Source organism: Anas platyrhynchos, chromosome 22 (assembly GCF_047663525.1).
Source record: "Anas platyrhynchos isolate ZD024472 breed Pekin duck chromosome 22, IASCAAS_PekinDuck_T2T, whole genome shotgun sequence".
Classification (NCBI taxonomy): Eukaryota; Metazoa; Chordata; class Aves; order Anseriformes; family Anatidae; genus Anas; species Anas platyrhynchos.
The window spans coordinates 10,472,878-10,544,651 of NC_092608.1; the positions used below are offsets into that span (position 1 = coordinate 10,472,878).

The 71,774-nt window shown below is 44.1% G+C and overlaps 1 protein-coding gene and 1 long non-coding RNA gene across 2 annotated transcripts; both read left to right on the top strand.

The window, feature by feature from the left end:
• Window positions 1–10,699: 10,699 nt before the first annotated feature.
• On the top strand, window positions 10,700–16,666 carry LOC139999261 (uncharacterized). Its single transcript, XR_011804611.1, has 2 exons — window positions 10,700–11,411; window positions 16,093–16,666. It is a non-coding gene; the product is annotated as an uncharacterized lncRNA (long non-coding RNA).
• A 317-nt stretch (window positions 16,667–16,983) lies between these two features.
• Window positions 16,984–31,203, top strand: LOC113841828 (uncharacterized). Its single transcript, XM_072027074.1, has 10 exons — window positions 16,984–17,070; window positions 17,690–17,757; window positions 18,269–18,380; window positions 19,384–19,509; window positions 20,393–20,531; window positions 21,606–21,679; window positions 25,831–26,037; window positions 26,838–26,954; window positions 27,889–28,081; window positions 30,083–31,203. Exons 1-10 carry the CDS (start codon window positions 16,984–16,986, stop codon window positions 30,271–30,273), a joined length of 1,314 nt encoding a protein of 437 aa, XP_071883175.1. The 3' UTR covers window positions 30,274–31,203.
• The last annotated feature ends 40,571 nt before the right edge of the window (window positions 31,204–71,774 follow it).

The following is a 71,774-nucleotide window of genomic DNA, read 5'->3' on the forward strand; positions in this document are numbered from 1 at the left end:
GAAGTGAAAGCCATTCAGCTGGCTTTAGACATTGCTGAACGAGAAAAATGGCCAGTTCTCTATCTCTACACCGATTCATGGATGGTAGCAAATGCCCTGTGGGGATGGTTACAGCAATGGAAGCAAAACAACTGGCAGCGTAGGGGCAAACCCATCTGGGCTGCTGCATTGTGGCAAGATATTGCTGCTCGGGTAGAGAACCTGGCTGTGAAAGTACGCCACGTAGATGCTCATGTGCCCAAGAATCGGGCTACTGAAGAACATCAAAACAACCAGCAGGTGGATCAGGCTGCTAAGATTGAAGTAGCTCAGGTGGACCTGGATTGGCAGCATAAAGGTGAATTATTTATAGCCCGATGGGCCCATGACACCTCAGGCCATCAAGGTAGAGATGCAACATACAGATGGGCTCGTGATCGAGGGGTGGACCTGACCATGGACGCTATAGCACAGGTTATTCATGACTGTGAAACATGTGCTGCAATCAAGCAAGCCAAACGGTCAAAGCCTCTTTGGTATGGAGGACGGTGGCTGAAATATAAATATGGAGAGGCCTGGCAGATTGATTACATCACACTCCCTCAAACTCGCAATGGCAAGCGCCACGTACTTACAATGGTGGAAGCAACCACCGGATGGCTGGAAACATATCCTGTGCCTCATGCCACCGCCCGGAACACCATCCTGGGCCTTGAAAAGCAAGTCCTATGGTGACATGGCACCCCAGAAAGAATAGAGTCAGACAATGGGACTCACTTCCGAAACAACCTTATAGACACTTGGGCCAAAGAACATGGTATTGAATGGGTGTATCACATCCCCTATCATGCACCAGCCTCCGGGAAAGTTGAACGATACAATGGCCTGTTAAAGACTACCTTGAAAGCAATGGGCGCTGGGACGTTCAAAAACTGGGATACGCATTTGGCAAAGGCCACCTGGTTAGTCAATACTAGGGGATCTACCAACCGAGCTGGACCTGCCCAATCAAACCTGTTACGTACTGTAGATGGGGATAAAGTTCCTGTAGTGCATGTAAAAAATATGCTGGGTAAAACAGTCTGGGCTACTCCTGCCTCAGGAAAAGGCAAACCTATTCGTGGAATTGTTTTCGCTCAGGGACCGGGATACACTTGGTGGGTGATGCAAAAGAACGGAGAGGTCCGGTGTGTACCTCAAGGAGATTTAATACTGGGTGAGAATAGCCCATGAACTGAATTGTACCATGTTAATTAGTATATTATACTGTATGTTATCACTACCATGATTACTATAGGTGACTAATTAGAATGTATGGAAAAGAGTGTAACCTGAGCATGACATAAATGGTATGGAATAAGGGGTGGATAGATGTCCTGGTTTCAGTTAGAACAGAATTAATTTTCTTCCTAGTAGCTGGTGGAATGCTGTGTTTTGGCTTAGGATGAGAAGAGTGTTGATAACACCCCGATGTTTTAATTGTTGCAGAGCAGTGCTTATACTAAGCCAAGGACATCTCAGCCTTTTGCTCTGTCCTGCCAACGGGCAGGCTGGGGGTGCAGTAAGAGCTGGGAGGGGACAGACCCCGGACAGGTGACCCAAACTAGCCAAAGGGGTATTCCATACCATCTGACGTCATGCTAAACAATATATAGGGGCGGCTAGCCGGGGGAGGGGGCCTGACTGCTCGGGGTGAGGCTGGGCATCGGTCAGTGAGTGGTGAGCAATTGCATTGTGCATCACTTGTTTGTACATATTATTATTATTTCCCTATTATCACCATTGTATTATTATTGTTATTATTATTTTGTTATTATTATTTTCCTGTCTTATTAAACTGTCTTTATCTCAACTCACGGGCTTCACTTTCCATTTCTCTCCCCCGTCCCAGAGAGGGAGGGGGGAGGGTGAGCGAACGGCTGCGTGGTGTTTAACTGCCGGCCGGGTTAAACCACGACATTACTGCATGGGATCAATCATGCACGAGGAAGAGAGATTCCTTTTGAAGCTCCTGCTTAGAATAACAGTAGGCAGCGCTTCAGAAAGCCCAATGGATGTAGCTGTAGGGGGAAGGAGCTGAGCCTAAAGCCTTCCTGCCTCCAGCAGCGGCAAATCCTGAGCTCAGTTCCCACCAAGGTATCAAAACATGTAGTGAGCTAAGCTGAGTGTGGTCTGGTTGGAAGGTTAGCAATGAATATGGTCAACTGCTGTCCTGCCGGGCGGGCTACCCTCCTGGTGCTGCAACCACTGGGGACAACACGGTGCCAGTTCCACAGAGATGCTGACCAGCGTCAAGGCGCTTGACCTGGTCTGCATGAAGGCAATTTCACATCACGAAAAGCAAAGATTTCCTCCAGTGACTCCCGAGCCAGCTCTCAGGTTCTCCTCTGCACCAGCGCTAAGACTTTTAATCCTCAGCCTGGCAGGTGTTGACAAACTTTGTAATCCTCGTCATTTAAAAAGAAGAGGGGAAAAAAATGCTGTTTCTTCTTATGGAATTAAAGCCAATGTGTAAAGAAATCCCCATTAATAGGGCAAATAATAAAACAGAGGGTTAACTCCGGCAGGGTGTCAGGTGGCTGCTGCTTACAGAAACAAGGTGGATACTGATTAAGGAGGTATTGGGGAGGCATTGGGGAGGCAAGGACAATCCCCAGACATGGACTGTATATCTCGAAACAAGACACTGGAACTCATGATAAGGAAGCGGCAGACGGACAGAGAAACAAATGGAAGGACTATAAATCTCAAAACTGGACATTGGAATTCATTATAAAGATACAACAAATGGAAGAATTGGCAACAACCAGCTCTCGCAATTAAGAAATGTGCCAATTCAGCAGATTCCTGACCAAAGGTGAAAAGTACACTGTGAGGAAGACTCGGGGTCTTCCTCCCAAAGACCCCTGCCCACGTCCCAAAGACCCCTGCCCACAATTCTTGGGAGGCTCTACGCAGGCGCAAGGTGCCAAAAGGCTAATTAGCATGAGAAGCGAGGGAAGGCGGGGATAGGTAATGCATATGTATAGGCGCTTGTAGAATATTGAGAGATTGATTGTATAAATTCAAGACTGCTTTCCGCTTTGGGTATGCACGATAGGTGGAGAGATCCCCCGTGCATCCAGCGCTGCAATAAAGAATATACCACTTAAAGGAATTTCAGCTTCGATCTTTGAATCAATCTGGCATCCCAGATGGGACTACCTCTCTGCCGGACCGCAGGACCCGCTGGGGACAGGACTCCCTAGGGTACCCCCGGGATTTCCCGGAGGGACTCCTCGACTCACCGGATCACTGCGGAGGCAGACAAGGACCCCATCATTGTAAGTGAGTATATTCTTTATTCTGGTTTGGTTTTCTGGTAGACCGGTCATCTGGGACTGTCCAGTAAGTCGGAAGGTGACTTCTGCAGGACAGTATTTGGTATATACTTTGTGGTTAGTACCACAAGTATATCTGGGGACCTTGAGGTCCATCTGTATCTGGAACTGTCTGTAAGTCGGAAGGTGATCTTCTGCGAGGCAGTGTTTGGTATATACTTTGTGGTAAGCACCATAAGTATATTTGGGGACCTTAAGGAAAGAGCTCGCTTTAAGGTCCATCTGGAATTGTGTTGTTTATTTCGGTTTTCTGACTCATGGAGTATGGTATTTAACTCTGGTTATTGTTACTGTGATTTTGGCTATTTTTCTGGTGGTAATAGTAGGTTCGTGGCATTGTTATAAGAAAGATATCATTATGGTGTTACACAGTTCGGTTTTCTGACTTATCGCATGTGGAATTTGACTCTGACTATTGTTATTGTGATTTTAGCAATATTGCTGGTAATAGTAGCTTTGTGACATCGCTACTGAAAGATATTGCGTGCCTGTAATTTTGTGAGTGATACGTTTTTGTGATACGCTTTTGTAAGTAACACGTGTATTCTGAAAGTGTAAACTGGAAAATGGGGGGGCGAGTAAGCAGTGAAATTCCTAAGAAAAGTGCGTTAGGATGTGTTTTGAGTCACTGGAAGGATATTGGAGGATCTGCCGGTGGAAGTGTGAACAGGAAAACATTGATAAAATATTGTAATCAATGGTGGCCGCTTTGTAAGCTGGAATGTGGAGAAAAGTGGCCCCTAAATGGAACTTTAAACTCTAATGTTTTGCTACAGTTAATGTTGGTTTTGAGAAGGAGAATAGGATGAAATGTTGTATACTGATGTTGTTTCAGCATCTTGGTGGGAAAAGGTACGGAATTAAGTTGGCCCCTGACTGAGCCTTTGATGTTGGCATTAGAGAAGTAGAGGCTGGAGAAAGATAAAGGAAGTGTTAAAAGGGTTGTTGAAAGTGTTAAAGGTGTTTGAAGTTGAATGAGCAGGGAAAGAGGATGTAGGAATGTTAATAGTTCTGCCTCTGCTCTAGGCAGAGATCTTAAAATCATGGGTGTTAGCCCTTCGGGGCAAATGGATCATGATGGGTCCGAGAGAGAGTTGTTATGGAAACAGAAAAACAGTTAACTCTTAAAACAACCTGAGTTCATGTGCGAGCTCAGATTACCGATGGGACCGCTCAGGGAACTGTGGACAACTGCATTCCCCTGACCGACCCCACTGAGACCCTAATCATCCCTAAAATTATGAACGGCTAAGTAAATACTAAAATCTGGATGAATTGGGAATTGAGAATATGCTTCCAACAAGGTCTAAAAGAAACCCCTATGGAATTTTTGGACCAACTCTGAAATGTAATGAAAATAAATAAATAAATAAATAAAACAAAACGGTTTGGACCTGGCTTCGGAGGACAAATTGACTAGCCTTTTTCTAGGGTAATCATTGGTCCCTGATTTCAACAGGAATAACGGGGACCTGGGGAATCTACCCTAGCGGATCCTCCACTGATTATAATGAAGCTAGGGGAGGAATGGAAGTGAAATTTCTTATTGATATGGGGCAACGTATTCAGTTCTAAATCAAGCATTAATGCCTTCACAGAATTATTATATTAGGGTAAATGGTGTGTTGTGGTTTAACCCGGCTGGCAGCTAAACACCACGCAGCCGTTCGCTCACCCTCCCCCTCCCTCTCTGAGACGGGGGAGAGAAATGGAAAGTGAAGCCCGTGAGTTGAGATAAAGACAGTTTAATAAGACAAAATAATAATAATAATAATAATAATAATAATAATAGTAATAATACAATGATGATAATAGTACCACTACTAATAATATGTACAAACAAGTGATGCACAATGCAATTGCTTACCACCCGCTGACCGATGCCCAGCCTAACCCCGAGCAGTCAGGCCCCCTCCCCCGGCTAGCCGCCCCTATATATTGTTTAGCATGACGTCAGATGGTATGGAATACCCCTTTGGCTAGTTTGGGTCACCTGTCCGGGGTCTGTCCCTTCCCAGCTCTTACTGCACCCCCAGCCTGCCCGTTGGCAGGACAGAGCAAGAAGCTGAGATGTCCTTGGCTTGGTATAAGCACTGCTCTGCAACAATTAAAACATCGGGGTGTTATCAGCACTCTTCTCATCCTAAGAAAAAAATTAACTCTATTCTAACTGAAACCAGGACAAGGTGTAACCGAAAAGGCTTATTTTTGTGAACCTTTGAAGTACAAGTTAGGGAAACAATGGGGCATACACAGATTTTTATATACGCCTAACTCTTCATGGGCACTCTTAGGTAGAGATTTATTAGAGCAATTAGGAGCAGAAATTGTCGTTGAAAAAGGGAAAATGAAGTTAAGAATAGGAGAAGAACATCTAACAAATGTGTTAAGCTTGGCACTCATACAAACTGACCCTAAAAGTGAAATACCTTTAGAGATCACAGATCAATATGTCCAGGAGTTTGGGCTACCGAAGTCCCTGGAAGAGCAAAAAAATGTGACCTTAATAATTATTAAATTAAAGCCAGGAGAGAAACCCGTTAAGGTTAAGTAATATCCTTTGAGGATAGAAGATAGGAAAGGAATTAAAGAGATAATTGATAAATTTTTACAGTATGGATTATTGATTGAATGTGAATCAGAATACAATACACCCATATTGCCAATTAAAAAGGCAGATGAAAAAAGCTATAGGTTAGTTCAGGATTTGAGGGCCATAAGTAAAATCACTGAGGATATACATCCAGTAGTGGCAAACCCTTATACTTTGCCGACTAAATTAAAGAATAGTCAAGTCTGGTTTACCGTACTGGATTTAAAAGACGCCTTCTTCTGCCTAGGCTTAGCCACAGAAAGCCAAAACCTATTTGCCTTTGAATGGGAAAATCCCAATTCAGGCAGAAAGACGCAGCTTACGTGGACATCAAGGATTCAAGAATAGCCCCACTATTTTTGGAAACCAATTAGCAAGGGAACTCGAAACATGGATGCCTCTGGACACTGAAGATGCTTTGTTACAATATGTAGATGATCTCTTAATAGCTACCGAGACTAAAGGGAGCTGTATTCAATGGACTATAAGTTTTCTTAATTTTCTGGGTTTAAAATGGATATCAAGTCTCTTGACAGAAAGTCCAGCTGGCTCAACAAAGTGTGACCTATCTGGGATTTGAAATTTCGGGAGGACAACGAGAACTAGGAACTGAACATAAGGAAGTCATTTGCCGGACTCCAGAACCTCAAACGGTAAAGGAGCTACAAACCTTTTTAGGAATGACAGGTTGGTGTCGCCTTTGGATTTATAATTATGGACTAATGGTAAAGCCTCTATACGAATTGATAAAGAGTAATCAGTCAAAGTTAGTCTGGACTGGAGAAGCACGAAACGCCTTTAAAAAAACTTAAACAAGAATTGATGCAAGCTCCAGCTTTGGGATTACCGGATCTCTCGAAACCCTTTTGGTTGTTTTCTCATGAGAGACAAGGGATAGCTTTGGGAGTACTAGCACAAAGATTGGGTCCCTATAAACGAGCAGTAGCTTACTTCTCTAAACAATTAGATGAAGTAAGTAAAGGATGGCCCGGATGCCTTCGAGCTGTTGCAGCTGTTGTTATCAATATACAAGAAGCTCGGAAGTTTACAATGGGACAGAAAATGACAGTGTTAGTCTCCCATACGGTCTCAACAGTTTTGGAACAAAAAGGAAATCATTGGCTTTCACCACAAAGATTTTTAAAATATCAAGCAATATTAGCAGAACAAGATGATGTGGAAATTGTGGTCACTAACGTCGTAAATCCAGCTTCTTTCCTTAGCGGAACTCTGGATGAACCTATAACTCATGATTGTATAGAAACAATGGAGACTGTGTATTCTAGTCGACCCGATCTTAAGGAAGAACCTTTAGAAGATGCTGACGAATCTTGGTATACTGATGGGAGCAGCTTTGTGAAACAAGGACAACGTAAGGCAGGGTACGCCATTACAACCACTCAACAGGTAATCAAGTCCAAACCATTACCCCCTGGGACGTCCACCCAGAAAGCAGAGATAAATTGCTCTTACACAAGCACTGGAACTAGCAGCAGGAAGGAAAATAAGTATTTGGACAGACTCTAAATATGCATTCGGCGTGGTACATGCTCATGGAGCGATATGGAAAGAACGTGGATTGCTGACTGCTCAGGGAAAACAAAAAGAAAACATGCTGAAGAAATTTTAAAATTGTTACAGGCTGTAAAACAATCAGAAAAGGTAGCTATGATGCATTATCAAGGACACCAAAAGGGAAACGCTGATTTTGAAATTGGAAATCGATTGGTAGATCAGGAGGCTAAACAGGCAGCTGAAATAACTGAGGTGAAGGCATTGTCTTTAATACCAGACGGTAAAATCCAAACTATATATATGAACCAAAAAGCCAAATTATACAAAAGAAGACTTAAAATTAATTGAAGATTTGAAAGGTAAAATGAAACCAGATAGATGAGTATATTTAAAAGATAACTGTGTAATAATACCCTCTAATTTGATATGGCCCATACTTCTTACAGAACACAATAAAACACATCGGGGAGCTGACACATTGCATAAGAGCCTGAGTCAGACATTAGTGGAACAAAATTTATATACAACAATAAAACAAGTAACTCAACAATGTAGCATTTGCTTACACAATAACCCCAATACCAAGAATAGAATAAAATTTGGAATAATCAGTAAAGGAAATTATTCGGGGCAACTGTGGCAAATTGATTTTTCAGAACTCCCTAGAAAAGGGGGGTATTGTTATTTACTGGTTCTGACTGACATGATTTCAGGAAGGCCTGAAGCCTTTCCCTGTCGAACAAACAAAGCAAGAAGAAGTGGTTAAAGTCTTGTTAAATGAAATAATACCATGCTTTGGGATTCTAGTAGCAATGTCTTCTGAGAGAGGTTCACATTTTTGTGTGCAAGTGGTACAACAGATAAGTAAGATTCTAAAGATATTCTAAAGACAACTGCATACTCTTTATAGACCGCAGGCAAGTGGACAGGTAGAAAAAATGAAACATTTAATTAAACACTAAAATCGGACAAGAATCTAATTTGTCATGACCTCAATCCCTCCCTTTAGCATTACTTAGAATTTGAGTTAAACCTAGAATATAAGGGAATTTGAGTCCCTTTGAAATCTTGTATGGAAGGCCGTATCCATTTCTATTTAGTGGAGAGGATCGAACGCAGTTAGGATTAGAATATTTATATGCATATATAACTGAACTTCAGAAATAATTAAATAAAGTACATAAATTTGTTCTCAGGACCTGGGCTAGACGGTTGGATCAACCAATCCACCCTTTTAAGCTCAGGGATTATATATATAAAGACTTTTTCAGGACAACCCCTAGAGGAAAAACGGAAGGAAAGTGGACGGGACCATACCAGGTATTACTGACAACACACACCGCCATTAAGATTAAGGAGCAAGCAGCTTGGATCCACGATTCAAGGGTGAAGAAGGCCCTGGCGAGGATATGGACCATGACCCCAATTGGACCAACAAAATTATGGTTTTCCAGATCCTAATGATTGCAGGGGTGTGGTTCTCAGATTCGGGGTGGGCAGTTTGGGACGAGAACTTACACCTGACCTTAATACAAACTGTATCTCAAGTGATTAATAAGACGAACTGTTGGGTATGCACCCATCTGCCACAGCATGGGAATAAGGGTGTATCGTTAATCAGGATTCCCTTGCCTGCAAACTTACCTTGGACTAATTTGTGGGAAAACACATCTTGGGGTCAAAAATATGAAGAAGTTTTGGAACTAGAAGTTAGTAGCTTCGTGCCATTGGAATCTTACTATGTATGTGTACAAAGGTGTAACCCGCCTAAGGGTATGGGAAAACAGGATTGTATAAATACGGGTACTACTTATGTGGGAAATCAGACATCTTGTGATCAAACAATTGATATTAGTACAACTAGCAGTTGGGCAAATTCAACCAGCTGGACGGTTCCAGAAGGAAAAGGGTGGTATTGGTTATGCAATGATACAGCCTGTAAGGTCTTGCCCGAGAATTGGAAGGGAACTTGCACTCTTGGAGCAGTAGTCCCCAATTTGACCATACATGATGTAGCGCCTCGAGGTTCTTTGAGAAATCATATCCGGAGAATTAGACAAAAAATTAACAATCCATTGATAGAGAGACACACTGCTTTTCATAGTTTTGTTCGATGGTTTATCCCATGGTTAGGAGTGAGTGAATTGGAAAAGGCGATAGTTAATATTTCTGCAATTATAGAGAAGTTAGAAAACAAAACTCTGGATGCTATAAAGGCTCAACAAGAAGAGATATCTAGTTTATCACAGGTAGTATTACAAAATCGGATGGCCCTAGACTTGTTACTGGCCGCTCAAGGGGGAGTCTGTACAGTAATAAATACAAGTTGTTGTATGTATGTAGATCAGAGTGGAAGGATCTCTACCGACCTGGAAGAAATATGGAAGCAGACAAGGGTCCTACATGAGATCAGTAAAGATGATCTTTCATGGAGTTTTAGTGAAATATGGAATAAGTTAACCTCCTGGTTGCCCAATTTCCAATGTTTGAAACAAGTGTTCATTGCTCTATAACATTAGTAGTGTTAGGAATATTTGTGTGCATGTTGTTTAGATGCCTGCTTTGTTTTGTTACTGTAAATAATGAAAGTATCTGATGCAAAAGAATTTGCATGGGAAAAGAAAAGGGGGGATTGATTAAGGAGGTATTGGGGAGGCATTGGGGAGGCAAGGACAATCCCCAGACAAGGACTGTATATCTCGAAAGAAGACACTGGAACTCATGATAAGGAAGCGGCAGACGGACAGAGAAACAAACGTAAGGACTATAAATCTCAAAATTGGGCATTGGAATTCATTATAAAGATACAACAAACGGAAGAATTGGCAACAACCAGCTCTCGCAATTAAGAAACGTGCCAATTCAGCAGATTCCTGACCAAAGGTGAAAAGTACACTGTGAGGAAGACTCGGGGTCTTCCTCCCAAAGACCCCTGCCCACGTCCCAAAGACCCCTGCCCACAATTCTTGGGAGGCTCTACGCAGGCGCAAGGTGCCAAAAGGCTAATTAGCATGAGAAGCGAGGGAAGGCGGGGATAGGTAATGCATATGTATAGGCGCTTGTAGAATATTGAGAGATTGATTGTATAAATTCAAGACTGCTTTCCGCTTTGGGTATGCACGATAGGTGGAGAGATCCCCCGTGCATCCAGCGCTGCAATAAAGAATATACCACTTAAAGGAATTTCAGCTTCGATCTTTGAATCAATACTTTATTTTTATTTTTTTTTTTTATAAAGGCGGGAGGAGTTGTGGAGATGTGGGTAGTGCTTAGGTCCAGCAGGAAACTTGTGCATGTCAGTGGGACGCTAGAGACTGAGGAGGGGATGAATTTTTAACGCAGCCTGTCCACAGAGATATCACACCATTTGGGGACAGCCCAGTGGCCTCCATTTGAGCAAAGTGCCTGGAACTTGCAGAAAAGCGAGAGGGGCACACCTCCAGCAAGCCGCGGGGCAACCGCCTTACGGCTTACAAAATTAAATCAATCAATCCAAAAGAATAAGTTACAGCTCGTGTCTCAAACTCTGCAGCCTGCGCGTCTTCAGGGCTGCTCCCAGCTACTTTCTGAGGGACCCTTTGCAACCTCAGTTCCTAAAGCCCTGTCAGGGAGCCCCAGCGGCCGCCCCGCGCATGCGTCACAGCCTCGCCCCTCCCCTCCCCGCACTGTGGCAACGGCTCCTGCGCATTCAGCGGGGGCGTGCGCAGTGTGCGCAGTGTGCGTAGCGCGCTGCGTGCGCGGCGTTCCTAGGGCGCGGCCGGTGCCCCGCCTGGAGCTGTTTGTTTGTGCCGCTGCGGCGGCGCGGCGCGGCACGGGAGCGGAGCGGAGCGGAGCGGAGCCCGGCCGGGCTCGGCGCTGCTGCGGTCGCCATGTTGAGGCGCAGCAAGGCCGAGGTGGAGCGCTGTGTCGCCTCCGTGCAGGCCTCTGCGGCTTCTCGGAGAGAGGTGAGCGAGGCCTCGCCGCTTCCCTTGGCCGGCGGGGGGGGAGGCGGAGGGGGTCCCGGTGGGGTCCCGGTGGGGTCCCGGGTGGGGTGGGGGGCTAGGGGGGTGGCCGGCGTCGTGAGGGGAGGGTTGGGGCTGCCCCTGCCCCTGCCCCTGCCCCTGCCCCGCGGCGCCTCACGGACAGGAGGGGTTTTATAGCAGGGCTTTCCTCGGGGCCGGAGCGAGGGAGAGGTACTTTCCTTCACAAACGAAGCACCGCGCCGCCTTCAAGTTTCAGTGTCCTTTCCGTGCGGCGCCGTGGAGGTTTCTGGCCGGCCGCTCGCTGAAGCGACAGCGCCGAGCGAGGGGGGCTGGGGGCGCACAGCTCCGCTCCCTGTCAGCCAGCGGGCCCGGGGGTGACAAACGCCACCCGTGCCCATTTTAGCTGGGAAACGCTCAGCCGCCTGATGCGATTCAGCGGGCCCTAATCCTGAAAGATCCCGGCCTGCCGCTCGGAGTTGCTTTGAAGCGGCGTGAATGTGCCCGAGCTAAGCGTGATCCGGTAGGGACTGCGTGCAGCGGCTGTGCCTTTGGTTGGTGCCTTTCCCAGCAGCAGCAGCAGCAGCAAAGCTGTCCTGTGACTTTGTGGGTTCGACTTGGGCACTGTTTGGGCTAGACAGCGTCAAGTGCATCGCCGCCAGGTGCACAGATACGTTCCCACAGTGTTGATACTCCCCGGTGGCCTCGACACAAAATATTTCCTCTCCTCTTCTTGTGCTCAAGGCCACCGGACGCGTTTAGTTTTGACTTTCGAGCGATGCTTACAGCTGACTGTGTAGCACAGTCCACCGAGGGAATAGTTACTGGTTTCCTTGTTGTGTTGATTTCGGAGGGAAGGGTCTGCCAAGGCTGCAAGCGTTTCTTTTGAGGTTGCTTTTCATCCCTGTCCGCAAGGTGTCAAGTGTGAGTCCGCTCTGGCGTGTCAGTGATACCTGAAAAGATGGACCGAAAACGCGGAGGCCTGTTTTCATTTAAATTCACTTAAAGTTTTACATAGATCACTTGGGGGTGGGGGAGGGGTGGGGAGTAGCAATTTGAGTGTATTTCGAATGCAGACCGTTGATTCATGTTTTGCGTCGTTGGGCCTAACTACCTCCAGTAGTTTGGAGTTCACAGACAAAACCTGCTTTTTGATCCGATGTTGGGAGCTCGGATTTTAAATACATATTTAAAAGTAGCTTCTAGTTTGATATGAGAATTTGATATGAAGCCTGTCTGCAAAACCTGCTATGAGAAGCTTCCTCTAGAGCTGAAGAAAAGACTGAAGAAACTAGCTGAAACTTTGGGAAGGAAGTGAAGACTTTTCTGCTCTCCCTGTTCTTTATGGAAATGTTATACATCTTACTCGTGGGGAGGGACTTTGAGGCTGCAATGAGATAATAGATTATGATGCATGCCTTTCAATCAGACTGAGATATTTTGAAATTTTCCATTCTCTGTACGTGTACATGTATACTTATTTGTTGATAAATAGACCACACTTATAGACTAAATTAAATATCAGCTCACCAGAAAGGTTTCAGACCCTGATAATGCAGTAGAATTGGTACAAGTGTGCCACTGTGCACAGTAATCTCTGTGGAATTTTAGATGGAGAATATGCTTGTGAATACCGGCAAAGACACACTTTGCAAATGTGTCCAATGTTACGGACACAGAGTGTCATTTATATTAATGAAAGTATTGATGTGCAGATTAAGCATGAATATAAAACTTCAAGTGTCTAGGGCAAGAAACCAAACATACCTCACCTCATGGAAAAACAAAACAAAACAAACATGCCCAGATTTCAGGTCAAATAGTCTCATTAAGGAGCCTGGTTTCAGATGGTTTGAAAAGTGTCTTATTTCTAGATACAGTCACTGTACAAATGACCTGCTTCTGATCGTTTGTGCTTACATGATGAATCTGTACATCGGACTTAGCATGAAATATCTGTATGAAGTCTATATTCCTACTGCAGGAAATGAGCATGCTCAGAACTACTTGAATTTTGCTATATTCCATTCAGAGTAACTCATTAACTTTTATATATGCTTTTGCATTGTATTCACTTTTTGTGCCTTGTTCTGCTGGACCATACATAACAGTGTTCCATTAAATATATATATATAGTTTTATTTTTATTTCATATTTTTATGCAGAAACTATATACAAGGTATTTTCAAAAGATAACATACTTTGCCTTAATTATTCAGGATGCAAGAGGAATTTTGTTACAAATGTGAACACCTGAGGTTTAAATTTAGCTTCTTTAACGTCTAGAACAGTAATGGAAATGCATATTTCAATTAACTGGCAATATTACTTTTACACTGTGAGTGTAAATATATGTGGTTTGATCCTGCTAGGATCTATTTCTTTAGTCATCCTCAAGAACTGAGTTCACAAGTCATCAGAATTCCTTATAACATACACCTGATTGTTTTATACCGTTGAGTTCTGTTCATGCACACCTGTTTTATTTTTCCCTTTTCTATTGAAAATGCAGTTGCTCAGGAATTCCTGATGGTACTGTGTTACCAACTACACGTGTTTGTTTTTTCCTTTTTATACTAGTGACTTACACAGATTTTATGTAATTACATCATAGCAAGCAAAATTTCCTTTCCTGTTTATGGAAAACTGGTTGCTTCAAAACATCTTTCCAGTGTCATCAATAAAGGCTATGTTATTAAGACTTGTATCAGCTCTCTTCAATGAGTGTTTGAGATGGATGGAAAAGCAGCAAGGCAGCCTTTCTTCCCTATGCTTCTACCTGTGCCTATGTAAATACTTCCTTATCCTGATTTAAAGGAGACACACACCTAACCTATGTATGCACTTTAGTTATTAGGTTTAAGACAGAAACTGCAGTTTGCTTCGTAATGAACAACTTGGTTCTTCTGGCTGTTTTCTGAATCGGCACAGTCAGGAGGTTTTCCTAAAGAAAATACCTTGTCTGAGTTTAAAATGCGTACCTTCCTACCACATCTTTCTCTCTTGTTTTCAATGTAATGCGGCTTTCACCTCAAGCCTATAGTTTAGTGCTAGGTAAGGTCTTTTTGATTGTTATTATTTGTTATTATTGTATGTAGTTATTCAGTGCAGTAACAGTTCAGTAGCTGAATGCAGTCCTTACTGTGTTCATGACGAGAAGCCCTCTTCCCCCCCCAAAAAAAGTTTATATAACTAGCCTGATAACACCGTTGGGATTTCGGACTGTGCCATGGGTTCGGGAGACCACTCTCAGCAATACTTCCTTTAAATTGTAATTCAGTTCTTCTAGTTTTTTCATGCTCCGCTGACCGTATGCGCAGCCCTACTGTGGGTGGAAACAGCCCCTGACCCCAAGGGGTATGGCCTGCCTTGTGTGGTTATATCCCAGAACGTGGCAGCCTCGTTTGCACCTCCTCCAGGCTCCGCAGTAACCCTGTGGCCCGAACTCCATGGTTTTTGCTGTGTTTCCACGCTCTAAACTGAGAGTGGGTGGGATTTCTTAGGTGGGAAGAAAACATTTTACCTATATTGAAACAGTTGTGAGTGATATGTACTAGACCAGGACTAAGTACCATCTTTTTTGTTTACTCTGTCAGATTTTAGGGGTTCTTTTTGCAACATTGTTACACTGGGGGAAAAAAACAGGCTGTACTTTAAATGTAGCAGACTCTCTTCTTCTACTTCTTCTACACTCTTCAGTAAGAAGTGGTTGTGAAATGTCACAAGTATTAAGGCTTGTTGCTTGCTTCACCAGTAACCTCAATTTCACGTTTGTAGCCTTGGCCAGTTACAGGAAAAGCATTGTTTTCCAAATCCCACATCTTTCAAAAACAAAACTTTGGTTATGAGGAGCGGACTGGAGCTGATAACTAGTTATCAAATTCAGTCTCTCAAAAAGTATCACCCATAATTTCTGAAGGCATAGGAGATCGGTATCTGCTCACGTATACCTTCCCTTCGTTCCTAAAAGTCTTCCAAATATTCAGTAGGAGGTATAATGACTTAAAACAGGTAAAATAAACTGAATTCCTTACATGCTACAAGAATGCTTTTGCATAATGCTACATCCCTCAAGGCAGGGCACAATCGTTTCCAAATTCAGAAATGGATAGCAATATACAAATGGCTTGTCATCAGAGTGAAAAACTCTCCAGTCTTGACTGGGTATTAAGTGAATCTGAAGTATGACTCTCGTTGTTCTTTTCTTTAAACTTTCTGCACAAAAGCAGGAAAGTTCTGATCAGTGGTACCATGACTTTTTCTGGGTGGTCAGTTTTGTGCCTGCAGGGACTAAGTGAGAATAGAGATAATCGTGGTTGCCAGTTGTAAGGGCCGAGTGAAGCAGGAAGCAGAAAGTGGGAATGACCCGCTTAGAGTAGTTGCCATGTGGAACAAAGATAAAATGCTGTGTTCAGGATAAACGAGGAACATTCCAGTAATGCTTTGTTACCACGAGCAAATCTGCTGAAGGTGGAAAGCCTTATATCCAAGTAACTATAGTACTTGTGATAACTAAGAATGAGGTTTTACCTGTGTTTTTTGAACAAAACCTCTTATTTTGGAAAGAATGTAACTGTGCTATTGGTCGATGTTCTTGAACATCACGATGTTCGTGATGATCTTGTTCTTTGGGACTTGAAAGTAAACGCTGTGCTTTTTTTTTAAGGGAGGTGATGTAACTAACCATGATGGAACAGGTGGACGGTCAATTTATGGAGATGCATTTGAATAAGAGAGCTTTGAAGTGAAGCACACGGGTCCTGGATTGCTGTCGATGGCAAATAGGGGTCGGGCTACGAATAACTCTCAGTTCTTCACAACACTCAAAACAGTAGAAGCCTTGGACTTTAAACACGTGGTGTTTGGTTTTGTGACAGATGGAACGGATGTTGTGAAAAAGCTCGAATCCTTTGGTTCTCCCAACGGGTTAGTAAGTGGAAGAGTTGTCATTACAGACTGTGGGCAAATAGAGAATTCTGGCTTTTGAGTATACAGATGTTCTAGCAGTATAAATCAGTATTTAGATGTTATTGATTAATTATTTCCACTTCCTTAAAAAGGACACTTCTGATGTATAAATGTAAAATTGCAGCTTATGGTTGTTTTTTATGTGTTCTAATTGATTTTTTTTGCATGTTAAATAAGTTCAGACACTGGCATATTTTGGGTGTATTTGTGTTATGACATATTTGTATGGAATGTCAAATTTTACAAATTAAATCTTAGTCTTGTCAAAATAACTATTGTCTTCACTTTGGCTTGCTGAAGAGCAATTTGCATCGCGTTGTGTACTTATTTTGAACGTGCTAATTGATGTTGATGGTCAGTAGACGGAAGGCCTTTGAAATGTCATTCTTCCTCTGATGAGCAGTGAGGAAGCTGAGGCAGCTGGGCAGGTGCTGGTCAGGTGGATGCTGTTTTGTGCTGTCTGCAGGCTCTTGGGCACTTGAGTACTTTGAAAGGTAAAGAGCAGTTCTTATGTGCAGTCTGCCACAGGATTTAGTTCATACTTGCTCGGGAGATTACCTTCCAGACCCACGTTGTTTTTGTACATGGTATGTTAAAGTGGCTGGTAACTTTTCGTGACAACCATCTCCTGGAGTGTTATCTGGGAAGCTGTGGTGCAGAGGGGGAACGTGCATGGGTAAGTTCTTTTTAACTTCTCTCTTACAGCTCGGCGCCAGGACTATCAGTATTTTTTTCAGAACAGCCGACTTGCTGTTCATATATGCAGTTAGAGATGACTATAGACATCACATGTTTCTGTCACGCGCTATATCTTCATATCATGCTTTACTTCTGAGGCTAGCGAGAGCAACCCTTCCCTCAGCCTCTCCAGGGAACGCTGCTTACACAAGCATTACCCTGCACGCCCCTAGCGCACAGATTCGACCCGTGCCTGCGTTACACAGAGCTGTAACCCAACAGCGAGCCTCTCCCCTGCTCGTCCCCGTTTCAGCTCCACTCCACAGCACGGGATGAGGCCCCGCCATTGTTCCCGTTAACCCCCTCCGCCCACCCCGGTCCCTCAGCGCAGCGGCCGCCTCGATTTCACGTTGGTAGCCTTGGCCAGTTACTGGAAAAGCATTGTTTTCCAAATCCCACATCTTTCAGAAACAAAACTTTGGGTATGAGGAGCGGACTGGAGCTGATAACTAGTTATCAAATTCAGTCTCTCAAAAAGTATCAGAAGGGTCTTCCTATGCAATTACTTTGAAAGTGTTGTACATCTAAAATGTGCTTGTTGTGTGTTTTCCGTTCAGAAATCGTTGAAAGGATTCCAGTTCGCCAAGCTGTATTTTGAAGTAAAGGAGTATGAACTTGCTAAAAGGTAATACGCGTTGCTGTATTCTGCTATTCTGTTCTCTAAAGTACTTTAGAAAAGCTAAGTGAATATGAAGTAGACTGGAGAAATCAAGATCACTATCATGCTGCTTTCCAGTAGCAGTAGATGTGGGTATCAAGTGCTGTTTAAATCTTTATAAAACAGCAACTTAGATAATTAGTTGCGTGATATTGAAAAACTTGCTGTTTGAAATGGCTTTTATTCCATTGTATTATGAAGTAATTACAGTTACAGTTTCTTTCTCTTTTTTTTTTTTTTTTTTTTTTTTTAGTAAATACCAATACTTGGTGGCAAATAAGTAGCGTCTGTACATGTAAAAATAATGTTGTTCTGTACTTTAAGATCCAGACCAGGTATCTGGAACCAACCATGACTGCATTTCCTGTATCACATGTTAAATTCCTGCCCCGCTTCCGTGGACACTGGGGGGGGGCGGGGGAGGACAGAGGGACTCGTATTATTGAGGAATATTGATCCTTTTTTTCCTGCTCCATAGGTATATATCTACATACCTCAGTGTGCAAAAGAGAGATCGGAGAGCACACAGATTTCTTGGACAAATTTATGAAGCTGAGGACAACATAGAAAAAGCTTTTGGATGTTACAGGGTAAGTACTCCACCGACCTCCGATGTCCTGCTTTAATCCATTGTAAAGGGACTTTTAAAATCATTCTGTTCTGGACTTTTCTTAAATGCATAGAAGAAAACATGTTTGTGGAAAAAGTGTAATATGTATGCTTTCTGTTGCCAAAGGTGTATATGACATACTGCAGAGGGGATTCTTCATTTGATGTGTTTTGCTTCATCAGTATTTTTTTTTAAGATGATTCTTTTGTGACCTAGACTGGGTCTTTGTGCTAGCTGCTACTAAATTCTTTCCATATCTTACATTGCCCTTTGGATTAGGGAATTTGACAGCAGTGACAGATTCTTAGCAAGGGCTCAGGTGACAGCAGTAATCTAGTTGCTACTGGAAGACTAGACCTAGGGTGTTTTCTAGTTGTTCGTATTTATTGCTTTTTTGGGGGGTTTTGTTTGGGGGGGTGTGAGATGGGGCAGGGCGAACATAATTGACATTTATTTGTATGATTGCCCAATGAAAAATTCACCATCAGAATGCCTTTGTTCAGGTTTTGGGGAGGGAGAGGATGTGCTCAAAAGTTTTGCTGCCAATACATCCCAGCTTGTCGTAGGGTGTGACTTAATTATATATTTCTTCAAAAATGTCTATATGGAGTTAGACTAAAGGTACGTAAGAGTCCAGCTGCCTGCGTATAGCTGGTGGTGGGGGCAGAGTAGCTGGCTTCTGCGTTTTTTCCCTTTGAAATTCTTTCTTTTCTGAATTTTTGCTCTTTTGAGTTGCAGCAGATGTATCTGGGTGCTGTAGACTAGTGATGCATTTAGCAACTGAGGTCTTTCTTAACTCATTCAAAAAGTATTTACTAATAGATCTGTCTAATTTGAATACCTGTGTCTTTTCAATGACTGTTATAATTTTCTTTCCCATTCTGTGTGGATTGCAAGATCAGGTTACCTTTTTTTTCCTGCCTTTTTTTCCAGTGTGCGTGCATGGGGAAAACTAGCGTTCTGTGGAGTTGAACCCAATGCAGAAAGATCTAGTACTGAAGATAGCGGAGTTACTGTGCAATAATGCCGTCACTGATGAAAGAGCAAAATACTGGGTTGAAAAATCTGCTAAGTTGTTTCCTGGAAGCCCTGCTGTTTACAAGTTGAAGGTAAATGCCAATTTCCAACCTCTGTTCTGTGACGTTCAGAAGCTTCTAGCGTCTGACTGGAGGAGCACTTTTCCCGTGTCATCTTCTGTAAAACTTCCTGGCTAAATTATTTTAGAATCTTGAGTATTAAATCTAATGGAATTAATATTCTTTAGATGTAATTCTTCTAGAATTTATTCTATTTTTCTAGATTTCCTATTCTTCTATTTAAAGAAATGTTAATTTCTCTGCCATTTGACACTTCGGTCTAGCTTTCAAGAAAACTGCAACTGCAGGCTTTCGTACACTTGTCAAGGTTTCAGGGTTGACAGTCTTCAAAAATGCAGGAAAATCATGTTAGTAGTCACATCCAAGAAGTTAAGACTAGGTAGGCTGTTCTCTATTTATTGTGTGACTGGCAGGAAGGTATCAGGCCTGAGAACTCAGACTTCCTTGCCCTCTATGCTGCTTGTTTGTTTTCTAAATTTGGATTAAATAGAGCAGAAAGTAAGGAATGCTCTAACTCTCGATGGCTGCGTAAAAGCCTTCAGTCGCACAGTCTGACTTTTGCACAGGTATTAGTTTTGTGTAACACAGCAGCAATGACACTTAGTCTTAAGATGTTTGTTTTAGACAGGCTATTCTGTGGCAGGGTATGCTGCCTTTGAACCAAATGGTTTCACAAGCTGAACATGCCATCCATAAGAGACAAATTCTGATTTTTTTTCCCTATTTTAAATGTTTGAGTGTTTCATTAAGCTTCGTAATAACTGGAAGCTTTTCAGCTTTAATAGTTTAAGTAATGTAGTTTGTGTGGTGGAGGCAAGAGTTGTCTGTTAATGTAGTTGTTGAAAAGGCCCACATGCAAGATGAAATATTAATGCGTTGCCTTCATGTTCAATAGGAGCAGTTGCTGGATTGTAAAGCACCATCGCTAGCGGAACTTCATAAATATGATGTTGGTAAGAGGCGTTACTCTCTGAAACTCAGCATAAACATGACTGTCTGTACCAGAGGTTCTTCTAGAAATACTTCGTATTGCAGTAAGAGACAGATAGCAACACTGAACAGCTAGTATGGCCCTAATCACTCCAAAAGAGGAGTGAATATGTAAGGAGTTTCAATTTATGCTGTAACATGTTGCTGAGAAGCAGTATTGTTATGCTTGGTTCTTAAGAATCTGTCACATACTTCCCTACTTCTATCCTTTCTGTGTTCTCTAGTCTGTTCTGATCCATTTTCATTTGCTGCTGCCTGTTTAGCTCTTTGTGTTTGGACATCGGTAAGCGTCAATGGGAAGGCAGGTCTGTCTTCCTATGTGACCTATGAATATAGGCTCCGAATATGTTTCTAACCACCTAAGAATGAATTCAGCTCTGTAATAATGGCAGTGTCGGACTAATACTGGTTTGGAACAATGGGCAGTAATGTTTGTGTTACCGTCATTTGTGCCAAAGATGTACACTTGGGTCTTCAAGACAGAACAAGGGAGGACCAGGAATGACAAAAAGGAATTTGCATTGGGGCTATATGGGTGCTCACGCTCATTGCTAATGTAGTCGGTTAGGTAGGACTAAATATTCGAGCAAGAGGCGTATCTATTAGTATTTTTAGAGTCGAGTGTGAGGCAGCCTTTATCAAAAATGAAAGTGCTCAGGTTCCCTAAATGGTGGACTGGCTTCTCTTTATTCTAAACTAAATTCTTAACAGAGAAACTGTGACTATTGTACATCAACTCTCATTGTATACAACTAAATTCCTCTTAATTTACTCAGTAGCAATTTGTTAAATTGCAGTTCTGAAGTGTTTCACTCAACGGGAAATAGGAGAGGTCCGGGTCTATTCAGCAGTTAATCACTTTCCTGAAGCCATAACAAAAAGGAAACTTTGGCTACCTCATGTTTCAGTCCGTGCATAGATTGATTCAAACAAGTCATGGAACAAAACTTTGAGCATTTCTCCGTAATTCTTTAGGAGATTACTTTTTCATTTCAATATGTCTTGCTTTATGCTGGTCGCTGTAAACGCTTAAAATACACTTTCGCTGGTTTGGATAAGCAGTCTTTATTTATTTAAGACTATATTTTTAATGTAAAGTGTGTTCTTTTTCTCCACAGATAACACCTTACCATCCCATTTGGGTAAAAGTCAGAGTAATAGCGAACTGCAAGTCGCCCGTCAGAATCTCCAGGTAGGAACTGTAATGGCCTCAGACATTTTGTAATGATCAGTAATGTTACAAAGATTCTCACTTTTGACAGAGAATTCAGAAATTACTAACTATATCACTGTCATCATCCACCTCTTCCCCTAAATTAGTTCACTGACTTGGTAATGACATGCGTAGTGGTTAGATCAGATATTTGCTCTGCTGAAGGGAGTTTGAACACAGTGCTATTATTCCAAGAGTTGTGTCTTGTGATGCGGTGTTGGCATGGAGAGAAACACCTGCAAGCACTGCTTTTCCTGACAGCACCTGAAACTATGCTCTTCACTCTGGGCATTCAAGAGCACTTGCCCTCTTGACTTGATCTTCTGTGAAGACCATCCCTTCTGCCTTTACTTTTCTGCTGCTGGTGACTCCCAATAGTTTATCCACCAGCAGGCTTGGGCCACTAACTAAAGAGCTCCCAAACCTGCATTGGTTTTATTCTGTAACAGCTTCTGTGCTTCTGCTAGATTTCCTGCTGGGACTGTCTTTTGCACCATCCAAGATGAAAAGAATTGTGCGTATCTTTTTTCTCACCACTTTCCTAGAGGTGCTTTCCACTAACTGAAGAAACAATACAGCAATCTAGTGTTTAGGGCACTGGACTCTTTTGTCTTACAGATAATAGCATTATCCAAAACTTCTGGAAACAAAATCCTACTTTTAATTGTCTATGCTGTTACTTGAACAGCCATGCAGAGTTGAATTCTGCATTTTGGAAGGCCAAGCAGTCCTGCCGCAAATCCAATTGAATGTAGATGGCCATTAGGATACTTCTAATTAGTCAGCTATTGTGTAACACTATAATTAAAAACAAAACCTAAGCATATCTGCAGAGGAAAGAATTCTAGTTCACTATAAATCGGTAATTTCATGTGTTTCGAAGGCGTTTCAACATTTTTTTTCCTTGGTATAGAGGGAGCGTTCAGCACAGGAGAAATATGCACTGGAACTTGAGAGACGAGAACGTGCTCTAGTTGAGCGAGAAGAATTGCTTCACAGATGTGAAGCAGCTTTCGCTGCAATAAAAGATGCTGATGAAGACGTTTAGGCAGTACTTGGAACTATGAAAAAAGTACAATAACTTACTTAGTGATTCTTATTGCTCCCCATACATTTTAACTTGCTTGTAGTTTTCTTAAGCCATCATATGTTTGCTGGATATAATGCTTATTTCTTTAAAGTGTTTGAAACCCCCAAATGAAAGATTTAGCATAAAAAGTGCCAAACTGTTGTTAGTGAGTTTGGTGTGGTTTCCAGTTCAGAATGGTGCAATGAATTGTGGGATGTGTAGGTACAGATTACTGTTGAAATTTGGGAAAACTAGATTAAAATGAAGCAGTTAACCACTGGGTTAGAGAGGTCAGTAAGACTGGTGCTTCCAGTATTTGCAGGTCTTCGGAACAGACTAGACAAACATTTGGCAGGAATGAAGTGATGCACTTTATTATGATACAGATGGTACCCGATTTGATAATGGAATTGGATGGTTTAGACATCCTGGCACCACCTACAACAGCCCTGTGGTCTGTGAAATTATTGCCAAATCCCTGAAGAACTGTGAAATTATTGTCAAAACCCCAAATATGCAAGCCTTATAAAGCATTGTGTAATGTGGTTTGGAGAAATTGAGAATATTAATTCTTTTTTATTTCCTCTCAAAACCTTTCACTTATAATTCTGCTGTCCCTGACTGTTTTGAAAGTTTATGGTCAATTTCAAGCCACCTTGCTCCTGTTCCATCCCAAGCTGGGCAAGCTTTTCCTAGGCTTGGTTAACTCTAAAGGTTTGGCCTTTTCAATGGAAGTAATTGAGCACTCCGTTTGGAGCCTATCTGTAGCATTTTCTTTGTTGATGAGATCATTTCTATATTTACCGCTTAAGTCCTTTTTGCAGCATGATAACAGTCTGAGAGTGAGGCTTAAGAAAATGTAGTGGATGGTTGAATTCCTAGTACAGAAGACAACACTTCTGAACAAAAAGCTATTTTCACATAGAAGATTTTCACGGTTTCTGAGAAATGGAATGTTATTTTCTGAAAACATTTGTTTTATACTCGGCTTCAAAGCCTCAGTGTTGGTTTTTTTTTTTCCAGAATCTGCTGGAAAATATTTAATTATATTTCAAATTTCCAGTGAAGGGGAAAAAAGACATATTCCTTGGTTTCTTTTTCAAGGCACGCAGGTTTTTGACTGTTACAAGTAATTGTCGCTTCAATTTTCCTTTGTTGCAGTTTCTTTTGTCTGTTTTTGCTTATATTTTAATGGTATGTACTGGTATTAAATTATATTGTGGACTAATAATAATAACAAATATTAAAAGATTACTATCTTGAGTTTCACAATTATTTTTTTCCAATTCGATGAAATGTAGCACGTATTGGATACATTCCTGGACATTGCAGGACAGGTGTTTAAGTACAGGTGAACTAAAGCGTCTTAACTATCAGCAGTGAATAGTTAGAATATTTGAAAGATTCAAAAAAGGGAGAATTGGGCATATTTGTGGTTAAAATGGATGCTAAAAGAAAAAAGAGCTAAGTGTAAACAAAAGCTTTGACATTTGTTTTCATTCACAATTCTTCCCCACACCTGACTTAACTGAGGAATGTACAAGAGGATCAATGAGAAGATCTAGGTATTTTCTGGAAAAAAAAAACAAGATCCATAGGCTGTACACCATGGCTCCCATTTTCTTTATATTTCTTCTTAATATGTGGTGTGGATGTTGCTTTCTTCACTACTGGTGGTATGTGCAGATTGGACCATGAAGAATTACAAATTTGATCTTTGAAAGTTTGTCCTATTTTTTAACACTGAAATGGAACTTAGTTGAGAATTATTTCTAAAAAGACTCTCTTGTTAATCACGTTTTAAAATTTGATATTTCTCTAGCAGCATGAGACAAAAATGAGCCAACTGAGAGAAACCTTGAGAAAAATGACTGATGAAAATAACGAACTGAGGTCATCGCTTAACTCTCTGAGGGAAAATAACGAATTGCTAAAAACCCAGGCAAGATTAATTATTTCCTGTTACTAGCTTTACGAGTTACAGTCAAGTAGTCAAGCAGTACAGTCAAGTTTGTAAGTAGCTTTGCAAGTTACAGTCAACAATTTTAAATGTTTGAACAAGTTGTTTTTAAAATTGCTGATTTTGTTTCTTTAAGACAAGAATTGTGTGAATGGTTGTAAATACTTTCTGCTTCGTTTTCTAGTACATGAAATTTAGTCTCTCAGAGCTTTTGCAGTATTAAAGACTTTAGAGTTAGTTATTTTTGAAAGTGTTAATTAAAGGAGTATTTTCTCTGTTCTTAAAGGCACGCTGAGACAGTGGTTCACAAGAATACAAAGTTAAAGTTTTCTTCTCACTTGACTTAAATCTGACCTAAATGCTGACAAGCAAATTGCTGCCTAAACTCTTTTGACCGTTGCTCCTTCAGTGAATTGCAGTTCTGATGCTCTTGAGTATGATTAAAATCATCTGCTTCCTAGTCTCAGTAAAATCTTTCTTTCTCTTTCTCTTTTGTGCAAACTGAAGTATTCATAGAGGACTTACATGATGATCAGGATGCTTGTTGTATCCATAGAGTATGCTACTTATATTTAAATGGCGGTTATAGTTTGCCCCATATTCTTTTCTCACAGTCGCAAGTGATATATGAGCAGTATCAGTAGTTAGAATTCTGAGTGAAGAGAAGAACAGTTGTCTGAAGGTAGATACAAGAAAACTTGTGAAGGTTTTAGAGAGATGTTCATGTAGTTTGTCTTCAGGAACGTCTGGATACCTTTCACAGAGCTTTTCTGTACAGTTGTAGCAGAGGGACAGCATGACAATTTCACGAAATCTTTATTCTTCCAACAATGCTAGTTACACAGTTAAAATTTAGCCTAAGTAGATTGTATGAAATAAAGCAAAGGAGTGTATTAAATGTATTAAAATGAGGATCATGCACAGATCATTAAATATTTTCTTTCTCCTATGATCCATTTAGTTAGAATTATAAAATAGAGTGATTTTGTATGTGAAAATCTCTTCCCAAGGCTTTCATAAACATTTGTTTAAGCACAAAATAAAGCATGTGCGTATTACTAATGTACTCGTATATTTTAGTCTATTGGTATTGTGGTTTAGAAAATCATAGACTTGAAAACTGAAATAACTGATGTTGTGGATGTGTTACAGTTACTACGGATTTCAAAAGTTTACGACCCCTTAACTATTCTTATGGACTGGATCTCAGACCAACACCTTAGCAAAATAGAAATACAAGAAGAGAGAGAGGGCAGTGAGAAACCTCAGTGTGCTAAAGAAAACTACACTCTAGAAAATTGTATGAAGGTAAAGGCATTTGAATTTGTTTAGGTTGAAATGTTAAGATTCTTTGTATTATTTCTGAGTGTAACAGGTCTGCCTGTTTTACACACGCTTTGAATACATGAATTAAAAGAAAACAGCAGTTAATCCTTCAGTATTAATTCCAACAGTGAGATGTAATAGATAATTTTTCATACAGATATTTATACAGATCATTTTTAAGGAAATGTGTAGTGTGCAGTCTGACCTTGAGATTCCACCTGTCTTTCTATTTTAAGTCACTTTTCTCAGCTGATAATTTATCTCGTGTTTTATCTGTAATACTGTATGTAATTCCTTTTTCCTAAGGAGATACACACGTCTAATTTAAAGTATTTTAGTGCTGATACTAGGTATTAAAAGTTCAAGTTATGTCTTATAAAAGATGATGCCGTGCTATACTTGTAATGCTTTTTTGGGATACCGAGGCTTGGAAATCAGTGAAGCGTTCAGGAAATCTGCTTTTTCTGTTTGTTTGTTTGTTTGTTTGTTTAATTATTATTCTATCTAAAATTTGTAGCCCTTGGTATTAGACTTCAGAGCTTGAGCTCACACAATGTCTTTCCACTTTTTGTGTAAACCTGTGTAAAATGTAAATTCAGTATATAATTCTGTTACCTGTACCAGATCTGCCCAGTGAGTATTTGTACATGTAGTCTGTTAAACTCCGGGAATACGTTGATTTTAGTTTGGTTTAGTTTTGCTTAGTTTGCTTTTTACTTGTGGTTAGCTTGTACTGTAAGTTCGTATACTGCACGTAACTTTGCCATTCTGTATTTTTACAGCTTTTGCCTATGGTCACTGGACAGCTCCAGTGGATGCCATTTGTGGATCCTAAACTACATATGTCTGTGATTCAATTTATCTACTGGTCTCTAAGGCAGATAGACACTGGTAGTCAGGTAAATTCCCAAGAGATATTTTGTATTATAAATGAGTATGAAAAGTAGATATTTTCAGGGAGTATATATAAAAGAAACTTTGCTGTCTTTGCAAAGCATACATGCCTACCACAGATACATAGCAAATGAAAAACTAATTCTCACCAAATTAACTTTCTCACATTCGTTGTAATATTTTGCACCGTGTCTGTAAACATATTTTTGCACACATATGTGATCTTTGTTGCAGTAGTGTGTAGCATCTCAGAAATGGTATTTTCCATATGTGCTTACAAAACGTGTGAACTAGGAAAAGAAATATATTTTTGTTCGCTTTATGCATGAGATTTGTTGAAATTGATGGCAACGTGTGGCAAAGTAGCAAAGGTATTTTGATTTCTTTGTTCTCTACTCAGTGTCTAACTGAATAGAACTAAGCTGGTGGTTCCAGTGCTAATGAGAACGTATTTTAAATGAGCATGTTATTAAGTTTGATTCTGAAGTAATATTTCTGCACCGGTTTTTGAAAAGTCCAATACATCTTACCTGTACAGTATTCTTAAGGGTCATGTTTAGACCTTAGTTCTGTAAATGCTTTTGTAGGACCTAGCTTCAGGCATCTTCACAAAAGAGGGTAGTGTAGTAGGCAGCACTGATTAAAGCTGAGTTTGAACTGACTTTATTCTGGAACCAGAGGCAAATTAAATAATGTCAGCATATCAGGGGCCCTGACTACCTTGTTTCTTTGTGAAGTGTGTGTTGACTAGGCCCTGTGCTAATGTTGTTCAACTGCTTGTGGAACGCAAAGTAGTATCCCATGTACAGACTATATTGCAATACACGGTCACGACATCTGCTATTTAATATTTAATCCTTAGGGGAACATACGTACTTAGCAGACAGGATTTTCATGTATTTTAATGTTTACGCTAAATGTGCACGTTGTTTGAAACAGGATGCAAGCATGACAGCAACAATGGAGAGACTTGCAGAAGTTATTCTCAAAGGCGCAGTACAAAAGGGAAGCATGCAAAAATGGACTAAAAAGTCTACACAGAGTAAACCAAAAGCTGCACATTTCTTTAAAAGCTCCTCTATGCCTTTGAGGTTTCTGTCAACTTTAGTTGTGCTTAGAACAGCAAAACGAAGTAAGTTCTGGTTTTTATTATGTCTTTTTTAAATTATCTTTTTCTTTTTCTTTTTTTTTTTTTTTTTAAATCTTATTTTCAGGTATGTGCCCAGACAAAAAAACAAATGTACAAAATGCAGCAGTTCAATGATACTGTAGCATCTGTAATGCTTTAGTAGTAAAGGATGTTTTATTTGAATTTTACCACCTGATGAAGCATAATATAGGGAAGCAAGTATGAACCTTGCTATTATTCATGTCATAATTTGTGTGGTCATTTTAATATGCTTTATTTATGTCAGTGAGATCAACGTATTTTGTGACAAAGGGGAAAAGAGATGTTGGTAATTCTCTCAAGCAATCACCGTAGCAGTGATTTGTTTGTCAAGATCTGCACTGCATATAATGGTACAGCTAATTGCTCCTCAGTAAACTGAAATCAGTAGCAAATTCAGAACAGTTCTAGAATTTCATTGCTTTGTCAAAGTTTAATGTAAAGCTCATACTCTATCTAGCTCTTACCTCTCTGCTGTCTCCCCTTTTCTCCTACCAAGTCTGTCACTGCAAGTGGCTACCCATAAACATTATCAGCATTGAAGAATGCTACCATATGCTGATGCAGTATAGTAATGTATTTTGTTAACAGGCAAAAGCAAACGAGGTCGTACTTGTCTGGAGATATCGCAGTTCTTAGTGACTTTTGCTTCAGTTCATGAGAGTTACTCCACTTGTGCAATTTCCAGGATGCCGTAGTATCTCTTCTCAGCAGCAGTTTCTTTAAAAACAAACAGGGCCTGAAAAGACAAAAAACGTTTTCTTTGAAGTGATGACAAAAATACTGACCTGTGCAGTATTTATACTGGTAGTACTTAGAATAAGTAGGATTTAAACATTCTGGAAGACCACCCTGTCACCATTAATAAACAAATACAGTATTTCAGCTGTTGGAGGGAAGAATCAGTGTATTTTCAATTTCAGTATCATATAGTTTCAGTCAGAATATTTTGGTGAAGCATGATTACCCTGAAATTGAAACTCACATTTCTAGAAATGTTTGAAAATGATGCAAATGAATTACAATACAAAAAAAGTACTTATTGCAGAGATTAACTATAAGCAGATGAAAGCTGTTGATCAGAATGAATCAGTTTAGCTTCTCATGGTTGGTTTTTACTGCGAGCCTATAGAACATGGAAAAAAATTACCTGTTAAATTTATGTTGAAACTTACCGTGTATGAATTTTCATCACTGACCACATGTCTAATGATCTAGCGATGACAAAGCAGCACATTCAGTTTAAACATATATATCCTGTTCCCTTCAAGATGCTAATATCCAGCAGATGGCACTGTAATTAAACTTTTGCTATGTGATAAATTTTTCCCTTACTCTTAATTTTCTGTGCTCCAGATGATCAATGCTATTCCAAGATATTGAGGAAGATTTGACATCATGAAATTAAGAAAACTGAATTGATTCACTTAATCTAAATTCTCTGAATAATTTAGTGTTCTCCAAAATGGATGCATATATAACGTGGATGCATATATAACGTGGATGCATATATAACTTAAACTACAGCTTTTTATGGAAAGGAATGTGAATAGTTGCTGTCATGACAGTAATTGCAGTTATTCAGATGAATGAGCCTTTTACTCCTTTATTAGAGGCTTCCCAGATGTTGAAACCAATATAGTCCCAAACTATGCAGCTTGTGATTTCTTTTCTCTCTTAAGGAAGAGATTAGAAAGGTGTTATATTTGCAAATATATTTTGCTCAATTTGTGAGTTGTAACTTGTCTTTTTTTCCACTCACAACAATTTTTGTAAGGAATAAAAATAGGCAGAAGATGCATTTAAACAAATAAGTAAATTAATATTTTCAGCCATTTAATTTTTTTTTTTTAATTAGTATATATCTGCAACAGTAACTCTTAGGATAAATATTCATGTATTTGTGATCATCTAATGGAACTGTGATTACATAATTTTTATTCCCTGTTTTCTGTTATCTTTCAGTGAATTACCTGACTCAGGCATTTCGTTCCCTTTGCGTGGACTTGAAGACAGATGAAGGAAAGATCTTATTTTTGCAATACCGATGTGTGCCTATCATACTAAGCCACTTAACTATATCCAAAAAATGTCTCCTTTTTATTGCACTTAATGCATTAGTTGAGATGGCCATGAACAACGATAAAAGTGAGTAATTGAAAAAAATACATACAAAGTTATGATGAAAGTAGGTGAGGTAAGCATAAATACCAAATCAAAAATAACGTGCCGCTTCTCTATAAATAACCTGATCTAGCATTAGCATTCATTTGTGTCATTTAAATTCATTAGAGATATAAAGTATGTTTCTGAATTGTCCGTCTCTTCTCACTGTCAGCATCCAAGCTTTACATCTTGTCCTGGTTGCTTTCTTAGTGGTGTGATTTTTTTTGATGTTTAGTTTAGCTTTTCTGTTTATTCCACTGGTTTACCTTGCTGATGTTTTGCCAATGAGTAATTTTCTTTTGAAGTAAGGCTGTGCCAGGGCAGCCATTTCATGAAATCCTGTTAGCAGGTGGAGATAAAATAAATAAATAAATAAATAAACTTTTATCTTTTTTTACCCCCCTAATGTGAACAGCTCACCCGTAGCCATTTTTCACTTTAAAGTAATTGGAAATGGCACATCTGTAAGGGATGGTTATGTTTCAATGAGTTGTACTGTGGTGTGGTCCTATAAAAGGGTTAATAGTCTCCTTCACAGTGGTTTTCCAGGTGACACAGGCAAAGAATCAGTTGATAACAATCTGGATGAACACACAAGTAGTGAGCCATTCCAGTGTCATGTGGAACAATCCTTGTTAATTTTCTTAAAATAAAAAGTATTCATTGTTTTTTGGAACAGAAAAGGGAAGGAGAAGGGACTGCTGCTATTTGTGAAATGTATATTGTTGGCTTGGGGTATTTTGTTACCATGTACTATAGGGGCAAAAACAGAAAGCGTGTTTGACTTGGGATGGAACAACGTTGAGTTAGAAGGCATTTTGTAGTGAGATAAGTGGCAGAAAGATTTACCTGATGTTGTTTTCATCCTTTCAGACCGTGTGGTTAGTTTATCTATTTGTTTTTTTTACACTAAAGTATTTCTAATCATCATAATTTTGATCGGTATAGTAACTGGGAAAGAAAAACCTAAGCAGGGTTGATGGTATCTGACATTACTTTGAAGAAAAATTCCACTAACAGTACATGTTCTGTTATCTAGTAGTAGTCATTTCGATCTGCTGGATGCCTAGATTTGGAAGAATAATGGAGATAAATTGTGACAAGTTCACATTTTGCCATGTTGCTTGTAACCTTGTTGCATGTCAAATGTAACCGTTCAGGTATTGGTACCATCTGTTTCCTATCTATAGGTAGTATCTTAATGACAAATTAGAATTAATAGTCTTATTGCTGTTCATCTTTACTGGCACGCAGCTTTTCATGTACCCCATCCCTGTTTGGTTCAGGTGTTTCACATCCAGAATCCTGTCAATCTGTCTTGTTATAAAGGTAGTTCCTGGCCTCCAAGGTGTAGGTTTTTGTTCTGGTCTTTTCTGATCTTTGTAAACTTCTGTTCAGTCCAACTTACTTCTGTGACATAAGGAATCCTGTTCTATTTTTAACCTTTTTTATTGCTTTTTTTTGTGTGTGTATGTTTGTGATGGTCATTTAAGAATGAGGGTGGCCTCCCGTACATCCTGTGTCATAGCTGCGTGAAGGTCTTGCACATCTAGGAAGCTGAAGAACAATTGATACCATCCTGAGGTCAACATGTACTGGGTGATGGGCTGGACCTGTCCTTGGGCTCTCTTAACTCGGGGTCACCCACGAAGGCATCCACACTCGAGGGGCCTTGCACTGACTGTTACCTCGCCTGCCCTCCGTTGTGCTATAACCACTGGCTCTTACCAGGCCCAGCTGTTGACGACGAGAATCAGTTAAACTCAGCAAATGGTTCCAATCTTGCCAGTGACTGTGTAAGAGACAGCAGCTCATCAGCAAGCTGTTCAGTGTAGTTACTGGTTCTTTTTCTGTGGTCCTTATGTAACTTTTCCACGAGCTAACTCTCCATCACTCTGTTGGGTTGGTCCGCTCTCCTGGCAGATCCACATGCAATTAGAAACGAGGCAAAACCGTAATGGTTAATTTGTTAAAACATGAACTTCAAGCTGGTGTTCCTGACAGTCTTCATTTTCTGAGGTGACAGAGCTTTAGCTATAAAACAGAAATTTCTGAATGACAATAGCTGGTGAGACTTGATGCTGTGAGTGACTGATCACTTTGAGGGTAAATTTCAGATGAGTTCTGTCAACAGTGATAAATTGCTCATTGTTCATTACAGTCTACCAATGAAGTTAAGTTAATGTAACTACCAAATGCTGCAATTTTTTATGGCTCCTATGGGAGGCTTTTGCAGATTATTTAAAATTGTGTCAAATCCTGACCGGATAGATTCCAAGTTAGTTTTTCTACAGTAGTTAATAAAAACAAAATCTGTGCAGAGATGATGCAGAAAAATATGTAAAAATACACAGTTTTTATTCTTCTAGTTCATCAGATAGACAGGCATTTAAATTATATGCTTATTTTGTACATTTGTGATGATTTAAAATCTATTCTGCAAAAGCTTATTTGAAATGAATATATAAAATGAATAGATAAACAATGTAGGAAAAATCTCTTTAAATGCATGTCTTTATCAGTTTGCTTTCATGTGATTGAACTTTGTGAAACTTGAGGTATTATTTCCACTTTGGCTCTTCTGCTTTATGGTAAAATTCCCTCAGCGTATTTTTTATATTGTTTTATAAACCTCACAGTTAAAACATTTTACAGTGTATCTGTATGTATATGTGTATGTATATATATTAATAAAGTTTTTTTAAGATACCTTAAGACCGGTATTTTTAATAATAAAATAATACAGTATTATTGAGACCAGTAAGAACAAGCCAGCAAAGAAATGCCCAAGTAAGCAGAATATGGTATTTGTTTACACCTACAAAAAGGAATTTAAGGCATTTTTAGATATTTAAGGATATTTATAGGAATAAATTGTAGGACCTCCTTCTTCTACAGTAAAAGTAGAATAATATTACAATAACTATTAATTTAATGGCATATTCTAAGTAACTATATCCTGGGGCATACCAAGTGTGTTTATACGCTAAGGGCAGAGTGCAGTGAATAGTGACTTGTTTTGTTGGATTCCTAACAAATGTGTTCAGTTCTGTGACCTATTAAATCGGTACTTATGTTCTTTATGGTGTTGCTCTAAATCAGTCTGTACTATTAGAATCAAGAGTGAAATAACACAAGGGAACAGATTTTACTTTATTCTGAATTGACTAAGTTTTGGGGAGCAGGATAAATAGAAAAGATTATACTATATGGCCATGTTTAAAAATTATCCAGCATTTTACAGGAATTGTTTTGATATTCAGGTGTTCTTATCCAACTCTGACCTCTCAATTACGATTCTGCCTGTCTTGAAACGGTACGGTGACAGTTTTGATAATGAAAAGCTGTCTAGTCATCAGTGTCTACATGTACTATTTCTGTACGTCATTTTGCAGCAGCTTAAAATATTTCCTTGTCAGTTTTTTTAGCATAGCTTAGTGTTCTCCTTATGTCATCATAAGAAAAGGAGCATTGAATAAACATGTTGAAGATGAGATTTTTTTATCTGAGTTTAAAATTGCTCAGTGTCCTGTTTTCCTTTGTTCTCAAGGGAATAGGCCTTGTTTTAATACCACAAGTGCTGGTAATATCAGAATTCTTAGGAACTTGGGTGAGTTTTGTTCGCGGTTTTACCTGATTTTTGCATCACATGCCTAGAATATACCCAGTTAGTACATTGTTCTCATGGTTGCACAGCATGAGGCGCATATAAAACCCTCAAAAGCTATAAATCAATGATTTAGTTTTCCATGAGCCAAGTGCTGTGATTAAACTTTTTAACTATTTTCTTTTACAGTTTACTTAAAGATTTTCCTGGAAGACTGCAGTAATGAACGCTTTTTCCATACTTTGGCTGCATTGCTTCAGAATCGCGAGCTAGACATTTCGATTTTGGAAAGGATTTGTTTTATATTACAGAAACTCTCCGAAATAAAGTAATCCTTTAGTACCGTTTTTCTGTTAATTGCCATTAGATCACTGAACTTGGGGACCTTTCTCTTTTTTTAAAAGCGCATCTCTGTTTTGACGTTCATTTGCTCCAATACAAATAATGCTGGACTTTCATTGTTAGCAATTATGTTTAAAATGTTTGTCACAGATATGTAAGATGAATCTCTCAATTTGCCTATATATCTGTGTAGTTCAGAATATGAACTAAAAAATAACTAGCCTAAAGAACATATATTCCTCATTTATTTAGATGACGAGAATGCTTAGAAGAAAACCCTTCTTTTCTTCCCCCGACCTTCGGTTTTACTGAGTTACTTGGTAAAAATGTCCTCTGAAAATTGTTTTGTATGTGACTTAAATTTCAGTTTTGTCAATTTTCATCTCTATCAAAACAAACAAACAAAACAAACAAAAAAACAACACACGGTTTAAAGTCTTGAGCCATTTAAGACTTTGGGGGAATGTTAACCTTTACAGAATAGGTTTCTGTTGCTTACTGGTTACTAATTTATTATAACAAAGACCTTCAGCATGTCAGTGGTAGAATGCTGCTGAGTTCCGTTGATGTACATTATTTAATGGGATTGTTTCATTTATAAAAGCAGGTATTTACACTAAACTGTTGCTTACATTAGAGTTAGTTATTTACAAAACTGAGGGTTTTGTTTGATTTTTCTTAGGAACAAAATTGAACTCTGGGGGGAAAAAAAAAAAAAAAAAACAACAAAAAACTTCCTGTAAAATACTCTAATTTAAATCATATTTTTCATCGGAAATAAACTAAAGGTGTACTCAGAAATCCAGATTTTTTAATTTGTTTAATTAAAAGACAACCTCACAGGTGGTGCCATAAATCTTAAGAAATGAACCTTGAAATATTCTTTAATTTTTTTATCCTTGGTTTTGTAGTAGTTCATTACTGTATTTGCCTCGATGTTATTGTGGATTTTCTGTACACATCCTGTTTCTGAAATCTTGCTTCTCACTGGGGAAATCTTTTTACAGGTTTTCCTTGATCTTCCACTGTACTACATGTAAATACCATTTAGTCAAGAGAAAGCATAGTTCTTGATGTGAGGAATGTTTTAACAATTCCAATTCGTGTCCATAAATTCGTGTCCATAAAGAATAATTCTGTTTGAATCCTGTCTGCCTCTGGGCCCTGCACTGGCAATTTAGTTCTTGAACCACAGATGCAGTGTGTCCCAGTCTCCCCCTCATTCCAGTCAATTTATCACGTCTTCAGAAAACACTCCTTAAATTTATGAATCTGTTTGCTTTTGTTATTCCTGACTTCTAGTTCTAACAGTTACAGGGTTTTTTTTCTGTCTTCTTCGAGATTGATTTAACACTGCTATAGATGTTATGTAGATGACTGTAAATAGCTGGGAAAGAATGTTTTAATTGCTCGTGAGTCGTCAACCTGTTTGGGAGTTTCAGAACAACTGATAATAACTGGTGACTGCTGGTGACTGTTATGAGATCCTTGGTATCTGGCCAGGGGGGGCCAAGAGATTAAGAGGAAGGAAAAAGAAGCTGAAGGACGGTTGGGAGACAAGACCTGTGGAGAGTGTACAGAGAGTGTTCCATAAACTTGGAATAGTGCCGAGTAAGTACAAAGGGTGAGAGGAAGACTACAAGCCTTCAGCATGAAAGACCCCTAGAGACCCCCAGAGGAGACTGATGCGCATGCTCCAGTAGGAGGAACTGGACCCCGGAAGCTAATTATAATAATCTATTTTTTTAGAAGTAGTAATGAATATGTATTAGTCTAGGCGCATAAAAATCAGCTGCTTGATGTAACTGGTGTGCATCCTGGTGGAGCAGAGACTCCCGGTGCAGCCAGCGCTGTTTGCTTACCTCTATTCCTTTATATTCTTTTAATAAATCCTATTTTTTTTATTTAATCCTAATTTGAATCCTGAGCCATTTATAACAATTTGGGGGCTCGTCCGGGATGGTTATAGTTCCTGAATTCTGATTTAATCTAGGAGAGGCGCCCCACCATTTGGTGGCTCCTGTTTGAGTCAGATCGGGACTAATGCCATCCTGAACCTGAATAAAGGTAAGCAAAGAATTTGATTTTTTTTGAGCTCCCTTGTTGCCGGCTATTTTTTGCCCGTAATTCTGCGCGCGAAGATCCGGACGAAGACGACAGAGTCGTTTGGATACCGTTCGGTTGGATTCCGGTGCCCGGAATCGAACCGGATGAAGACGACAGTCGTTTGGATACCGTCTGGTTCGATCCCAGACGAAGACAGCAGAGACGCTGGTGGATACCGTCCGATTGGAGTCTGGACGAAGACGACTGATTCGTAAGATACCGTCCGGTTGGGTAAGGGTACGGTTGCCAGTTTTTGTGTGTGAGAGTGTAACTGAGACTTCTAAAGTCAGCGTGGAGGTCTTTTTGTTTTCTCACTGGTTCTAATCTCCTGTCGGGGGGGCTGGACTGGTGAGAAGAGGGATACGTGGGTGGGTGATAGGTCCTAAACCCCCTGCAAGACACTCTCACTGGGCAACCAAGGGCTGTGCCACTAGTAAAATTCCCGGATGGGTCAGATAAAATCGAAGACCAAGGACCAGAAAGGGAGCAAATTACCAGATATATGACCAAAAAGTCCATTATGAATAATGATTAGAAATTGGAACAATAGGGGCCCCAGAAAATTGAAGAGTAAATTAAAAATGATCCAGTATTTTATGACAGAATGACCAAAAGAACCCTTAAGACCCCCTGTATTTTGATCCATGGAGGACGGGGTCTGTCAGGCTTTGAACACTAATAGTAGAATACCCGTGGATCCAGAAAAGAGCAAGCTGAAACATTGGAATTAGAAATTAGAGAGCAATTGATTAAGAATGAATATGTGCTCCATTTGTGCCTGTGCTGCGCTTATACCACCAGATAACAGGAGCCTCTCGGACCCCGAGAACCAGATCAAAAACAACCTCATGGTTCAGACTTTAACCAAGGGGCCTAAGATAAGGAGGACTGTTCACAAAGGGACAGGTTATGTGTGTGTATAGGAATGTTTATGTATATGTAACTTTTTACTAAAGCAATTTGTCACGTTAGGCCTGCACGACTTTGGGGGGGACTACCCGCCCCGTGCCTCACGGAACTGAGTAAACATACCTACTTTACAATCCTACTGATTGTGGAGTCAGCTTTCTGAGAGTCATTTTGGTGAGCCAGGCAGGAGACACTCTGCTCGGCTGCGGGATCGGCTGCAGCGTGGACGCCCCTAGGTGCACCCTGAGTGTTTTTGCTCGGAGGGGACTCCACTCTCGGCTGCTCACCGCAGGAGCAAAGAAACTCCTGAAACTGCAGACAAACGGTATGTTTTCGGCTGCTGGAGGGATACTAACTGGAGTGTTAATAATTGTATGTGTTTTTATGTATGTATTTTGTGTTGAAAGTATTTGTGTAAATGTAAGGGTTTGAAACAAAGTGTTACAAAAAAGTCACTTCACGAAGAACACAGTCAGAGACAATACTTGTTTGGTTGGTTATCATTCTAAATTATATTCCTGTGGTATGAATGAGATGTGCTGGAGGCCTCCGTGTGCGATGGTGCTGTGTGAGTGAGACGCAGCGTTGCTGCAAAGCGAGTGCAGAGTTCCGATCCGTTGTTCCGTACTCTCCGCAAGGGGAGTGGGCAGAGACGAACGAAGTGCTTGACAGACTGAAAAGAAGTGCTGTTTTATCCAAGTTTTGAGTGGTGGTGCCTAATATATGGGCCCGGTGTATCTTGTGTATCCTATTTTTGCTCTTAAATGTTTTGACTGTGACAAGAAAAAGGCAGGAGCATGATATGACATGCTTCCTGCAACATATGAGGCCCGCACAGGGCGAGACCTGGACTCGCTGAGACCTGAACAGGCCGAGACCAGAGCAGTGCTGGGAGACCCGAGACACTACGGAGGGACTACCGCTGGACGGAGAGAGCCCTGAGAGACGCTGCGGAGCCACGGACGGCTCTGAGAGACACAGAATAGACCTGACAGAAGCTGCAAAACGCGGGGAAATTGAAGTAATTGCGGAACATCCGAGATCGAGTTGCTACGGGAGACCAGAGGCGTCAGTGGACACCGGTAGCTGACCCTCACCGTGTGGCGAGTCGGCACAGAGCAGAGGGGCGGACATCAGGACCCTGCAGCCTGTCTGACATAACCATGGAGGCAGCGGCAGCAGCGGCTGTGCTGCTTCACTCTGGCATTCTTTTTATAAAAGGTTTATCTTGCAATGCAAAAAAGACTATTCGTCCCCAGATCGGTGTTATAACTATTACTAATGACGACTTAGCTCTATTGCAGGGCAGGAGTGCAGAGACGCAGATCACACTGCCAAATGCCCACCGGCAGGCTCTTTCACAAACCTAAGGTTGCAGCTGGCACTGCCTGCAGCCGTATAGCAGACGTTACACTCTCTTTCCTAACTAGTAATCATGTGTCTCATCCATTTGTAGTGAATGGTCAGTGGCAAAAAGAAAAGGAGGATGCCACTGACACTAACAGCATGGGTAATAGGAGTAGTATAAGTGACACAGGTGACGGTGCGGGGTGCTGGGTGCTCTGCCTGCTGCTCGCCTTCGCCTGACTGTGCACTGCTGCCAACGGTGCTAGAGTAAAATGTGAAGACTGCTCAGATGGCAGTGATGAGAGTGCTTGTGTGAAGAAGATATGTGAAAAAGATGTGTGCTGAATCTGATTTTGTGTGCAACAGTGGTCAGTGTGTGCTAAACAGATGGCAGTGTGATGGGGATCCGGATTGTGAAGATGGGTCTGACAAAAGTGCTGAGCTGTGTCATATGAGAACAGTGTCATGGAAATGTGATGGTGAAAGAGACTGTGACAGTGGAGAGGATGAAGAGAATTGTGGCAATGTGACTTGTAGTGCAGCAGAGTTCACATGCAGTAGTGGACAATGTATTTCCAAAAGCAATGCAGACAAAAAAATTTTGTCTGCAATGGTCAAGGTGACTGCTCCGACCACTCGGATGAATCTTTGGAGCAGTGTGGCTGCCAGCCTGCACCTCCGGTGAAGTGTTCTGTGAGTGAGGTGCAGTGCGGCTCAGGTGAATGTATCCACAAGAAGTGGTGATGTGACAGAGATCCTGATTGCAAGGATGGAAGTGATGAAATTAACTGCCCTTCTTGGACCTGTGGACCAGACCAGTTCAGATGTGAAGATGGGAACTGTGTCCATGGGAGTAGGCAGTGCAATGGTGTGAGAGACTGTCTGGATGGCACTGATGAAGCAAACTAACAATGTTATTCAGTGCTCAGGACCTGGCAAATTCAAGTGCAGAAGTGGAGAATGCATAGATATCAATAAAGTGTGTAACCAGCAGAGAGACTGCAAGGACTGGAGTGATAAGCCCCTGAAGGAATGCAACATAAATGAATGTGACTGTCCAGCTGGGAAACTGTGGAGTTAGTGATGAATGCCAAAACCCTGGTATCTGTAGTCAAATCTGTATCAACCTGAAAGGCTATCAGATGAATCCTGCTACAGGAACCTGGAAAGGGCCATACGGCAAAGCAAATTAGATAACTGTTATTTAACTTGTCAGAAGATAAAAAAGAAAGTGTTTCAACAAGCAGCCACGGGAGGGAAGAATCACTGAACCCTCGGTGTGAGGGACTGTACCTTGTTTTACTGACTACTGAAACAGCTGTGAGAACCGCAGAAAGGGACCCATGCATCCAGAATAAAAGGACCAGTAACTACTGAAACTTGGAGGGCTGAGTCCGCTCCTGGGAAACTGAAACTCAAGCTAAGGAAGAACTAATATTCTGGCAACGAGGCTCTGCATGAATTAAGGATGCCAAATAAAGGGGACAAGCTTGAAGTGAGGAAAGGGAGAAGGCAAGACCAGGGCAGGACCCTCCACTGTGGTGTGTATGGTCTCACGAGGGAGGCAACCCCTATGGGTATTGACTGCCGAGTGAGAGGGCCTCGACTGGACTTCTCCCACACTAAGGTCAGGTTGTCCTGAGAAAATAACATAAGAACCTTTATTTTAACCTATATAAATTTGTGATTCGTTTTCCAGGAGCTGGATCACCCTGACAGGCCGAACGGTAACACAAGCCTGAATCAACCCTGAAGGTGTTTGCCTATTATGATCCAGATACGTGGGCAGAAGACAGATCCTGGGACTATAGGACCCCAGTATATATACTTAATAGAATAATTAGGTTATTAGCTGTAATAGAAATAGTTATAAATGATGAGAACTGCTTTGTATCAAAATTGCCTAGCTTTGGATTATTTACTAGCACAAGAAGGAGAAGTCTGTGGAAAATTTAGCTTTAGTAATTGCTGTTTAAAGATTGATAAAAAGGGTGTTTCTTCCTAGTAGCTGATAGAATGTTATGTTCTGGTTTAGGATGAGAAGAATGTTAATAATATGCTGATGTTTTAATTGTTTTTAATTGTTACAGAGCAGTGCTTACACCAAGCCAAGGACCAAGCCAAATTCAGCTTCTCACTGTCCTGCCAGCAGGCAGGCTGGGAGGAGGGCCGGACTGCTCGGGGTTGGGTTGGGCATCGGACAGCAGGTGGTGAGCAATTGCATTGTGCAACACTTGTTTCGTATACATTATTACTAGTAGTAATATTATCATCATTATTATTGTTATTATTATTATTATTTTCTTGTTATCTCAACTCACAGGCTTCACTTTCCCATTTCTCTCTCCCATCCCAGAGAAGGAGAGGGGGGGAGGTGAGCGAGCAAACACAAACCTGGAAGGATATGGAATGGGATTTATTTTCATGGCTGCCTGGTGGACCATGGGTTAAAAGAGTGTTATTTTTATTGTTATGTGGTGTAATGACGTTATTATTTGTACCTTGTATGATACCTTGTTTTACATTATCAATACACCGGGTGATAAATAGTACATTGGTAATAACTTCATTAAAAAAGGAAGGGAATATGTCAATTATGATGCTTAAGGATTGGACCCTCCAAGAACAAACTGATGAAATCCAATTATTAATAACAGAAGAGACACGAATTGGGGATATTAAAAAGAAGATAAGGGATTGTGAGGAATGTTTTAACAATTCCAATTCGTGTCCATAAATTCGTGTCCATAAAGAATAATTCTGTTTGAATCCTGTCTGCCTCTGGGCCCTGCACTGGCAATTTAATTCTTGAACCACAGATGCAGTGTGTCCCAGTCTCCCCCTCATTCCAGTCAATTTATCACGTCTTCAGAAAACACTCCCTAAATTTATGAACCTGTTTGCTTTTGTTATTCCTGACTTCTAGTTCTAACAGTTACAGCCTTTTTTTCCTGTCTTCTTTGAGATTAACTTAACACTGCTATAGATGTGTCTGTGAATGGCTGGGGAAGAAAGTTTTAATTACTCGTGAAGCGTCAAATAAGAAAGCTGTTTGTGTTTGATGTCTGGGAGTTTCAGAACAACTGATAACAACTAGTGACTGTTATGGGATACTATGAGGATCCTTGGTATCTGGCCAGGGGGGCCAAGAGATTAAGAGGAAGAAAAAAGAAGCTGAAGGACGGTTGGGAGACAAGACCTGTGGAGAGTGTACAGAGAGTGTTCCATAAACTTGGAATAGTGCCGAGTAAGTACAAAGGGTGAGAGGAAGACTACGAGCCTTCAGCATGAAAGACCCCTAGAGACCCCCAGAGGAGACTGATGCGCATGCTCCAGTAGGAGGGACTGGACCCTGGAACCTAATTATAATAATCTATTTTTTTTTAGAAGTAGTAATGAATATGTATTAGTCTAGGTGCATAAAAATCAGCTGCTTGATGTAACTGGTGTGCGTCCTGGTGGAGCAGAGACTCCCGGTGCACCAAGCGCTGTTTGCTTACCTCTATTCCTTTATATTATTTTAATAAATCCTATTTTTTTATTTAATCCTAATTTGAATCCTGAGACATTTAAAACACTAAGGTCCTACTGCTGAGGTCCTACTGCTGAGGTCCTACTGCTGAGGTGCTATTGCTGAGGTGCTATTGCTGAGGTGCTACTCCTGAGGTGCTGTTACTGAGGTCCTAATGCTGAGGTCCTAATGCTGAGGTCCTAATGCTGAGGTCACAATGCTGAGGTCCTAATGCTGAGGTCACAATGCTGAGGTCCTATTGCTGAGGTCCTATTGCTGAGGTCACAATGCTGAGGTCCTATTGCTGAAGTCCTATTGCTGAGGACCTATTGCTGGGGTCACAATGCTGAGGTCCTATTGCTGAGGTCACAATGCTGAGGTCCTATTGCTGAGGTCCTATTGCTGAGGTCCTATTGCTGAGGTCCTATTGCTGAGGTCCTATTGCTTAGGTCCTATTGCTGAGGTCACAATGCTGAGGTCCTATTGCTGAGGTCACAGTGTTGAGGTCCTCTTGCTGAGGTCCTATTGCTGAGGTCACAATGCTGAGGTCACAATCCTGAGGTCCTATTGCTGAGGTCCTATTGCTGAGGTCCTATTGCTGAGGTCCTATTGCTGAGGTCCTATTGCTGAGGTCACAATGCTGAGGTCACAATGCTGAGGTCACAATGCTGAGGACTTATTGCTGAGGTCACAATGCTTAGGTCCTATTGCTGAGGTCCTATTGCTGAGGTCCTATTGCTGAGGTCCTATTGCTGAGGTCCTATTGCTGAGGTCCTATTGCTGAGGTCCTATTGCTGAGGTCTTATTGCTGAGGTCACAATGCTGAGGTCACAATGCTGAGGTCACAATGCTGAGGTCCTATTGCTGAGGTCCTGTTGCTGAGGTCCTATTGCTGAGGTCCTATTGCTGAGGTCACAATGCTGAGGTCACAATGCTGAGGACTTATTGCTGAGGTCACAATGCTTAGGTCCTATCGCTGAGGTCACAATGCTGAGGTCCTATTGCTGAGGTCCTATTGCTGAGGTCCTATTGCTGAGGTCCTATTGCTGAGGTCCTATTGCTGAGGTCCTACTGCTGAGGTCCTACTGCTGAGGTCCTATTGCTGAGGTCCTATTGCTGAGGTCCTATTGCTGAGGTCCTATTCCTGAGGTCCTATTGCTGAGGTAACAATGCTGAGGTCCTATTGCTGAGGTCCTATTGCTGAGGTCCTATTGCTGAGGTCACAATGCTGAGGTCCTATTGCTGAGGTCACAATGCTGAGGGCCTCTTGCTGAGGGCCTCTTGCTGAGGGCCTCTTGCTGAGGGCCTCTTGCTGAGGGCCTCTTGCTGAGGGCCTCTTGCTGAGGGCCTATTCCTGAGGGCCTATTGCTGAGGTCACAATGCTGAGGTCACAATGCTGAGGTCACAATGCTGAGGTCCTATTGCTGAGGTCCTATTGCTGAGGTCCTATTGCTGAGGTCCTATTGCTGAGGTCGTATTGCTGAGGTCCTATTGCTGAGGTCCTATTGTTGAGGTCCTATTTCTGAGGTCACAATGCTGAGGTCCTATTGCTGAGGACTTATTGCTGAGGTCACAATGCTCAGGTCCTGTTGCTGAGGTCCTATTGCTGAGGTCGTATTGCTGAGGTCGTATTGCTGAGGTCCTATTGCTGAGGTCCTATTGCTGAGGTCACAATGCTGAGGTCCTATTGCTGAGGTCACAATGCTGAGGTCACAAGGCTGAGGTCACAAGGCTGAGGTCCTATTGCTGAGGTCGTGTTGCTGAGGTCCTATTGCTGAGGTCCTATGGCTGAGGTCGTATTGCTGAGGTCCTATTCCTGAGGTCACAATGCTGAGGTCCTATTGCTGAGGTCCTATTGCTGAGGTCCTATTACTGAGGTCCTATTGCTGAGGTCCTATTGCTGAGGTGCTATTGCTGAGGTCCTATTGCTCAGGTCCTATTGCTGAGGTCACAATGCTAAGGTCCTATTGCTGAGGTCACAATGTTTAGGTCACATTGCTGAGGTCACAATGCTGAGGTCACAATGCTGAGGTCACAATGCTGAGGTCACAATGCTGAGGTCCTACTGCTGAGGTCACAATACTGAGGTCCTATTGCTGAGGTCACAATGCTGAGGTCCTATTGCTGAGGTGACAATGCTGAGGTCCTATTGCTGAGGTCACAATGCTGAGGTCACAATGCTGAGGTCACAATGCTGAGGTCCTACTGCTGAGGTCACAATACTGAGGTCCTATTGCTGAGGTCACAATGCTGAGGTCCTATTGCTGACGTCACAATGCTGAGATCCTGTTGCTGAGGTCCTGTTCCTGAGGTCCTGTTGCTGAGGTCCTGTTGCTGAGGTCCTATTGCTGCGGTCACAATGCTGAGGTCCTGTTGCTGAGGTCCTGTTGCTGAGGTCACAATGCTGAGGTCACAATGCTGAGGTCACAATACTTAGGTCCTATTGCTGAGGTCCTATTGCTGAGGTCACAGTGTTGAGGTCCTATAGCTGATGTCCTATTGCTGAGGTCACAATTCTGAGGTCCTATTGCTGAGGCACTATTGCGGAGGTCAAAATGCTGAGGTCCTATTGCTGAGGTCCTATTGCTGAGGTCCTATTGCTGAGGTCGTGTTGCTGAGGTCGTGTTGCTGAGGTCCTATTGCTGAGGTCACAATGCTGAGGTCCTATTGCTGAGGTCCTGTTGCTGAGGTCACAATGTTTAGGTCACAATGCTGAGGTGCTATTGCTGAGGTCACAATGTTTAGGTCACATTGCTGATGTCCTATTGCTGAGGTCACAATGCTGATGTCCTACTGCTGAGGTCCTGTTGCTGAGGTCGCAATGCTGAGGTCCTATTGCTGAGGTCACAATGCTGAGGTCCTATTGCTGAGGTCCTATTTCTGAGGACACAATGCTGAGGTCCTGTTGCTGAGGTCCTGTTGCTGAGGTCCTGTTGCTGAGGTCCTATTGCTGAGGTCCTAATGCTGAGGTCCTAATGCTGAGGTCCTAATGCTGAGGTCCTATTGCTGAGGTCACAAGGCTGAGGTCTTATTGCTGAGGTCCTATTCCTGAGGTCCTATTCCTGAGGTCCTATTCCTGAGGTCCTATTGCTGAGGTCACAATGATGAGGTCCTATTGCTGAGTCCCTGTTGCTGAGGTCAAAATGCTGAGGTTCTGTTGCTGAGGTCCTGTTGCTGAGGTCCTATTGATGAGGTCATATTGATGAGGTCCTATTGATGAGGTCACAATGCTGAGATCAGAATGCTGAGGTCCTATTGCTGAGGTCCTATTTTTGAGGTCACAATGCTGAGGTCACAATGCTGAGGTCACAATGCTGAGGTCACAATGCTGAGGTCACAATTCTCAGGTCACAATGCTGAGGTCACAATTCTCAGGTCACAATGCTGAGGTCACAATGCTGAGGTCCTATTGCTGAGGTCCTATTGCTGAGGTCTTATTGCTGAGGTCAAAATGCTGAGGTCACAATGCTGAGGTCCTATTGCTGAGGTCACAATGCTGAGGTCCTGTTGCTGAGGTCCTATTGCTGAGGTCCTATTGCTGATGTCACAATGCTGAGGTCCTATTGCTGAGGTCCTATTGCTGAGGTCCTATTGCTGAGTTCACAATTCTGAGGTCCTATTGCTGAGTTCACAATTCTGAGGTCACAATGCTGAGGTCCTATTGCTGAGGTCACAATGCTGAGGTCCTAATGCTGATGTCCTATTGCTGAGGTCACAATGCTGAGGTCCTATTGCTGAGGTCACAATGCTGATGTCACAATGCTGAGGTCACAATGTTGAGATCACAATGCTGAGGTCCTATTGCTGAGGTCACAGTGCTGAGGTCCTATTGCTGTGGTCACAATGCTGAGGTCCTATTGCTGAGGTCACAATGCTGAGGTCCTATTGCTGTGGTCACAATGCTGAGGTCCTATTGCTGAGGTCACAATGCTGAGGTCCTATTGCTGAGGTCCTATTGCTGAGGTCACAGTGCTGAGGTCCTATTGCTGTGGTCACAGTGCTGAGGTCCTATTGCTGTGGTCACAGTGCTGAGGTCCTATTGCTGTGGTCCTATTTCTGAGGTCACAATGCTGAGGTCACAGTGCTGAGGTCTTATTGCCGAGGTCCTATTGCCGAGGTCCTATTGCTGAGGTCACAATGCTGAGATAACAATGCTGAGGTCTTATTGCCGAGGTCCTATTGCTGAGGTCCTATTGCTGAGGTCACAATGCTGAGATAACAATGCTGAGGTCACAATGCTGAGGTCCTATTGCTGATGTCACAATGCTGAGGTCCTATTGCTGAGGTCCTATTGCTGAGGTCACAGTGCTGAGGTCACAGTGCTGAGGTCCTATTGCTGAGGTCACAATGCTGAGGTCCTAATGCTGATGTCCTATTGCTGAGGTCACAATGCTGAGGTCCTATTGCTGAGGTCACAATGCTGATGTCACAATGCTGAGGTGCTATTGCTGAAATCACAATGCTTAGGTCCTATTCCTGAGGTCGCAATGCTTAGGTCCCTTTGCTGAGGTCACAATGCAGAGGTCACAATTCTGAGGTCTTATGGCTGAGGTCACAATGCTGAGGTCACAATGCTGAGGTCACAATGCTGAGGTCACAATGCTGAGGTCACAATGCTGAGGTCCAATTGCTGATGTCCTGTTGCTGAGGTCCTATTGCTGAGGTCACAATGCTGAGGTCCTATTGCTGAGGTCCTATTGCGGAGGTCCTATTGCGGAGGTCCTATTACGTAGGTCACAATGCTGAGGTCCTATTTCTGAGGTCGTATTGCTGAGGTCACAATGATGAGGCCCTATTGCTGAGGCCCTATTGCTGAGGTCACAATGCTGAGGTCCCTTTGCTGAGGTCACAATGCTGAGGTCACAATGCTGAGATCACAATGCTGAGGTCACAATGCTGAGGTCCTATTGCTGAGGTCCGATTGCTGATGTCCTATTGCTGAGGTCCTATTGCGGAGGTCCTATTGCGGAGGTCCTATTGCGGAGGTCCTATTGCGGAGGTCCTATTGCGGAGGTCCTATTGCGGAGGTCCTATTGCGGAGGTCCTATTGCGGAGGTCCTATTGCGGAGGTCCTATTGCGGAGGTCCTATTGCGGAGGTCCTATTGCGGAGGTCAGAATGCTGAGGTCCTATTTCTATGGGCCTATTGCTGAGGTCACAATGCTGATGTCCTATTGCTGAGGTCTTATTGCTGAGGTCGTATTGCTGAGGTCACAATGATGAGGCCCTATTGCTGAGGCCCTATTGCTGAGGTCACAATGCTGAGGTCCTATTGCTGAGGTCACAAGGCTGAGGTCCTATTGCTGAGGTCCTATTGATGAGGTCACAATGCTGAGGTCACAGTGCTGAGGTGCTATTGCTGAGGTCAGAATGCTGAGGTCCTATTGCTGAGGTCCTATTGCTGAGGTCCTATTGCTGAGGTCCTATTGCTGAGGTCACAATGCTGAGGTCCTATTGCTGAGGTAACAATGCTGAGGTCCTATTGCTGAGGTCCTATTGCTGAGGTCACAATGCTGAGGTCCTATTGCTGAGGTCACAATGCTGAGGTCCTATTGCTGAGGTCCTATTGCTGATGTCACAATGCAGAGGTCACAATTCTGAGGTCCTATTGCTGAGGTCACAATGCTGAGGTGCTATTGCTGAGGTGCTATTGCTGAGGTGCTATTTCTGAGGTGCTATTGCTGAGGTGCTATTGCTGAGGTGCTATTGCTGAGGTGCTATTGCTGAGGTGCTATTGCTGAGGTGCTATTGCTGAGGTGCTATTGCTGAGGTGCTATTGCTGAGGTGCTATTGCTGAGGTGCTATTGCTGAGGTGCTATTGCTGAGGTGCTATTGCTGAGGTCCTATTGCTGAGGTCCTATTGCTTTTGTCCTATTGCTGAGATCCTATTGCTGAGGACACAATTCTGAGGTCACAATGCTTAGGTCCTATCGCTGAGGTCAAAATGCTGAGGTCCTATTGCTGAGGTCCTATTGCTGAGGTCACACTGTTGAGGTCACAATGCTGAGGTCACAATGCTGAGGTCCTATTGCTGATGTCCTATTGCTGAGGTCAGAATGCTGAGGTCCTATTACTGAGGTCACAATGCTTAGGTCACAATGCTGAGGTCACAATGCTGAGGTCCTATTGTTGAGGTCCTATTTCTGAGGTCACAATGCTGAGGTCCTATTGCTAAGGTCCTATTGCTGAGGACACAATACTGAGGTCCTATTGCTGAGGTCACAATGCTGAGGTCCTACTGCTGAGGTCACAGTGCTGATGTCCTATATCTGTGGTCCTATTGCTGAGGTCCTATTGCTGACGTCCTATTGCTGAGGTCACAATGCTGAGGTCCTATTATTGATATCCTATTGCTGAGGTCACAATGCTGACGTCACAATGCTGAGGTCCTATTGCTGAGGTCCTATTTCTGAGGTCCTATTTCTGAGGTCCTATTGCTGAGGTCACAATGCTGAGGTCAAAATGCTGAGGTCACAATGCTGAGGTCCTATTGTTGAGGTCCTATTTCTGAGGTCACAATGCAGAGGTCCTATTGCTAAGGTCCTATTGCTGAGTTCACAATGCTTACGTCCTATTGCGGAGGTCCTGTTGCGGAGGTCCTGTTGCGGAGGTCCTATTGCGGAGGTCCTATTGCGGAGGTCCTATTGCGGAGGTCCTATTGCGGAGGTCCTATTGCGGAGGTCACAATGCTGAGGTCCTATTGCTGAGGTCCTATTGCTGAGGTCACAATGCTGAAGTCCTATTGCTGAGGTCCTATTGCTGAGGTCCTATTGCTGAGGTCCTATTGCTGAGGTCCTATTGCTAAGGTCCTGTTGCTGAGGTCCTGTTGCTGAGGTCCTATTGATGAGGTCCTATTGATGAGGTCACAATGCTGAGATCACAATGCTGAGGTCCTATTGCTGAGGTCCAATTGCTGAGGTCCTATTTTTGAGGTCACAATGCTGAGGTTACAATGCTGAGGTTACAATGCTGAGGTCACAATTCTGAGGTCACAATTCTCAGGTCACAATGCTGAGGTCACAATGCTGAGGTCCTATTGCTGAGGTCCTATTGCTGAGGTCCTATTGCTGAGGTCCTATTGCTGAGGTCACAATGCTGAGGTCCTATTGCTGAGGTCACAATGCTGAGGTCCAATTGCTGAGGTCCTGTTGCTGAGGTCCTGTTGCTGAGGTCCTATTGCTGAGATCCTATTGCTGAGGTCACAATGCTGAGGTCCTATTGCTGATGTCACAATGCTGAGGTCACAATGTTGAGATCACAATGCTGAGGTCCTATCGCTGAGGTCACAATGCTGAGGTCCTATTGCTGAGGTCCTATTGCTGAAGTCACAAGGCTGAGGTCACAAAGCTGAGTTCCTATTGCAGAGCTCCTATTGCTGAGGTCACAGTGCTGAGGTCCTATTGCTGAGGTCCTATTGCTGAGGTCACAATGCTGAGGTCCTATTGCTGAGGTCACAATGCTGACGTCACAATGCTGAGGTCCTATTGCTGAGGTCCTATTGCTTAGGTCCTATTGCTGAGGTCCTATTGCTGAGGTCCTATTGCTGAGGTCACAATGCTGAGGTCAAAATGCTGAGGTCAAAATGCTGAGGTCACAATGCTGAGGTCCTGTTGCTGAGGTCCTGTTGCTGAGGTCCTGTTGCTGAGGTCCTATTGATGAGGTCATCTTGATGAGGTCCTATTGCTGTGGTCACAATGCTGAGGTCCTATTGCTGAGGTCACAATGCTGAGGTCCTATTGCTGTGGTCACAATGCTGAGGTCCTATTGCTGAGGTCACAATGCTGAGGTCCTATTGCTGAGGTCCTATTGCTGAGGTCACAGTGCTGAGGTCCTATTGCTGTGGTCACAGTGCTGAGGTCCTATTGCTGTGGTCACAGTGCTGAGGTCCTATTGCTGTGGTCCTATTTCTGAGGTCACAATGCTGAGGTCACAGTGCTGAGGTCTTATTGCCGAGGTCCTATTGCCGAGGTCCTATTGCTGAGGTCACAATGCTGAGATAACAATGCTGAGGTCTTATTGCCGAGGTCCTATTGCTGAGGTCCTATTGCTGAGGTCACAATGCTGAGATAACAATGCTGAGGTCACAATGCTGAGGTCCTATTGCTGATGTCACAATGCTGAGGTCCTATTGCTGAGGTCCTATTGCTGAGGTCACAGTGCTGAGGTCACAGTGCTGAGGTCCTATTGCTGAGGTCACAATGCTGAGGTCCTAATGCTGATGTCCTATTGCTGAGGTCACAATGCTGAGGTCCTATTGCTGAGGTCACAATGCTGATGTCACAATGCTGAGGTGCTATTGCTGAAATCACAATGCTTAGGTCCTATTCCTGAGGTCGCAATGCTTAGGTCCCTTTGCTGAGGTCACAATGCAGAGGTCACAATTCTGAGGTCTTATGGCTGAGGTCACAATGCTGAGGTCACAATGCTGAGGTCACAATGCTGAGGTCACAATGCTGAGGTCACAATGCTGAGGTCCAATTGCTGATGTCCTGTTGCTGAGGTCCTATTGCTGAGGTCACAATGCTGAGGTCCTATTGCTGAGGTCCTATTGCGGAGGTCCTATTGCGGAGGTCCTATTACGTAGGTCACAATGCTGAGGTCCTATTTCTGAGGTCGTATTGCTGAGGTCACAATGATGAGGCCCTATTGCTGAGGCCCTATTGCTGAGGTCACAATGCTGAGGTCCCTTTGCTGAGGTCACAATGCTGAGGTCACAATGCTGAGATCACAATGCTGAGGTCACAATGCTGAGGTCCTATTGCTGAGGTCCGATTGCTGATGTCCTATTGCTGAGGTCCTATTGCTGAGGTCACAATGCTGAGGTCCCTTTGCTGAGGTCACAATGCTGAGGTCACAATGCTGAGATCACAATGCTGAGGACACAATACTGAGGTCCTATTGCTGAGGTCACAATGCTGAGGTCCTACTGCTGAGGTCACAGTGCTGATGTCCTATATCTGTGGTCCTATTGCTGAGGTCCTATTGCTGACGTCCTATTGCTGAGGTCACAATGCTGAGGTCCTATTATTGATATCCTATTGCTGAGGTCACAATGCTGACGTCACAATGCTGAGGTCCTATTGCTGAGGTCCTATTTCTGAGGTCCTATTTCTGAGGTCCTATTGCTGAGGTCACAATGCTGAGGTCAAAATGCTGAGGTCACAATGCTGAGGTCCTATTGTTGAGGTCCTATTTCTGAGGTCACAATGCAGAGGTCCTATTGCTAAGGTCCTATTGCTGAGTTCACAATGCTTACGTCCTATTGCGGAGGTCCTGTTGCGGAGGTCCTGTTGCGGAGGTCCTATTGCGGAGGTCCTATTGCGGAGGTCCTATTGCGGAGGTCCTATTGCGGAGGTCCTATTGCGGAGGTCACAATGCTGAGGTCCTATTGCTGAGGTCCTATTGCTGAGGTCACAATGCTGAAGTCCTATTGCTGAGGTCCTATTGCTGAGGTCCTATTGCTGAGGTCCTATTGCTGAGGTCCTATTGCTAAGGTCCTGTTGCTGAGGTCCTGTTGCTGAGGTCCTATTGATGAGGTCCTATTGATGAGGTCACAATGCTGAGATCACAATGCTGAGGTCCTATTGCTGAGGTCCAATTGCTGAGGTCCTATTTTTGAGGTCACAATGCTGAGGTTACAATGCTGAGGTTACAATGCTGAGGTCACAATTCTGAGGTCACAATTCTCAGGTCACAATGCTGAGGTCACAATGCTGAGGTCCTATTGCTGAGGTCCTATTGCTGAGGTCCTATTGCTGAGGTCCTATTGCTGAGGTCACAATGCTGAGGTCCAATTGCTGAGGTCCTGTTGCTGAGGTCCTGTTGCTGAGGTCCTATTGCTGAGATCCTATTGCTGAGGTCACAATGCTGAGGTCCTATTGCTGATGTCACAATGCTGAGGTCACAATGTTGAGATCACAATGCTGAGGTCCTATTGCTGAAGTCACAAGGCTGAGGTCACAAAGCTGAGTTCCTATTGCAGAGCTCCTATTGCTGAGGTCACAGTGCTGAGGTCCTATTGCTGAGGTCCTATTGCTGAGGTCACAATGCTGAGGTCCTATTGCTGAGGTCACAATGCTGACGTCACAATGCTGAGGTCCTATTGCTGAGGTCCTATTGCTGAGGTCCTATTGCTGAGGTCCTATTGCTGAGGTCCTATTGCTGAGGTCCTATTGCTGAGGTCCTATTGCTGAGGTCACAATGCTGAGGTCAAAATGCTGAGGTCAAAATGCTGAGGTCACAATGCTGAGGTCCTGTTGCTGAGGTCCTGTTGCTGAGGTCCTGTTGCTGAGGTCCTATTGATGAGGTCATCTTGATGAGGTCCTATTGATGAGGTCACAATGCTGAGATCACAATGCTGAGGTCCTATTGCTGAGGTCCAATTGCTGAGGTCCTATTTTTGAGGTCACAATGCTGAGGTTAAAATGCTGAGGTCACAATTCTGAGGTCACAATTCTCAGGTCACAATGCTGAGGTCAAAATGCTAAGGTCCTATTGCTGAGGTCCTATTGCTGAGGTCCTATTGCTGAGGTCAAAATGCTGAGGTCCTATTGCTGAGGTCACAATGCTGAGGTCCTGTTGCTGAGGTCCTGTTGCTGAGGTCCTGTTGCTGAGGTCCTGTTGCTGAGGTCCTGTTGCTGAGGTCCTATTGCTGAGGTCCTATTGCTGAGGTCCTATTGCTGACATCACAATGCTGATGTCACAATGCTGAGGTCCTATTGCTGAGGTCCTATTGCTGAGGTCCTATTGCTGAGGTCACAATGCTGAGGTCACAATGCTGAGGTCACAATGCTGAGGTCCTATTGCTGAGGTCACAATGCTGAGGTCCTATTGCTGAGGTCCTATTGCTGAAGTCACAAGGCTGAGGTCACAAAGCTGAGTTCCTATTGCAGAGCTCCTATTGCTGAGGTCACAGTGCTGAGGTCCTATTGCTGAGGTCACAATGCTGAGGTCCTATTGCTGAGGACCAATTGCTTAGGTCCTATTGCTGAGGTCACAATGCTGAGGTCCTATTGCTGAGGTCACAAGGCTGAGGTCCTATTGCTGAGGTCCTATTGATGAGGTCACAATGCTGAGGTCACAATGCTGAGGTCCTATTGCTGAGGTCCTATTGCTGAGGTCAGAATGCTGAGGTCCTATTGCTGAGGTCCTATTGCTGAGGTCCTATTGCTGAGGTCACAATGCTGAGGTCCTATTGCTGAGGTCACAATGCTGAAGTCCTATTGCTGAGGTCCTATTGCTTAGGTCCTATTGCTGAGGTCACAATGCTGAGGTCCTATTGCTGAGGTCCTATTGCTGATGTCACAATGCTGAGGTCACAATTCTGAGGTGCTATTGCTGAGGTGCTATTGCTGAGGTGCTATTGCTGAGGTGCTATTGCTGAGGTGCTATTGCTGAGGTGCTATTGCTGAGGTGCTATTGCTGAGGTGCTATTGCTGAGGTGCTATTGCTGAGGTGCTATTGCTGAGGTGCTATTGCTGAGGTGCTATTGCTGAGGTGCTATTGCTGAGGTGCTATTGCTGAGGTGCTATTGCTGAGGTGCTATTGCTGAGGTGCTATTGCTGAGGTGCTATTGCTGAGGTGCTATTGCTGAGGTGCTATTGCTGAGGTGCTATTGCTGAGGTGCTATTGCTGAGGTGCTATTGCTGAGGTGCTATTGCTGAGGTGCTATTGCTGAGGTGCTATTGCTGAGGTGCTATTTCTGAGGTCCTGTTGCTGAGGTCCTATTGCTTTTGTCCTATTGCTTTTGTCCTATTGCTGAGGTCTTATTGCTGATGACACAATTCTGAGGTCACAATGCTTAGGTCCTATTGCTGAGGTCACAATGCTGAGGTCCTATTGCTGAGGTCCTATTGCTGAGGTCCTATTGCTGAGGTCACACTGTTGAGGTCACAATGCTGAGGTCCTATTGCTGATGTCCTATTGCTGAGGTCAGAATGCTGAGGTCCTATTGCTGAGGTCCTATTACTGAGGTCACAATGCTTAGGTCACAATGGTGAGGTCACAATGCTGAGGTCCTATTGCTAAGGTCCTATTGCTGAGGACACAATACTGAGGTCCTATTGCTGAGGTCACAATGCTGAGGTCCTACTGCTGAGGTCACAGTGCTGATGTCCTATATCTGTGGTCCTATTGCTGAGGTCCTATTGCTGACGTCCTATTGCTGAGGTCACAATGCTGAGGTCCTATTATTGATATCCTATTGCTGAGGTCACAATGCTGACGTCACAATGCTGAGGTCCTATTGCTGAGGTCCTATTTCTGAGGTCCTATTGCTGAGGTCACAATGCTGAGGTCAAAATGCTGAGGTCACAATGCTGAGGTCCTATTGTTGAGGTCCTATTTCTGAGGTCACAATGCAGAGGTCCTATTGCTAAGGTCCTATTGCTGAGGTCACAATGCTTACGTCCTATTGCGGAGGTCCTGTTGCGGAGGTCCTGTTGCGGAGGTCCTGTTGCGGAGGTCCTGTTGCGGAGGTCCTGTTGCGGAGGTCCTATTGCGGAGGTCACAATGCTGAGGTCCTATTGCTGAGGTCCTATTGCTGAGGTCACAATGCTGAAGTCCTATTGCTGAGGTCCTATTGCTATGGTCCTATTGCTGATGTCCTATTGCTAAGGTCCTGTTGCTGAGGTCCTGTTGCTGAGGTCCTATTGATGAGGTCCTATTGATGAGGTCACAATGCTGAGATCACAATGCTGAGGTCCAATTGCTGAGGTCCTATTTTTGAGGTCACAATGCTGAGGTCACAATGCTGAGGTTACAATGCTGAGGTCACAATTCTGAGGTCACAATTCTCAGGTCACAATGCTGAGGTCACAATGCTGAGGTCCTATTGCTGAGGTCACAATGCTGAGGTCCTATTGCTGAGGTCCTATTGCTGAGGTCAAAATGCTGAGGTCACAATGCTGAGGTCCTATTGCTGAGGTCACAATGCTGAGGTCCAATTGCTGAGGTCCTGTTGCTGAGGTCCTGTTGCTGAGGTCCTGTTGCTGAGGTCCTGTTGCTGAGGTCCTGTTGCTGAGGTCCTGTTGCTGAGGTCCTATTGCTGAGGTCACAATGCTGATGTCCTATTGCTGAGGTCACAATGCTGAGGTCCTATTGCTGATGTCACAATGCTGAGGTCACAATGTTGAGATCACAATGCTGAGGTCCTATCGCTGAGGTCACAATGCTGAGGTCCTATTGCTGAGGTCCTATTGCTGAAGTCACAAGGCTGAGGTCACAAAGCTGAGTTCCTATTGCAGAGCTCCTATTGCTGAGATCACAGTGCTGAGGTCCTATTGCTGAGGTCACAATGCTGACGTCACAATGCTGACGTCACAATGCTGAGGTCCTATTGCTGAGGTCCTATTGCTGAGGTCCTATTGCTGAGGTCCTATTGCTGAGGTCACAATGCTGAGGTCCTTTTGCTGAGGTCACAATGCTGAGGTCCTATTGCTGAGGTCCTATTGCTGAGGTCTTATTGCTGAGGACACAATGCTGAGGTCAAAATGCTGAGGTCACAATGCTGAGGTCCTATTGTTGAGGTCCTATTTCTGAGGTCACAATGCAGAGGTCCTATTGCTAAGGTCCTATTGCTGAGTTCACAATGCTTACGTCCTATTGCGGAGGTCCTGTTGCGGAGGTCCTGTTGCGGAGGTCCTATTGCGGAGGTCCTATTGCGGAGGTCCTATTGCGGAGGTCCTATTGCGGAGGTCACAATGCTGAGGTCCTATTGCTGAGGTCCTATTGCTGAGGTCACAATGCTGAGGTCCTATTGCTGAGGTCCTATTGCTGAGGTCCTATTGCTGAGGTCCTATTGCTGAGGTCCTATTGCTAAGGTCCTGTTGCTGAGGTCCTGTTGCTGAGGTCCTATTGATGAGGTCCTATTGATGAGGTCACAATGCTGAGATCACAATGCTGAGGTCCTATTGCTGAGGTCCAATTGCTGAGGTCCTATTTTTGAGGTCACAATGCTGAGGTTACAATGCTGAGGTTACAATGCTGAGGTCACAATTCTGAGGTCACAATTCTCAGGTCACAATGCTGAGGTCACAATGCTGAGGTCCTATTGCTGAGGTCCTATTGCTGAGGTCCTATTGCTGAGGTCCTATTGCTGAGGTCACAATGCTGAGGTCCTATTGCTGAGGTCACAATGCTGAGGTCCTATTGCTGAGGTCACAATGCTGAGGTCCAATTGCTGAGGTCCTGTTGCTGAGGTCCTATTGCTGAGATCCTATTGCTGAGGTCACAATGCTGAGGTCCTATTGCTGATGTCACAATGCTGAGGTCACAATGTTGAGATCACAATGCTGAGGTCCTATCGCTGAGGTCACAATGCTGAGGTCCTATTGCTGAGGTCCTATTGCTGAAGTCACAAGGCTGAGGTCACAAAGCTGAGTTCCTATTGCAGAGCTCCTATTGCTGAGGTCACAGTGCTGAGGTCCTATTGCTGAGGTCCTATTGCTGAGGTCACAATGCTGAGGTCCTATTGCTGAGGTCACAATGCTGACGTCACAATGCTGAGGTCCTATTGCTTAGGTCCTATTGCTGAGGTCCTATTGCTGAGGTCCTATTGCTGAGGTCCTATTGCTGAGGTCACAATGCTGAGGTCAAAATGCTGAGGTCAAAATGCTGAGGTCACAATGCTGAGGTCCTGTTGCTGAGGTCCTGTTGCTGAGGTCCTGTTGCTGAGGTCCTGTTGCTGAGGTCCTATTGATGAGGTCATCTTGATGAGGTCCTATTGATGAGGTCACAATGCTGAGATCACAATGCTGAGGTCCTATTGCTGAGGTCCAATTGCTGAGGTCCTATTTTTGAGGTCACAATGCTGAGGTCACAATGCTGAGGTTAAAATGCTGAGGTCACAATTCTGAGGTCACAATTCTCAGGTCACAATGCTGAGGTCAAAATGCTAAGGTCCTATTGCTGAGGTCCTATTGCTGAGGTCCTATTGCTGAGGTCAAAATGCTGAGGTCCTATTGCTGAGGTCCTGTTGCTGAGGTCCTATTGCTGAGGTCCTATTGCTGAGGTCCTATTGCTGACATCACAATGCTGATGTCACAATGCTGAGGTCCTATTGCTGAGGTCCTATTGCTGAGGTCCTATTGCTGAGGTCACAATGCTGAGGTCACAATGCTGAGGTCACAATGCTGAGGTCCTATTGCTGAGGTCACAATGCTGAGGTCCTATTGCTGAGGTCCTATTGCTGAAGTCACAAGGCTGAGGTCACAAAGCTGAGTTCCTATTGCAGAGCTCCTATTGCTGAGGTCACAGTGCTGAGGTCCTATTGCTGAGGTCACAATGCTGAGGTCCTATTGCTGAGGACCAATTGCTTAGGTCCTATTGCTGAGGTCACAATGCTGAGGTCCTATTGCTGAGGTCACAAGGCTGAGGTCCTATTGATGAGGTCCTATTGATGAGGTCACAATGCTGAGGTCACAATGCTGAGGTCCTATTGCTGAGGTCCTATTGCTGAGGTCAGAATGCTGAGGTCCTATTGCTGAGGTCCTATTGCTGAGGTCCTATTGCTGAGGTCACAATGCTGAGGTCCTATTGCTGAGGTCACAATGCTGAAGTCCTATTGCTGAGGTCCTATTGCTTAGGTCCTATTGCTGAGGTCACAATGCTGAGGTCCTATTGCTGAGGTGCTATTGCTGAGGTGCTATTGCTGAGGTGCTATTGCTGAGGTGCTATTGCTGAGGTGCTATTGCTGAGGTGCTATTGCTGAGGTGCTATTGCTGAGGTGCTATTGCTGAGGTGCTATTTCTGAGGTCCTGTTGCTTTTGTCCTATTGCTTTTGTCCTATTGCTTTTGTCCTATTGCTTTTGTCCTATTGCTTTTGTCCTATTGCTGAGGTCCTATTGCTGAGGTTCTATTGCTGAGGTTCTATTGCTGAGGTCTTATTGCTGATGACACAATTCTGAGGTCACAATGCTTAGGTCCTATTGCTGAGGTCACAATGCTGAGGTCCTATTGCTGAGGTCCTATTGCTGAGGTCCTATTGCTGAGGTCACACTGTTGAGGTCACAATGCTGAGGTCCTATTGCTGATGTCCTATTGCTGAGGTCAGAATGCTGAGGTCCTATTGCTGAGGTCCTATTACTGAGGTCACAATGCTTAGGTCACAATGGTGAGGTCACAATGCTGAGGTCCTATTGCTAAGGTCCTATTGCTGAGGACACAATACTGAGGTCCTATTGCTGAGGTCACAATGCTGAGGTCTACTGCTGAGGTCACAGTGCTGATGTCCTATATCTGTGGTCCTATTGCTGAGGTCCTATTGCTGACGTCCTATTGCTGAGGTCACAATGCTGAGGTCCTATTATTGATATCCTATTGCTGAGGTCACAATGCTGACGTCACAATGCTGAGGTCCTATTGCTGAGGTCCTATTTCTGAGGTCCTATTGCTGAGGTCACAATGCTGAGGTCAAAATGCTGAGGTCACAATGCTGAGGTCCTATTGTTGAGGTCCTATTTCTGAGGTCACAATGCAGAGGTCCTATTGCTAAGGTCCTATTGCTGAGGTCACAATGCTTACGTCCTGTTGCGGAGGTCCTGTTGCGGAGGTCCTGTTGCGGAGGTCCTGTTGCGGAGGTCCTGTTGCGGAGGTCCTATTGCGGAGGTCACAATGCTGAGGTCCTATTGCTGAGGTCCTATTGCTGAGGTCACAATGCTGAAGTCCTATTGCTGAGGTCCTATTGCTATGGTCCTATTGCTGATGTCCTATTGCTAAGGTCCTGTTGCTGAGGTCCTGTTGCTGAGGTCCTATTGATGAGGTCCTATTGATGAGGTCACAATGCTGAGATCACAATGCTGAGGTCCAATTGCTGAGGTCCTATTTTTGAGGTCACAATGCTGAGGTCACAATGCTGAGGTTACAATGCTGAGGTCACAATTCTGAGGTCACAATTCTCAGGTCACAATGCTGAGGTCACAATGCTGAGGTCCTATTGCTGAGGTCCTATTGCTGAGGTCCTATTGCTGAGGTCCTATTGCTGAGGTCAAAATGCTGAGGTCCTATTGCTGAGGTCCTATTGCTGAGGTCACAATGCTGAGGTCCAATTGCTGAGGTCCTGTTGCTGAGGTCCTGTTGCTGAGGTCCTGTTGCTGAGGTCCTGTTGCTGAGGTCCTGTTGCTGAGGTCCTGTTGCTGAGGTCCTATTGCTGAGGTCACAATGCTGATGTCCTATTGCTGAGGTCACAATGCTGAGGTCCTATTGCTGATGTCACAATGCTGAGGTCACAATGTTGAGATCACAATGCTGAGGTCCTATCGCTGAGGTCACAATGCTGAGGTCCTATTGCTGAGGTCCTATTGCTGAAGTCACAAGGCTGAGGTCACAAAGCTGAGTTCCTATTGCAGAGCTCCTATTGCTGAGATCACAGTGCTGAGGTCCTATTGCTGAGGTCACAATGCTGACGTCACAATGCTGACGTCACAATGCTGAGGTCCTATTGCTGAGGTCCTATTGCTGAGGTCCTATTGCTGAGGTCACAATGCTGAGGTCCTATTGCTGAGGTCACAATGCTGAGGTCCTATTGCTGAGGTCCTATTGCTGAGGTCTTATTGCTGAGGACACAATGCTTAGGTCCTATTGCTGAGGTCCTATTGCTGAGGTCACAATGCTGAAGTCACAATGCTGAGGTCCTATTGCTGAGGTCCTATTGCTGAGGTCACACTGTTGAGGTCACAATGCTGAGGTCCTATTGCTGATGTCCTATTGCTGAGGTCACAATGCTGAGGTCACAATGCTGAGGTCCTATTGCTGATGTCCTATTGCTGAGGTCACAATGCTGAGGTCACAATGCTGAGGTCCTATTGCTGAGGTCCTATTGCTGAGGTCCTATTGCTGAGGTCCTATTGCTGAGGTCCTATTGCTGAGGTCACAATGCTGAGGTCACAATGCTGAGGTCACAATGCTGAGGTCCTATTGTTGAGGTCCTATTTCTGAGGTCACAATGCTGAGGTCCTATTGCTAAGGTCCTATTGCTGAGGTAACAATATTTACGTCCTATTGCTGAGGTCCTATTGCTGAGGACACAATACTGAGGTCCTATTGCTGAGGTCACAATGCTGAGGTCCTACTGCTGAGGTCACAGTGCTGATGTCCTATTGCTGTGGTCCTATTGCTGAGGTCCTATTGCTGACGTCCTATGTCTGAGGTCACAATGCTGAGGTCCTATTACTGATATCCTATTGCTGAGGTCACAATGCTAACGTCACAATGCTGAGGTCCTATTGCTGAGGTCCTATTGCTGAGGTCACAATGCTGAGGTCAAAATGCTGAGGTCACAATGCTGAGGTCCTATTGTTGAGGTCCTATTTCTGAGGTCACAATGCAGAGGTCCTATTGCTAAGGTCCTATTGCTGAGGTCACAATGCTTACGTCCTATTGCGGAGGTCCTGTTGCGGAGGTCCTATTGCGGAGGTCCTATTGCGGAGGTCACAATGCTGAGGTCACAATGCTGAGGTCCTATTGCTGAGGTCCTATTGCTGAGGTCACAATGCTGAAGTCCTATTGCTGAGGTCCTATTGCTGAGGTCCTATTGCTTTGGTCCTGTTGCTGAGGTCCTATTGCTAAGGTCCTGTTGCTGAGGTCCTATTGCTGAAGTCACAATGCTGAGGTCCTATTGCTGATGTCACAATGCTGAGGTCCTATTGCTGAGGTCCAATGCAGAGGTCACAATTCTGAGGTCCTATTGCTGAGGTCCTATTGCTGAGGTCACAATGCAGAGGTCACAATGCTGAGGTCCTATTGCTGAGGTCCTATTGCTGAGGTCACAATGCTGAAGTCCTGTTGCTGAGGTCCTATTGCTTGGGTCCTATTGCTGAGGTCACAATGCTGACGTCCTGTTGCTGAGGTCACAATGCTGAGGTACTATTGCTGAGGTCACAATGCTGAGGTGTTATTGCTGAGGTCACAATGCTGAGGTGCTATTGCTGAGGTGCTATTGCTGAGGTGCTATTGCTGAGGTGCTATTGCTGAGGTCACACTGCTGAGGTCACACTGCTGAGATCACAATGCTGAGATCACAATGCTGAGATCACAATGCTGAGGTCCTGTTGCTATGGTCCTATTGCTGAGGTCCTATTTCTGAGGTCCTATTTCTGAGGTCCTATTGCTGAGGTCCTATTGCTGAGGTCCTATTGCTGAGGTCCTATTGCTGAGGACACAATGCTGAGGTCACAATGCTGAGGTCCTATTGCTGAGGTCACAATGCTGAGGTCACAATGCTGAGGTCCTATTGCTGAGGTCACAATGTTTACGTCCTATTGCTGAGGTCCTATTGCTGAGGACACAATACTGAGGTCCTATTGCTGAGGTCACAATGCTGAGGTCCTACTGCTGAGGTCACAGTGCTGAGGTCCTATTGCTGAGGTCACAATGTTGAGGTCACAATGCTGAGGTCCTATTGCGGAGGTCCTATTGCGGAGGTCCTATTGCCGAGGTCCTATTGCCGAGGTCCTATTGCGGAGGTGACAATGCTGAGGTCCTATTGCTGAGGTCCTATTGCGGAGGTCCTATTGCCGAGGTCCTATTGCGGAGGTGACAATGCTGAGGTCCTATTGCTGAGGTCCTATTGCTGAGGTCACAATGCTGAAGTCCTATTGCTGAGGTCCTATTGCTGAGGTCCTATTGCTATGGTCCTATTGCTGAGGTCCTATTGCTAAGGTCCTGTTGCTGAGGTCCTATTGCTGAAGTCACAATGCTGAGGTCACAATGCTGAGGTCCTATTGCTGAGGTCACAATGCAGAGGTCACAATTCTGAGGTCCTATTGCTGAGGTCCTATTGCTGAGGTCCTATTGCTGAGGTCCTATTGCTGAGGTCCTATTGCAGAGGTCACAATGCAGAGGTCACAATGCAGAGGTCACAATGCAGAGGTCACAATGCTGAGGTCCTATTGCTGAGGTCCTATTGCTGAGGTCACAATGCTGATTTCCTATTGCTGAGGTCACAATGCTGAAGTCCTGTTGCTGAGGTCCTATTGCTTAGGTCGTATTGCTGAGGTCACAATGCTGAGGTCCTATTGCTGAGGTCGTGTTGCTGAGGTCGTGTTGCTGAGGTTGTGTTGCTGAGGTCCTATTGCTGAGGTCCTATTGCTGAGGTCACAATGCTGAGGTCCTATTGCTGAGGTCCTATTGCTGAGGTCACAATGTTTAGGTCACAATGCTGAGGTGCTATTGCTGAGGTCACAATGTTTAGGTCACATTGCTGATGTCCTATTGCTGAGGTCACAATGCTGATGTCCTACTGCTGAGGTCCTGTTGCTGAGGTCCTGTTGCTGATGTCCTATTGCTGAGGTCCTATTGCTGAGGTCCTAATGCTGAGGTCCTAATGCTGAGGTCCTAATGCTGAGGTCCTAATGCTGAGGTCTTATTGCTGAGGTCCTATTGCTGAGGTCACAATGCTGATGTCCTATTGCTGAGTCCCTGTTGCTGAGGTCAAAATGCTGAGGTCCTGTTTCTGAGGTCCTGTTTCTGAGGTCCTGTTTCTGAGGTCCTGTTGCTGAGGTCCTATTGATGAGGTCATATTGATGAGGTCCTATTGCTGAGGTCACAATGCTGAGGTCCTATTGCTGAGGTCCTATTTCTGAGGACACAATGCTGAGATCACAATGCTGAGGTCCTATTGCTGAGGTCACAATGCTGAGGTCACAATGCTGAGGTCCTAATGCTGAGGTCCTAATGCTGAGGTCCTAATGCTGAGGTCCTAATGCTGAGGTCCTAATGCTGAGGTCCTAATGCTGAGGTCTTATTGCTGAGGTCACAAGGCTGAGGTCTTATTGCTGAGGTCCTATTGCTGAGGTCCTATTCCTAAGGTCGTATTGCTGAGGTCCTATTGCTGAGGTCACAATGCTGATGTCCTATTGCTGAGGTCCTATTTCTGAGGTCGTATTGCTGAGGTCACACTGATGAGGTCCTATTGCTGAGTCCCTGTTGCTGAGGTCAAAATGCTGAGGTCCTGTTGCTGAGGTCCTGTTGCTGAGGTCCTGTTGCTGAGGTCCTGTTGCTGAGGTCCTGTTTCTGAGGTCCTGTTGCTGAGGTCCTATTGATGAGGTCATATTGATGAGGTCCTATTGATGAGGTCACAATGCTGAGATCACAATGCTGAGGTCCTATTGCTGAGGTCCAATTGCTGAGGTCCTATTTTTGAGGTCACAATGCTGAGGTCACAATGCTGAGGTTACAATGCTGAGGTCACAATTCTGAGGTCACAATTCTCAGGTCACAATGCTGAGGTCCTATTGCTGAGGTCCTATTGCTGAGGTCCTATTGCTGAGGTCCTATTGCTGAGGTCAAAATGCTGAGGTCACAATGCTGAGGTCCTATTGCTGAGGTCACAATGCTGAGGTCCAATTGCTGAGGTCCTGTTGCTGAGGTCCTATTGCTGAGGTCCTATTGCTGATGTCAGAATGCTGATGTCACAATGCTGAGGTCCTATTGCTGAGGTCCTATTGCTGAGGTCCTATTGCTGAGGTCACAATGCTGAGGTCACAGTGCTGAGGTCCTATTGCTGAGGTCACAATGCTGAGGTCCTAATGCTGATGTCCTATTGCTGAGGTCACAATGCTGAGGTCCTATTGCTGAGGTCACAATGCTGATGTCACAATGCTGAGGTGCTATTGCTGAAATCACAATGCTTAGGTCCTATTGCTGAGGTCCCTTTGCTGAGGTCACAATGCAGAGATCACAATTCTGAGGTCCTATTGCTGAGGTCACAATGCTGAGGTCCAATTCCTGATGTCCTATTGCTGAGGTCCTATTGCTGAGGTCACAATGCTGATGTCCGATTGCTGAGGTCCTATTGCTGAGGTCCTATTGCGGAGGTCCTATTACGTAGGTCACAATGCTGAGGTCCTATTTCTGAGGTCCTATTGCTGAGGTCACAATGCTGAGGTCCCTTTGCTGAGGTCACAATGCAGAGGTCACAATTCTGAGGTCCTATGGCTAAGGTCACAATGCTGAGGTCACAATGCTGAGGTCCTATTGCTGAGGTCCTATTCCTGATATCCTATTGCTGAGGTTCTATTGCTGAGGTCACAATGCAGAGGTCCTATTGCGGAGGTCCTATTGCGGTGGTCCTACTGCGGAGGTCCTATTGCGGAGGTCCTATTGCGGTGGTCCTATTGCGGAGGTCCTATTGCGGAGGTCAGAATGCTGAGGTCCTATTTCTGAGGGCCTATTGCTGAGGTCACAATGCTGATGTCCTATTGCTGAGGTCTTATTGCTGAGGTCACAATGATGAGGCCCTATTGCTGAGGCCCTATTGCTGAGGTCACAATGCTGAGATCACAATGCTGAGGTCCTATTGCTGAGGACCAATTTCTTAGGTCCTATTGCTAAGGTCACAATTCTGAGGTCACAATGCTGAGGTCCTATTGCTGATGTCACAAGGCTGAGGTCCTATTGCTGAGGTCCTATTGATGAGGTCACAATGCTGAGGTCACAATGCTGAGGTCCTATTGCTGAGGTCACAATGCTGAGGTCCTATTGCTGAGGTCCTATTGTTGAGGTCCTATTGCTGAGGTCACAATGCTGAGGTCCTATTGCTGAGGTCACAATGCTGAAGTCCTATTGCTGAGGTCCTATTGCTTAGGTCCTATTGCTGAGGTCACAATGCTGAGGTCCTATTGCTGAGGTCCTATTGCTGATGTCACAATGCAGAGGTCACAATTCTGAGGTCCTATTGCTGAGGTCACAATGCTGAGGTGCTATAGCTGAGGTGCTATTGCTGAGGTGCTATTGCTGAGGTGCTATTGCTGAGGTGCTATTGCTGAGGTGCTATTGCTGAGGTGCTATTGCTGAGGTCCTATTGCTGAGGTCCTGTTGCTGATGTCCTATTGCTGAGATCCTATTGCTGAGGTCTTATTGCTGAGGTCTTATTGCTGAGGACACAATTCTGAGGTCACAATGCTTAGGTCCTATTGCTGAGGTCACAATGCTGAGGTCCTATTGCTGAGGTCCTATTGCTGAGGTCCTATTGCTGAGGTCACACTGTTGAGGTCACAATGCTGAAATCCTATTGCTGAGGTCCTATTGCTGAGGTCCTATTGCTGAGGTCCTATTGCTGAGGTCACAATGCTGAGGTCACAATGCTGAGGTCACAATGCTGAGGTCCTATTGTTGAGGTCCTATTTCTGAGGTCAAAATGCTGAGGTCCTATTGCTAAGGTCCTATTGCTGAGGTAACAATGTTTACGTCCTATTGCTGGGGTCCTATTGCTGAGGACACAATACTGAGGTCCTATTGCTGAGGTCACAATGCTGAGGTCCTACTGCTGAGGTCACAGTGCTGATGTCCTATTGCTGAGGTCCTATTGCTGACGTCCTATTGCTGAGGTCACAATGCTGAGGTCCTATTACTGATATCCTATTGCTGAGGTCACAATGCTGACGTCACAATGCTGAGGTCCTGTTGCTGAGGTCCTATTGCTGAGGTCCTATTGCTGAGGTCCTATTGCTGAGGTCCTATTGCTGAGGTCCTATTGCTGAGGTCCTAATGCTGAGGTCTTATTGCTGAGGTCACAAGGCTGAGGTCTTATTGCTGAGGTCCTATTGCTGAGGTCCTATTCCTGAGGTCGTATTGCTGAGGTCCTATTGCTGAGGTCACAATGCTGATGTCCTATTGCTGAGGTCCTATTTCTGAGGTCGTATTGCTGAGGTCCTATTGCTGAGTCCCTATTGCTGAGGTCCTGTTGCTGAGGTCCTGTTGCTGAGGTCCTGTTGCTGAGGTCCTGTTGCTGAGGTCCTGTTGCTGAGGTCCTGTTGCTGAGGTCCTGTTGCTGAGGTCCTGTTGCTGAGGTCCTGTTGCTGAGGTCCTGTTGCTGAGGTCCTATTGATGAGGTCATATTGATGAGGTCCTATTGCTGAGGTCACAATGCTGAGGTCCTATTGCTGAGGTCCTATTGCTGAGGACACAATGCTAAGATCACAATGCTGAGGTCCTATTGCTGAGGTCCTATTGCTGAGGTCCTGTTGCTGAGGTCACAATGCTGAGGTCCTAATGCTGAGGTCCTAATGCTGAGGTCCTAATGCTGAGGTCTTATTGCTGAGGTCACAAGGCTGAGGTCTTATTTCTGAGGTCCTATTCCTGAGGTCCTATTGCTGAGGTCCTATTGCTGAGGTCACAATGCTGATGTCCTATTGCTGAGGTCCTATTTCTGAGGTCGTATTGCTGAGGTCACAATGATGAGGTCCTATTGCTGAGTCCCTGTTGCTGAGGTCAAAATGCTGAGGTCCTGTTTCTGAGGTCCTGTTTCTGAGGTCCTGTTTCTGAGGTCCTGTTTCTGAGGTCCTGTTGCTGAGGTCCTATTGATGAGGTCATATTGATGAGGTCCTATTGATGAGGTCACAATGCTGAGTTCACAATGCTGAGGTCCTATTGCTGAGGTCCAATTGCTGAGGTCCTATTTTTGAGGTCACAATGCTGAGGTCACAATGCTGAGGTTACAATGCTGAGGTCACAATTCTGAGGTCACAATTCTCAGGTCACAATGCTGAGGTCACAATGCTGAGGTCCTATTGCTGAGGTCCTATTGCTGAGGTCAAAATGCTGAGATCACAATGCTGAGGTCCTATTGCTGATGTCACAATGCTGAGGTGCTATTGCTGAAATCACAATGCTTAGGTCCTATTGCTGAGGTCGCAATGCTTAGGTCCCTTTGCTGAGGTCACAATGCAGAGGTCACAATTCTGAGGTCCTATGGCTGAGGTGACAATGCTGAGGTCACAATGCTGAGGTCACAATGCTGAGGTCACAATGCTGAGGTCCAATTCCTGATGTCCTATTGCTGAGGTCCTATTGCTGAGGTCACAATGCTGATGTCCGATTGCTGAGGTCCTATTGCGGAGGTCCTATTACGTAGGTCACAATGCTGTGGTCCTATTTCTGAGGTCGTATTGCTGAGGTCACAATGATGAGGCCCTATTGCTGAGGCCCTATTGCTGAGGTCACAATGCTGAGGTCACAATGCAGAGGTCACAATTCTGAGGTCCTATGGCTAAGGTCACAATGCTGAGGTCACAATGCTGAGGTCCTATTGCTGAGGTCCTATTGCTGATATCCTATTGCTGAGGTTCTATTGCTGAGGTCACAATGCAGAGGTCCTATTGCGGAGGTCCTATTGCGGTGGTCCTACTGCGGAGGTCCTATTGCGGAGGTCCTATTGCGGTGGTCCTATTGCGGAGGTCCTATTGCGGAGGTCAGAATGCTGAGGTCCTATTTCTGAGGGCCTATTCCTGAGGTCACAATGCTGATGTCCTATTGCTGAGGTCTTATTGCTGAGGTCACAATGATGAGGCCCTATTGCTGAGGCCCTATTGCTGAGGTCACAATGCTGAGGTCCTATTGCTGAGGTCCTATTGCTGAGGTCACAATGCTGAGATCACAATGCTGAGGTCCTATTGCTGAGGACCAATTTCTTAGGTCCTATTGCTAAGGTCACAATTCTGAGGTCACAATGCTGAGGTCCTATTGCTGATGTCACAAGGCTGAGGTCCTATTGCTGAGGTCCTATTGATGAGGTCACAATGCTGAGGTCACAATGCTGAGGTCCTATTGCTGAGGTCACAATGCTGAGGTCCTATTGCTGAGGTCCTATTGCTGAGGTCCTATTGCTGAGGTCACAATGCTGAAGTCCTATTGCTGAGGTCCTATTGCTTAGGTCCTATTGCTGAGGTCACAATGCTGAGGTCCTATTGCTGAGGTCCTATTGCTGATGTCACAATGCAGAGGTCACAATTCTGAGGTCCTATTGCTGAGGTCACAATGCTGAGGTGCTATTGCTGAGGTGCTATTGCTGAGGTGCTATTGCTGAGGTGCTATTGCTGAGGTGCTATTGCTGAGGTGCTATTGCTGAGGTGCTATTGCTGAGGTGCTATTGCTGAGGTGCTATTGCTGAGGTGCTATTGCTGAGGTGCTATTGCTGAGGTCCTATTGCTTTTGTCCTATTGCTTTTGTCCTATTGCTGAGGTCCTGTTGCAGAGGTCCTATTGCTGAGGTCGTATTGCTGAGGTCGTATTGCTGAGGACACAATTCTGAGGTCACAATGCTTAGGTGCTATTGCTGAGGTCACAATGCTGAGGTCCTATTGCTGAGGTCCTATTGCTGAGGTCACACTGTTGAGGTCACAATGCTGAGGTCCTATTGCTGAGGTCCTATTGCTGAGGTCCTATTGCTGAGGTCCTATTGCTGAGGTCCTATTGCTGAGGTCCTATTGCTGAGATCCTATTCCTGAGGTCACAATGCTGAGGTCACAATGCTGAGGTCACAATGCTGAGGTCACAATGCTGAGGTCACAATGCTGAGGTCACAATGCTGAGGTCACAATGCTGAGGTCCTATTGTTGAGGTCAAAATGCTGAGGTCCTATTGCTAAGGTCCTATTGCTGAGGTAACAATGTTTACGTCCTATTGCTGAGGTCCTATTGCTGAGGTCACAATACTGAGGTCCTATTGCTGAGGTCACAATGCTGAGGTCCTACTGCTGAGGTCACAGTGCTGATGTCCTATTGCTGAGGTCCTATTGCTGACGTCCTATTGCTGAGGTCACAATGCTGAGGTCCTATTACTGATATCCTATTGCTGAGGTCACAATGCTGACGTCACAATGCTGAGGTCCTATTGCTGAGGTCACAATGCTGAGGTCCTATTGCTGAGGTCCTATTGCTGAGGTCACAATGCTGAGGTCAAAATGCTGAGGTCACAATGCTCAGGTCCTATTGTTGAGGTCCTATTTCTGAGGTCACAATGCAGAGGTCCTATTGCTAAGGTCCTATTGCTGAGGTCACGATGCTTACGTCCTATTGCGGAGGTCCTGTTGCGGAGGTCCTGTTGCGGAGGTCCTATTGCGGAGGTCCTATAGCGGAGGTCACAATGCTGAGGTCCTATTGCTGAGGTCACAATGCTGAAGTCCTATTGCTGAGGTCCTATTGCTATGGTCCTATTGCTGAGGTCCTGTTGCTGAGGTCCTATTGCTGAAGTCACAATGCTGAGGTCCTATTGCTGATGTCACAATGCTGAGGTCCATTTGCTGAGGTCACAATGCAGAGGTCAAAATTCTGAGGTCCTATTGCTGAGGTCCTATTGCTGAGGTCACAATGCAGAAGTCACAATGCAGAGGTCACAATGCAGAGGTCACAATGCTGAAGTCCTGTTGCTGAGGTCCTATTGCTTAGGTCCTATTGCTGAGGTCACAATGCTGAGGTCCTATTGCTGAGGTCCTATTGCTGAGGTCCTATTGCTGAGGTCAAAATGTTGAGGTCACAATGCTGAGGTCCTATTGCGGATGTCCTATTGCTGAGGTCAGAATGCTGAGGTCCTATTGCTGAGGTCCTATTGCTGAGGTCCTATTGCTGAGGTCCTATTGCTGAGGTCCTATTGCTGAGGTCCTATTGCTGAGGTCCTATTGCTGAGGTCCTATTGTTGAGGTCCTTTTTCTGAGGTCACAATGCTGAGGTCCTATTGCTGAGGTCCTATTGCTGAGGTCACAATGTTTACGTCCTATTGCTGAAATCCTATTGCTGAGGACACAATGCTGAGGTCCTACTGCTGAGGTCACAGTGCTGAGGTCCTATTGCTATGGTCCTACTGCTGAGGTCCTATTGCTGACGTCCTATTGCTGAGGTCACAATGTTGAGGTCACAATGCTGAGGTCCTATTGCGGAGGTCCTATTGCGGAGGTCACAATGCTGAGGTCCTATTGCTGAGGTCCTATTGCTGAGGTCACAATGCTGAAGTCCTATTGCTGAGGTCCTATTGCTATGGTCCTATTGCTGAGGTCCTATTGCTAAGGTCCTGTTGCTGAGGTCCTATTGCTGAAGTCACAATGCTGAGGTCCTATTGCTGAGGTCACAATGCTGAGGTCCTATTGCTGAGGTCACAATGCAGAGGTCACAATGCAGAGGTCACAATGCAGAGGTCAAAATGCTGAGGTCCTATTGCTGAGGTCCTATTGCTGAGGTCACAATGCTGAGGTCCTGTTGCTGAGGTCACAATGCTGAGGTGCTATTGCTGAGGTGCTATTGCTGAGGTGCTATTGCTGAGGTGCTATTGCTGAGGTGCTATTTCTGAGGTCCTATTGCTTTTGTCCTATTGCTTTTGTCCTATTGCTTTTGTCCTATTGCTTAGGTCCTGTTGCTGAGGTCCTATTGCTGAGATCCTGTTGCTGAGGTCTTATTGCTGAGGACACAATTCTGAGGTCACAATGCTTAGGTCCTATTGCTGAGGTCACAATGCTGAGGTCACAATGCTGAGGTCCTATTGCTGAGGTCCTATTGCTGAGGTCATATTGCTGAGGTCACACTGTTGAGGTCACAATGCTGAGGTCCTATTGCTGATGTCCTATTGCTGAGGTCACAATGCTGAGGTCCTATTGCTGAGGTCCTATTGCTGAGGTCCTATTGCTGAGGTCCTATTGCTGAGGTCACAATGCTGAGGTCACAATGCTGAGGTCACAATGCTGAGGTCACAATGCTGAGGTCCTATTGTTGAGGTCCTATTTCTGAGGTCAAAATGCTGAGGTCCTATTGCTAAGGTCCTATTGCTGAGGTAACAATGTTTACGTCCTATTGCTGAGGTCCTATTGCTGAGGACACAATACTGAGGTCCTATTGCTGAGGTCACAATGCTGAGGTCCTATTGCTGAGGTCCTATTGCTGAGGTCCTATTGCTGAGGTCCTATTGCTAAGGTCCTGTTGCTGAGGTCCTATTGCTGAAGTCACAATGCTGAGGTCCTATAGCTGATGTCACAATGCTGAGGTCCTATTGCTGAGGTCACAATGCAGAGGTCAAAATTCTGAGGTCCTGTTCCTGAGGTCCTATTGCTGAGGTCCTATTGCTGAGGTCACAATGCAGAGGTCACAATGCCGAGGTCACAATGCTGATGTCCTATTGCTTAGGTCCTGTTGCTGAGGTCACAATGCTGAGGTCCTATTCCTGAGGTCCTGTTGCTGAGGTCACAATGCTGAGGTACTATTGCTGAGGTCACAATGCTGAGGTGTTATTGCTGAGGTCACAATGCTGAGGTGCTATTGCTGAGGTGCTATTGCTGAGGTGCTATTGCTGAGGTGCTATTGCTGAGGTGCTATTGCTGAGGTGCTATTGCTGAGGTCACAATGCTGATGTCACAATGCTGAGGTCCTATTGCTTAGGTCCTGTTGCTGAGGTCCTATTGCTGAGGTCACAATGCTGAAGTCACAATGCTGAAGTCACAATGCTGAGGTCCTATTGCTGAGGTCCTATTGCTGAGGTCCTATTGCTGAGGTCCTATTGCTGAGGTCACAATGCTGAGATCAAATTGCTGAGGTCCTATTGCTGAGGTCCTATTGCTGAGGTCCTATTGCTGAGGTCCTATTGCTGAGGTCCTATTGCTGAGGTCGTATTGCTGATGTCACAATGCTGAGGTCCTATTGCTGAGGTCACAGTGCTGAGGTCCTATTGCTGTGGTCCTATTTCTGAGGTCACAATGCTTAGGTCCTATTGCTGAGGTACTATTCCTGATGTCCTATTGCTGAGGTCACAATGCTGAGGTCCTATTGCTGAGGTCACAATGCTGAGGTCACAATGCTGAGGTCACAATGCTGTGGTCACAATGCTGAGGTCCTATTGCTGAGGTCCTATTGCTGAGGTCCTATTGCTGAGGTCCTATTGCTGAGGTCCTATTGCTGAGGTCCTATTGCTGAGGTCC

What these genes read in the sequence shown, in the direction of transcription:
- LOC113841828 (XM_072027074.1), top strand. Translation starts at nt 16,984, where the DNA reads ATGTTAAAGTGGCTGGTAACTTTTCGTGACAACCATCTCCTGGAGTGT. An exon ending in CTCTAGAAAATTGTATGAAG is followed by an intron (nt 26,038 to 26,837) that starts GTAAAGGCATTT and finishes GTATTTTTACAG; the next exon opens with CTTTTGCCTATGGTCACTGG. An exon ending in GCTTAGAACAGCAAAACGAA is followed by an intron (nt 28,082 to 30,082) that starts GTAAGTTCTGGT and finishes GTTATCTTTCAG; the next exon opens with TGAATTACCTGACTCAGGCA.